The sequence below is a fragment of the Cryptomeria japonica genome, chromosome 10 (assembly GCF_030272615.1).
Source record: "Cryptomeria japonica chromosome 10, Sugi_1.0, whole genome shotgun sequence".
NCBI lineage: Eukaryota > Viridiplantae > Streptophyta > Pinopsida > Cupressales > Cupressaceae > Cryptomeria > Cryptomeria japonica.
In genome coordinates this window covers 705,002,923-705,075,011 of record NC_081414.1, presented here as the reverse complement: position 1 = coordinate 705,075,011, position 72,089 = coordinate 705,002,923, and the positions used below count along the sequence as shown (strand labels likewise).

General features: G+C 37.2%; 2 long non-coding RNA genes across 2 annotated transcripts; one reads left to right on the top strand and one right to left on the bottom strand.

The window, feature by feature from the left end:
- Positions 1-25,106: 25,106 nt before the first annotated feature.
- On the top strand, positions 25,107-25,707 carry LOC131055841 (uncharacterized). The gene is made up of 2 exons (XR_009108531.1): positions 25,107-25,352; positions 25,446-25,707. It is a non-coding gene; the product is annotated as an uncharacterized LOC131055841 (long non-coding RNA).
- Positions 25,708-31,611: 5,904 nt separating this feature from the next.
- On the bottom strand, positions 31,612-37,897 carry LOC131055842 (uncharacterized). The gene is made up of 4 exons (XR_009359213.1): positions 37,695-37,897; positions 34,241-34,366; positions 32,056-32,138; positions 31,612-31,893 (listed from the first exon to the last, which is right to left on the bottom strand). It is a non-coding gene; the product is annotated as an uncharacterized LOC131055842 (long non-coding RNA).
- Between the last annotated feature and the right edge of the window lie 34,192 nt (positions 37,898-72,089).

The window sequence follows — 72,089 nt, the reverse complement described above, 5'->3', positions numbered from 1 at the left end:
CAATATCTCAAGAACAAATCATGTTATCTCCAGATACTGTTATTCCTCCCCAAGGAAGCACAGTCTATGAACAAATCTAGAAAGTAGAAGACGGATCTGACACAGAATCAACAAAAACTATCAAAAAGGTATCCATCATCAAAGGTTTGTTTTCATCATACAACATACCTGTTTACAGCACTGATAGAATCTGGGATGATGCCTCTGAGATAGATTCCAATGAATATGAATGGGGTACCTGCTCCAATGCTACTACAAATATCCCGGATGATACTGATTCTATATCCCTTTCTCAAGAAGAACATAATGCAGAAAATAGACCTCTTGAATTTGGACCACAAAATATCTATGACGCCAAGGAAAGCGAACAACAACATTACGAACAAGTCTATGTGGAAGATGATACCATCGAAGACCTCAATGAAACCCTGGACTTCTTTAAAAACAAGAACAATCATGATGAAAACTCTGTCCTAACACTTACAGTAGCCAAACTTGATCCACCCAACGATTCCTTACCACTTGTCTTTCCTGACCTCATCGACTGGGATGAACCTGAAACCCATGATATACCAATTTTCACAGATGATGAATCTATTATCCATTACCTATGTACCGTGCATCCTGAAACAGGCTCTACCAGTGAACAAAATAATGATGTCTACCAATCAGGGAGTGCCAAGTCTCTCAGTCGCAAAAATGAACCAAATAAAGGATCTGATGCTGAAAACCAGTCAATGGCAACTCTAGATCACAAAAAAAGTAAAAATAAAGGACGCATCTGAGGGTGAAAACCTTTTTAAGGCACCTAATGATGAGAGACTTGACACTCTTCCTGAACACTTTCATGAGTGATCACCCATATTGATTGAGCCCACTCAATCAATCAACATTGGTACGATGGAAGCAGCCAGAAACATAAACCTTGCAGAATCTCTAATAGAAGAAGAAAGATCGGCATTCATCATCTTCTTTAAATAACAACAAATTAATTTTGCTTGGTCATATGCTGATATGTCCAGAGTAGATCCACACTTAATCATGCATCACTTGTCCATTTCTTCAGGAGTTAAACCAGTCAAGCAAAAGCTACGAAAAATGAACCCACAGGTGGCACTCATGGTCAAAACTGAACTAAAGAAATTATTAGACGTTGGATTCATCCAACCCATTGACTATGCAGAATGGATTTCCAACATCGTTCCAGTATCAAAACCAGATGGTAGTATCAGAATATGCACTGACTTCAGGGACATCAACAAAGCTTGTCCAAAAGACGACTTTCCTCTACCCAATATCGACATAATTGTAGATCTCACAGCAGGCCTTGCAATGCTCTCACTAATGGACGGTTTCTCAGGCTATAATCAAATCAAAATAGCTCCCGAAGATCAAGATAAAACAACATTCACCTGTCCTTGGGGAACGTACTGTTGGAATATTATGCCTTTTGGCTTAAAGAATGCAGGGGCCACTTATCAAAGAGCAATGACAACAATATTCCATGACATGATGCACACATTTATGGAAGACTATGTGGATGATTTACTAGCTAAATCCTTCACCAAAGCCGAACATCTCGGCATCCTAACAAAGATCTTTGATCGATTGGAGAAATTCCAAGTCAGGCTCAACCCTAAGAAGTGTGTCTTCGGGGTTACATCAAGAAAGTTACTAGGCTACATAGTCTCAGCTAAAGGTATTGAAGTGGATCCAGCAAAAGTACAAGCCATTATGGACATGCCACCACCAAAGAATATTAGTCAACTCAGATCTCTATAGGGATGACTTCAATCAATCAGGCGATTCATCGCTCAACTAGCAGATAAAAGTCTACCATTTAACCATTTACTACACAAAAATATACCATTCCGATGGGAGACTAAGTGTGCGGAATCTTTTTACCAAATCAAATAATACCTGATGAATCCACTAGTTCTAGTACCACCAGTTACCGGAAAGCCACTTATCCTATATATCTCAACAACAGATATATCACTGGGGGCACTATTGGCACAAGAAGATCAACAAGGAAAGGAACGAGCCATATATTACATCAGTCGGACATTGAATGGCTATGAACTCAACTATACGTTCATTGAAAAGGCTTGCCTAACAGTGGTCTTCGCATCTCAGAAGTTCTGACATTATATGCTAGCACACACCATTAAGCTAGTAGCAAAAAATGATCCTCTCAAATATCTACTCAGCAAGGCAGCTCTTACAGGCCGATTGGCTAAATGGGTCATGATTCTTAGTGAATTCGACATCCAATACACAGAAAGACGAGCCATCAAAGGACAAACAATTGCAGATCAGCTTGCTGAAGCACCGCTACCAGGAAAACAAACCATGGAGATTGAATTTCCAGACAGGGACGTTCTTGCTCTTTCTCCCAAACAATGGACCCTATACTTTGATGGATCCTATACACAACATGGTTCAAGTGTCGGCATTCTATTCATCACTCCTGAAGGACACACTATGCCAAGATCATATAGGCTTATGTTTCCATGCACAAATAATGTGGCTAAATATGAGGCATTGGTTATAGGCATCAAAATGGCCGTCGAATGGAAAATCACAGAGTTAAAAGTCTATGGAGACTCACAACTAGTCGTCAATCAAATCAACAACAACTATCAGACAAAGGATGACAAGCTACTACCCTACAAGCGAATGGTGGATGACTTCAAATAGTATTTTGTGCACATCAGCTTCGAACAAATACCAAGATTGAACAACAAAATAGCCGATGCAATGGCTACTATCGCTTCACTACTATTCCAGAGCAACAGAGTCGTTACGAGTTCCTAGTAGAGCAACTGTTCTCCCCCGCCTATGACCACTCTAAATCCCAGGTTATCTATGCCTTGACTGGTTCAGATTCTCCGTTATATGGACCCATATACGACTACCTCAAGCACACTATCTTACCAATGGACCAATCCTGTAACCAAAAATGTAACTTTATCCGACAAGCTGCCCATTACACCCTTACCGTTGATACTTTGTATTGTCGAGGTCTAGATGGTACTCTTCTTCGTTGCCTTGATCGTAATGATTCCGATTCTACTTTACACGAGCTTCATGAAGGTATTTGTGGCACACATTCAAGTGGTACTACTCTTGCTAAAAAGCTTCTACAGATGGGATACTACTGGCCCACAATGGAAAAAGACTCATATCACTTCGCCAAGAAATGTCCTAAATGCCAGATCCATGTCAATCTGATACATGCACCAGCACAGGAACTCCAGCCATTTACAACATCCTGGCCCTTTTGTCAGTGGGGACTAGACTTAGTTGGCAAAATTCATCCTTCATCTTCAAATGGACACAAGTTCATTATAACTGCAACAGAATACTTTACCAAATGGATCGAAGCAGCTCCCATGACCATAGTGACTGGGAAACAAATTGCCTCTTTTATCCTAAATTATCTGATCTACAGTTATGGTATTCCAAGTTCAATCATCATAGATAATGGATGACCTTTCAAATTCCAAGATGTACAAGAACTATGTGAAAAGTTCAAAATCCAACATCGATTTTCTACACCATACTACCCATAGGGCAATGGTCAAGCAAAAGCATCTAACAAAACAATCTTGAAAATCCTAAAGAAAACAGTGAATGATGCAGGCAAACATTGGCACATACAACTCAATCCAGCACTTTAGGCATACAGAGCCAACATCCGCACACCTACAGGAGCAACACCATACTCATTGGTATATGGATCAGAGGCCATTTTAACCCTAGAGGTAGAAATCCCATCTCTCAGAGTCTCTTTGAAATGTTTAATCCCAGATGAAGAGTATCGAGTTAACCGACTGCAAGAACTTGAACTATTAGATGAAAGACGCCAACATGCTTGCACTCATCTCAAAGCATATCAGCAACGCATGTGCAGAAGCTACAATCACAAGGTCATTCCCAAAAACTTCAAAATTGGTGATCTAGTCCTCAAAGAAAATCCAAGAAATCAGCAAGATCGAGAAAAGAAAGGGAAATTTGAACCTAACTGGTTGGGTCCCTATGTTATCATATCAGTCTATGGATCAGGCGCCTATCAGCTAACAACTTCAGAAGGAGATGTGCTCGATGAACCAACTAACAACATCCATTTGAAGAAGTACTACACTTAATTAGCCTAGTGCATGAAAAAAAATAAATAAATAAATAAATAAAGTACAATAAAAACAAATGGTGAAAACCTGGTAAATAGGCGCTTTGGTGAAAGAACAGCTCTTCTATCTATCTCCATGCCATTTTATCCATACAAACACTATCGGCCATCGCCCGACACTTAGCACATATCCATTCAGGACATACTTAGCGTAGTCACTATCCTGGGTTATCCATTATATATCCTCTTACCACATTCCACCATGGCTTGGAAATCACTGTACATAATCATCTCAAGAGGCACACTCAGCTAGGGGCATTAACCTGTTCAAAAACTTGCAAACATTCAAAACATCCAAACTATTGCAAAAACTCAGAAGCATGACATCCAACAAACACAACTACGCTTCATCACAAAAACAAAACAAAACAATTCACAAAAATACCAAGGATGGGTGATTTTCTGAAGTACTAAATGTTGCATTATCGCATAAAAATCTTGACTATTTTTGCATTTTGAACTTTTTAAATTATTGGAATCTTTTCCTTTTCTCACTAAAATTCTTCAAAACTAGAGATCAAGGGGAACTTCCAATATTTTCTTAGTCTTCTGTCTAGGAGGCGATCACTTGTACTCTGTGAATACTTGCCTCGAGACGTGATACATCAAATATCACTAAAGGCCTGATTCCACTTCACGCATACAAATGATTTAATCTTGTCTGTTTATGCAATACGCACTCAGGTCGTCCTGGTTCAATTATACCTTGACGCTTGTGCTATCTTGGAAAATCCAACATCATGTAAATTTTTCTCAAGTCATCATGGTTCAATTATACCATTATGCTTGTATAAATTTTCAACATATCCTAAACAAATCAATGCTCAATGATGAAACCTACAAAGAAAGCAAATAACATATGGTTGTACCGGGATGGCAAATGTAAAATGAGGATGCTCCAAAAACATTAGTTGCATATCATTTTACAATTAAGTTGCATATCATTTTACAATTAGTTGCATATCATTTTACAATTAATTGTATATCATTTCCATACATCTCATTTTCAAGATACATTTCACAGCATATCAAATCATGCATCTCATTTTCAAGATAAATCTCACAGCATAGAAAAGCATACATCCTGCATCATACATTTAAGCATTGCATCATCATAAAGTAAAGAAATAACCCACATAGCATGCATCCATATAAACACATCACATGATCGAAGCAAATGGTATCATATATATATATATATATATATATATATATATATCAAAATGATCCAAATGTACAAAATGTATCCTATACTGTGTCCAGTACAAAGAATACAATGCTAAAAAAAAATACAACAGAGACCACGTCTCTCTCAAGTATGACTATCCCCTGATGGAGATGGTCTCGCTCCAGATGTCCCCGCTCCTGGATCTCCAAGAGGGTCCTGTCTCGATGGCCCCATGACACCTCGGCTCTCCGATCGTGACCCAGTATCTCGAGATCGGCTAGATCTCGACTGTGCAAAGCTCTGTACTCGGCGATCCCTGGGTATTGTAGCCTCATAGTGACACCGATAGTACTCCACCTCCTGAGCTCTCAATGCCACTGATATGTCAACACCTATGCCTACAGCTGTTGTACAGTAACCTGTAGGGTCCGAATCTGAGCATCCTCAATGTGACTCGGGACCCGAACCCGTAGCGGTACCTGTGTAGGGGGAACCTCTCCCACTCGGCCTGTCCTCGGTGCTGGAGGTGGGAGTACATCCATCCTCCTCCTCTGTGCTGATCGCCTAGCCTCCTCCATACCACCCACTACAGCTAACACTTCCCCCACTCTCCCCTCTCCCCCTGTCTATCACCGCCTATCTCACCGCTCTCTCCACACCTCTATCCCCCCTCCTCCCTCTATCTCCCTAGCTCCCTCTGCCTCCTCTCCCTCTTCCTCCATCATCTCCCTCCTCCTCATCATCATCAAATTCTGGCCTCATCTCCTCAGGATCATATATCCTTGCCACCGCCCGCGCAGTAAACATTCTGGCAAACTCATTAGTCATGCTCGCATCCAGAATCTCTGGGGCATAATCCCATATCTGCCCTGCCAATCCAACAAACTCCTCCACCGCCACTCCACTATCAATGGTCGGGCCCCAATTGACTACATCCTGCCTTCGCCGTGCATATAGGCAAGCTCCCTGCGGTATACCCTGCTGGCGCCCAAACTGCCTCAAAACTCGGGTCACCACAAACCTCTTTATGACAAAAGGGGTCCTCCCGATCAGGTATCTGCTCATAAAAACAAAGGGCATCTCCATCCCATCCTCTGCCCACACCTCGCATCCTATATACGGTCGCCATGTGACCGTATCAATATCATCAAGTACCCTCCTCCAATGCTCTAGTTTTCCCAGCTTGCGTTGGACAACTAGACCCCTGTATCCGTAGGCATATGCCGCTCCTACGGGCCTATCCCTGTCTGCTAGTGGCCTCACTGTTGGAATGTGCTCCTAGCACCATACCTGTAATAACGTCACGCCAGCTGACAAACTACCGTAACCAAGGTATACTACCTCATGCAGGCCCCTGTATAAATGGGCCAGCATAGCTGACCCCCATGAAAATCTCTGACCCTGGGTGACCATCTCCTCCAATACCAACCCCCATCCCATAGAAAATCCCTTTGACCTACGATCAGGACAAAGGAATCCACCAATGAACCCTGCTAGTACGGATGGCAGTGGTGCGTAATCCAGGTCTAGAAACTCCTGCCATGGGATCTCATAACCACAAACTGTATCATCCTGGAAAATGCGATGCAGTGCCTCTATACCACCCTCCTTCAACTACTCATACGGTAGTAGTGCACCTACTACAGGAATGCACAGGATCTTGTAACAGTCCTCTGGTGTGACTGTCATCTCTCCCGTAGCAAAATGAAAGGTGTTTGTGTCACTATGCCACCTCTCTACAAGTGCTGTCAGTAGCCCCCGGTTTACAGTGAACCGAGGCATATCCAAAAGGGAAGACAACCCACATCTCTCGATGATATCAAGATCGGCCTGAGACAACCATGGTATCAATGTCTACGGTCTCGAAAATCTCTCCCGCAACTGGACCACACCCAATCGCTCCTGTCAAAAAAGTAAAACAAATCCAATATCAGTTTTTGCATCAAAACAAAGATATCAAAAATCAAACTCACATCAATAACATGAAAAAATTTGCTCATCTACATCAAGTTCAAAATCCTATCATTTCATATCAACTTGTAAAACAACTCAAGTTCTCAAAAACCATATCAAAACTTGTAAAACAACTCAAGTCTCCAAAATCACATAAACTTGTAAAACAACTCAAGTTTTCCACCCATATCAGCTTGTAAAACAACTCAAGTTTCCAACCCATATCAGCTTGTAACACAAATCAGACTTTACACATTGAACTTGAAACAACACATGCAAATAAATCATATTTTGATCAACACAACACATTGATATCTGTACATAACTTGAAATATCGCAAATCAAAACAAGTTATATCGACACTCATATTGGACAAATCCATAAAATCATGACAGCACGACACAAAAACATTTACAAATCACCTCATCATGCAAAAAAATTTCAGATGCGCTAAAACAGACTCCCAATGTGCTAAAAACCCCCTATGCGCTAAGCTGTTTTTCCTATGCGCTACTCTATTTACCCTATGCGCTAGACTGACTCTACGTGCTAATCTTTTACCCCCATGCGCCACCTAACCTATATATGCGCTAAACCTCGCAGACGTGCTAATCTACACCTCCTGGGCGCTACTCATTTGACCCTATGCGCTAGGTTAGCCCTACGCGCTAAACCCCCTTACCCATGCGAACCCCTGTGACCCCTATGCGCTAAGTCTACTCTACGCACTAACCTACTGACCTGACGCGCTACCCGACTACTACCATGCGCTATTCTAAGCCTATGCACTAACCTCTATTTCCTATGCACTACCCTATTTGTTTCAGATGCGACCCTAATAATTGACCGGATGCGCTACTCAAAACTTTGTATGTGCTAATCTATGACTTAGACGCGCTAAACCGCCAAAACTGAACTTTAAAAATAAAAAAATGACTAAAAATGAACAAATCAAAAGTCAAAAGAGGGTAAAAAATGTTGACTTACTGGTGGTCCATACGTTGCAGGTCTTTGGTACCTCCGAACGTGCTCGAAACAGTGTCTATGATACTGAATAGGAATTTTCTCTGTAGACCAAATCCTCTTTCTCCAAAGTCAACAATGAACAAATGAATCTAATTAAGACCCTTTTCCCCTTTTATAGGAGGAAAATGAAATTAGGGTTAGCTGAATGGACCTGTAATAAGGTCGCGGTCTCCCCTATACCATACCATTTGTAAATTATCAGAAGATGAATCAATTGACACACATTTCACATAAACAAAATCATACACATCATGTGCAACTCATCACATTAAATCCAAAATTTTCAAAATATTGATTCATCTCCCGAGGGGGCATTATCATCAAATATCGAATCTGGGGCATCGCACAAATCCGGGGCACGACTTGCAAATCATAAGAGCGACACGAAAATTGCATTTGATCATAAATCACAAAAACACATCATTTTCTTTGAAATAACATGTGCACACACGTCACTTCAAAGAGGGGCAAAATGTAGACGTATAAAAATGACCATATTCCTAAATGAATATTTTATGTTCATTTCTCTATTTAATTAAATTATCCACATTCCTCTATTTTATTAAGTAAATTACTCAATTTATTTAAATAAAATTCATTATACCCATTTAATGAATAAATCATTTTATTCAATTAAATCCCCCCTATCCACTTTTAATTAAATTCAAATTTAATTAAATAGTTATCCTAAATTGAATAAATCTAATTTATTTAATTTCCCCAAATTGCAACCAAATTGAATTAAATTACTTTATTTCAATTAAATCCTATTATCCCTCCATCCACTTGCAAAATCCTACATCTCCCACTTGCCTTCATAAACCCCTTTCTAATCCCTTCTAGAATCTTCTAATCACGTCTAATTAGCCTAACCCATCATTCTAAACTTTGTCACATCCCTAAGCATAGGGGAGGTCACTTCTCAAAACCTCAAAGTCTTTGATAACCATTAAAGACTTCAAACCTTCAACCACTTAATTCCTCAAAGTCTTTGATAACCATTAAAGGCTTCAAACCTTCAACGACTTAATTCCCCAAAGTCTTCAATAACCATTAATGGTTAACTCAAACCCTCTTACATGGTTAAAGAATTTGTTTTAACTCAACCTTCACCCAACCCAAGGGTCTCATCAAACCTTTAATGCTTTGACCATGATTATCTCTTAATCATTTGCACAAAGGTTTATCCTTGGATTAACTCTTAATCCATTGGGTAAGCCTAACTTAAGCTTAACCCTTTATCTCTAGATAACCATAAGGTCTTCTTAGGCATTTAATGCCTCCAACCCCTTCTCTCAACCCAACCCTATGTTGACACTTGTCACCATTTCATTGGTGCCAATTACAAACATAGATCCCCAACTTTCAAACTCAACCCTTGATTAAACCATTTAATCCTGACCATCCATTGCCCTATTTTTGCTATAAATAGAGCTCTCATTCTGCCATTTTGATCATCCTCCAAATTTGTAGTTGTAAAGCGGAAAATCGCGAGCGAACCCTAAGTGTTCCCTCCACCACTCCAAAGGGGAAAGGGGGTCACTTAGGATTGTCGGTTTTCACTTAGGGGAGACTTTACATTCAAAAGAGGGGTTGAAACCCACAAGATCCAATCCCACACAATGCAAGATTGGATTCTAAATGAGTTTCAAGGTTTAAGACAGCAAGGCTACCCTTTTTTGTAAAGAATGTGGATAGAATGATTAAGTTAGGAATGCATAGAAAGTGAGAAAGATTCGCTTATAAATAGAGATAGGGATATAGGATGAAGCTGCGGACCTGGAATTAGCAGTAAAATGTCAAGACGGCGCTGTCCTGCAAATTTGAGCAAAAGTTGACGGGACGATGGCGCCCGGCGTGCACACGGTCCTCCGAAAAATCCGCGAAACAAAGGCGGATCTGTTCGTCTCTGCACAAGGATTCCAGATCTTCAATTTCAGCCGCGTACCTGCAACCTTGTTGTAAGAATGTTTGTATTATTACATGCGAAGGTGTAAATGTTGTTGTATGTTGTATGTTGTATGTGATCTCCTCTTCAATGGTTGAATCCTTGTCTTGAATGCAACACTTAGCCTTGAATGGAGACTTAGAATGATCAATTTGCTTGAAGGAATGCTTGAATGCTTGAATGCTTGAATGTTTTAATATTGCTTCCGCGTCTTGTACACATATGTCCTTTTTCTTTTCATCTACCCAAAATGGGAGAGGAAATGTAGTTTATATACTTTCCAATTAGGGTTGATAGACTGATTTTTCCGACCTTAGGCCGACCAGGAAACAATATTTTCCAATTTGCAAACTAAAAGACCCAAAGCCCCATAAGAGACTGGGCCCAAAATAGGGCCAGGGACCAGGGCGCTGGGCGCTCTGGTCCCACCTCCCGGGACAGCAGGGTGCAAGGAGGATCAGGCCAGGGTGCAAGAAAATGCAGTTTTTGATGTCATGGACAAGTTTCGGGGTCTCCATTCAGGTTTAGTGTTGCGTCGCCGTCGTGAAGACCCAAATGCGGTCAAAATTGCAAGTGTCACAATTTTAGGATGCTACATTTAGCCCCCACTTTAGCGGGAGTATAAGCGTACGCTCATACTTCCGGTAAAGTACAAGGAAACAAAATTGAAAGACTTTCACCACGTCAAGGAGGCAAGACACACCAAGCCCCCAGTGGACTAAGGATCTTACGACTTCGATTGACAAAGTAAAAGGGAAGATCACGAGGGAGAACCATGACTGTCAGTAGTAAAAGTTCCCTCACTATGAGTCATGCAAGAGAAATACCAAAAATTTTCAAGGCAAAGCTAAGTTCGCCAAGAAATTTTCAAGTATCCTAAAGGGATAGACGGGGTGTATGCCCCCCTCGTTAAAGCGATCGCACACACCTCAACGGGGGTGATTGCTTTAAGGTAGTGATACATATAAGAAATGAGAAGGGAAAGGAGCACGTTATCGCAAAGATTTAGCCCCCAAGTGTGAGATAAACCCAAGGATAATAGACACAAAACACAAAGCACAAGGTGACTTCACTTTCCTCAGGGTCAGTATGCTGTATGATAATTCATGTATATATCATATGTATGTATGCATAATTGTTCTTCATTCCCCAATCAAGGAAGGTCACCTAGAAGAAGGGAACACATATGTCTTTTGAGTCAACATGAGAGAGACCAAAAGAGGTCGCAATGCTTTGCATCGTCCTCAAGTAGACAACATTAAGGACAACAAATAGAAGAATGAGAATAACACATAGAAGAAGTAACAAAAGAGAGGAGGAGAAAGTCTACTATGCTAATGAAACTAGTCTAGCACGTCATCTACCCCCCGATCTTGCTGATCAATATTTCAGGAAGGCAGGGAACACACTAGAGGAGGAACATCCAACACAGCAGATGGAGCTATCACAAGATCCAAACAAGGGCTATGCTCATGTTCCAAGCCACGTTGTTCTTGTCTAGGAGCTAGGATAAGTGCTTTAGAAAATTCGTTAGATAGATGGTTATCAATATCAACAAGTTCATATTCACTATCAGAAGCAAGAGAAGTAACATTTTCATCATGAATAACATTTTCATCTATATCATCATCAAGATTTATAAAAATAGGATCTTTAACTTGCACAAGATCAAAACCATCATGCATCTTATGTTCAGGAGATTTTGGAGAAAATGGAATAACGCTTGTTGAAGGTGTTTTTGGGGATTGCAAAGTTTGAGAAGTAGCTGCTTGAGCTCTAAGACGACGCTTTCATCGGCGTTCACGCGCAGAACGATTTCGTCTAGTCTTAGTAGGAAGTTGAGAAGATTGAGGAGGAGGAATGTTCTCATCCTTATCACTTGGGTGTTTAGGTTGTGGTCTCTTAGGCTGGATAATAGGAGAAGAGGAAGGTCTCTTCTCTCTATAAAAAGAAGGAGGAGGAACTGCTCCGTATAAAGGAGGAATATTTGGTTTAGGAAGAAGACCAAGTCCATCATGACGAGGAGGTATAGGTCTACTTTTAGAAAGTTTATTAGACATAGACATAATCACATCCATAGGAATGGGTTGGGAATCTTCTTGAGGAAAGACATTAGTTTTATCTTTCAAAGGAAGAACTTCCTTCTCAAGAATGATAGGAATATCAAGTTTGGGTGTTCTAGGTTCACTTAGAGATAGGATCATATCTGTTTTCCACTTTTGATAAGATTTGAAAAGATGATCACTTCGCGGAGGAAGAGATTGGAATTGTCTAGGCCAAAAATAATCAATAGGAACGCTAGAAGTTCTTTCAGCTGGTTTAAAGAGACTATGATTGACAGTAACAACTTCACCATTATGGGGAAATTTCAAACACTTGTGAATAGGAGAAGCAATAGCTTTCATGGAAGATAGCCAAGGATAGCCTAGCTTCACACGAAATTGTTCGGAAGAAGGAATAATAGCAAAGTTCACATCAAGGGATTTGTTATGGACCTCAATAGGTAATGTAATAGAACCAATTGCAGGAGAAGAAAATGCATCAAATAATTTCACAATCACATCTGTTTTGTCATAGATCACTTGATTCAATTGCAAAGTAAAAAGAAATTCTTCAGTAATAACATTAACCATGCACGAAGGATCAATAAGCACTCCACGACAAGGTGTATTCTTGACTTTTGCAACTATATATAAAGGACCATCAGGTGCCCTGATAGTTTCACTAGAATCAAATGTGATGGAACGTTCTTTAGGGTTTTCTTGCTGCTCTACAAAGTTAATCACATTCGGAGTCAAAGACACGAGACCATCAGATGAGAAAGAGGAATCATTAGTCTCAATTGCATTAGAGGTATGAGATGGTAATGGATCAGTAAAAATCTGAAGATTCTGGTTAGGAGGAGCTACAGATGTGTTGCCTTTATCATTCACTAAAGAAACAGAGATAGTATTATTATCAATCAAATCTTGAATCTTACCCTTTAAAGCAAAACATTTTTCAGTATCATGCCTAGGTTGACGATGAAATTGACAAAAAGATTTGTTATCAAAATAGGGTGAATTAATCTTTGCAGGATCTATTTGCCTTATAGGAGGAAGAGTAAGCACATTTTGTTCCAATAACTTATTCATAATACTATGCAATGATTCATTCAAAGGAGTAAACTTTCTTTCTTTCTTGAAAAACTTAGAAATAGGAGGCACACCTGATGCTGCATTCACATTGTTGTTGATGATGTTTTCATTGAATTTGATGGACTCTCTGTTTGGTTTAAACTTCCCAAATGGTTGTTGACTACTATCACCCTTATCACTTAGAGCCATAGGATTTGCTTGTTCCATTTGACTCACAGTCAGTTGATAATTGTGAAGAGTTGCACACAACTGTTGGAAAGAAGTAAACTCAGAAAACAGGAGTTTGTCTCGAATATCTTTTTGTAAATTAGAAATAAATATTCTTTGAATATCATTGTCAAGCACTGGAAAAGAAATTCGAGCATACAAATGCTTATATCTACCAATAAAATCAGTCACTTTTTCTTTAACACCTTGTTTACAATGCATTAAATCAATCAAAGTAACTTTAGGACTTATATTGTTTTGAAATTGTTGAATAAAAGCATTTGCAAGTTGTTCGAAAGAAGTAATAGAATAAGAAGGCAACGAGCAATACCATTGTAGGGCTTTATCTCTTAATGTTCTAGTAAACAGTTTTGCAAGCAACCTTTGGTCATAAGCAAAATCGGTACATATTGTTTGAAAAGTCTTAACATGTGTTAGAGGATCACCTTTACCATTATAAAGCTCCAAATGCGGGATTTCAACATGTTTAGGAGGGATAGCTCGAACAATGTCAAGAGAAAGTGGGCTTGCAACATCAAATGTGGGCACACTAAACTTAGATTGATTCATAGAGGCAATTTGTTGCTGTAAAGAGGAGACAGTTTGTGCAAGATTGTTAATGGTCGCTTCAGTCGAAGAGTTCATATTAGATGTGTTAGATTGAGATGGAGGTGTTATGTTATTGAAAGAAGGTAGAGAGTAAGTTGGTGGGACACTATGATAATTAGTCATAGGAGAGGATTGGAAAAGAGGAACACTACAAGGAGGAATGGAATGGTTGAATGAATTGCCCCCTTGTGTCATGTTCATTTGTGGAGATGTAATAGGAACCCTCATTGAAGGAATGAATGAAGAAGTTGGATTAAATGAAGGAAGAGGATTAATTGAAGAGGAAGGATTGCCCCCATGACTGGTGATCATAGGCGGAATGTCTTGTATAGAAGTAGTCATTATGTTTGATGTAAAGGTAGGTATGCTAGCAATAGAAGTTGTCAAAGGAATAGAATGATTGACTTGAGTAGGAGGTTGTGTATAACCTAAAGTTTCGGCACAACTCTTCATAGGCATCACATTCAAATCCACAATGTGTGCAATACCACGCAAAATATCAATTCCATTCTTATCACTTTGAAGCATATGTTTTAGACCCTCAATTAAAGGAAGAGCTTGACTATCGAGGTATTCATGAGACATCCATTGGTGAAAATCATCAAATTGGTTATCCAATTTTGAAAGTTGTTCTACAGAAACCTCATGGAGAGCTTCTTTATCATTAGGAGGATTAGAGGAATTACCCATGTCCTCGTTAAAAAGCCTATTCAAATTAGGTTCCATCTCCTCAGTAATTAATCCTTGGAAAGACTTAATTCTACGGCTTCGTCTAACGGGAATAGTGTAAGTAGGGCTTTTTGTTGTAAAACTCATGCACTAGAGAGAGAGAAGATTTTGAATTTTAGAGGTAGCAAATTTCAATAGAATCAGCCAATCTCCTAGATTTAGGCTGTTAAATGCAATCACGACAATCTCCCGAAATTTCAAAAAAAATGTCAGGGACCGTGGCGCTCGGGGTGCACACGGTCCTCGCAACTTTTTTCAAAATTTTCAGGGATGAAAGTTATGATGATTTTAAAGCTAATTTGAAAAAATTGAGTGATTTTACTATCTGTAGATAGGCCAAATTAAAATTGCAATCTCAAAATTGAACCCTACCCAGATTGTCGAAAAATGCAAAATTTGAATTTTGAAAAAGAGAGGGAAACTGAAATTTTGAATTTTATGATTTTAGAGGGAATACCAAAAGCAATGCAAGTTTTGAATTTTAAAAGTTGACTCAATTTCACGCAAAATTCAATTTTGAAAGTGGAAATCAAAGTTGTTGTAATTAAACACTTAATTTCAAAAGTCACAAATTGCAAGAATTTGAATGAAGCACTGAAATTTTGAATGAACACCAACACACTTTTCAGATTTAGGACAATAAGAAGCACAATTTTGACATGAATTTCAGTTTCAACAATTTTTGAATGATTAGGAGCCTTAATCCAAGCAATCCCTAGACCAATTTTGACTTTAATTTTGAAAGTGTTGTAATTGGTAAAATCAGCCAAAATTCTGGATTTTAGCAGGAAAATACAGTAAGATCTAGCTCCCGAAATTTCAGAAAAAATGTCAGGGACGATGGCGCTTGGGGTGCACACGGTCCTCGCAACTTTTTTCCAAATTTTCAGGGATGAAAGATATTATGATTTTATTGCAGAATCCAAAGTTACAGCTGATTTGGAGATGTTTTGATCAATGAAATTATCAATCAAAGGTTGAATCAAGAGGGTTTCAAAAATTAGGGTTTTGACACTTAACCACTTAATTTTCAAGATTTAAGCACAGATATGATTTGATAATTTGCAGTAGAAGGGTAGATCTGAAACAAGCATTAACAATTACACATTTCGCAAGCTCAATTACTAAAAAGAAAATTTAGGGTTTTTATGCAATCAACCTCTAAAATTTGCAAAAGATCAAACATGGAAATGTAATTAAGGAAGCAAATTTTCAGATCTAACCATGAATAATCAGAAAGGATGTTCACGTCGGGTTCACCAAAATGTAAAGCGGAAAATCGCGAGCGAACCCTAAGTGTTCCCTCCACCACTCCAAAGGGGAAAGGGGGTCACTTAGGATTGTCGGTTTTCACTTAGGGGAGACTTTACATTCAAAAGAGGGGTTGAAACCCACAAGATCCAATCCCACACAATGCAAGATTGGATTCTAAATGAGTTTCAAGGGTTAAGACAGCAAGGCTACCCTCTTTTGTAAAGAATGTGGATAGAATGATTAAGCTAGGAATGCATAGAAAGTGAGAAAGATTCAATTATAAACAGAGATAGGGATATAGGATGAAGCTGCGGACCTGGAATTAGCAGTAAAATGTCGAGACGACGCTGTCCTGCAAATTTGAGCAAAATTTGATGGGACGATGGCGCCCGGCGTGCACACGGTCCTCCGAAAAATCCACGAAACGAAGGGGGATCTGTTTGTCTCTGCACAAGGATTCCAGATCTTCAATTTCAACCGCGCACCTGCAACCTTGTTGTAAGAATGTTTGTATTATTACATGCGAAGGTGTAAATGTTGTTGTATGTTGTATGTTGTATGTTGTATGTGATCTCCTCTTCAATGGTTGAATCCTTGTCTTGAATGCAACACTTAGCCTTGAATGGAGACTTAGAATGATCAATTTGCTTGAAGGAATGCTTGAATGCTTGAATGCTTGAATGTTTTAATATCGCTTCCGCGTCTTGTACACATATGTCCTTCCTCTTTTCATCTACCCAAAATGGGAGAGGAAATGTAGTTTATATACTTTCCAATTAGGGTTGATAGACTGATTTTTCCGACCTTAGGCCAACCAGGAAACAATATTTTCCAATTTGCAAACTAAAAGACCCGAAGCCCCATAAGAGACTGGGCCCAAAATAGGGCCAGGGACCAGGGCGCTGGGCGCCATGGTCCTGGGGGACCAGGGCGCTGGGCGCTCTGGTCCCACCTCCCGGGACAGCAGGGTGCAAGAAAATGTAGTTTTTGATGTTATGGACAAGTTTCGGGGTCTCCATTCAGGTTTAGTGTTGCGTCGCCGTCGTGAAGACCCAAATGCGGTCGAAATTGCAAGTGTCGCAATTTTAATTCACTACAGTAGTATCACACTTATGTTCAAATACATTCAAGCTCTCATAAATCATTTTTATGCTCATCATTTAGCCTCTCTTTAAAATAGAAATTAGTCTAAATATGCATGTTTAGAATATTTTCTTTATCATTTAGCTCAATCATAGACTAAATATATCATGTTAGGATAGTATTCATACTAACCTTGTCATCTTATAATCTAGTTTATTGCATTTCTAGAATCATGCATAGCTTAGGATGCATTTCATTCTAAAATCTATCAAAGCATCCCTCGTTCTTGCATTTGCCATCCCTAAACCATTTTGCTCAGTGATCTGAGAGAAAAAATATTGGTTTGAGGGACATTGTGAGATAGAGAACCATGGGACCCACGTTGGGAAGCTGAGTAATACTTTGTTACTCCATAGCTTGCACCAAGAAGTCCTCTGTGTGTGTGTGGACAAGTTTTTGACAATATTTTCACATATTGAGATTTATCAACCCACTTTTCCTGCATACAAGTACAAGTGTCATTTTTAGAGAGATGAAGTCTCCATTTGTTACATTACAACCAAAACAAAATGAATATGAATATGTGATTCAATTTTATTCTATGCTTGAAAGAGTTGAATCGAGACTCCTAGAAAGGTAAGAAGTTGAGGAGAGATCATCTAGCTCTGAATCTTTAGAAGAGGAGGAAGAACCCCTAACTTAGCTTGTTTGAAGGTCTACAAGGTATAAACAACCATCTAAAAGGTATTCACCTGATGATTGGAGATGTATTTTTACTTTTAATACTAATGTGGATGAAACTAGAATTGTAGAAGAGGCATTAGGTACATGAATGATGCAAAATCTTAGAAAATTGCTATAGATAAAGAAATGACAATTTTGAAAAAGAATGATAATAGGATCTTGTACTATTGCTTGAAGGACGAAAACCTATTGGTTGCAAATGGGTGTTCAAGAAAATTATTGGTTCAAATGGACGTATTGAGAAGTACAAAGCAAGGTTGGTTGTGAAAGACTGGTGTCAAGTTGAGGGTGTTGATTATGGTGAGATATTTTCTCCTATTGTGAAAATTACATCCATTAGTTTTTAACTCTCTGTTGATGTTGCTTATAATTTAAAGTTTGAGCAAATGGATGTAAAAACTACTTTTCTTCATGGTGATTTGGAGGAGGATATTTATATGATATAACCATAACACTATGTGGCAAAAGGTAAAAGTAATTTGGTTTGTAAATTGAAAAAAATAAATTATGGCCTCAATCAGAGTCCTAGGGTAGTACCATAAATTTGATACATATGTGTTGAGTTTGAGTTTTAGCATTCTAAATCAGATGATTGTGTTTATAATAAATTTAATGGTTATCATTTCTTGTACACTACACATTATATGTTGATGATATGTTATTCATTGGTAAAGAGAAACATATGATTTTAGAACTAAATTATCAGCTTGTAGCTAAATTTGAAATGAAAGATCTTGGTGTAGCGAAACACATTCTTGGGATTGATATTAGAAGAGATAGAATGAACAAAAAGATATGGCTAATATTATGCTAAGATTTTTGGATTCAATTGTGTATATTTTGTTTGCATCAATGTTTTATATCACACTCCATGATCCATCATCAAGATGAGAGGGAGCTAATGAGAGAAAAAATAAAATAAAAAATCATTTTTATAGAGGCTTAACATGCAGGATTGTAGACCATTATGTGTTCCTTTTAGAGTTGGAACAAATTTATCTATTTCACATTGTTCTACATCCCCATCAAATATGAAAGAAATGAGTAGAGTACCTTACCAAAGTGCAAATAGAAGTTTAATGTATGCTATGGTCTATACTAGACTAGACATTTCTCAAGCACTGAGATATATGTCTAACCTTGGTAGAGTTCATTGGGATGTAGTTAAAAGAGTCTTTAGATATTTGAAGGGTAATATAGAGTATTATTTAAGTTATCATGGTAACTTGATAGGAGACAAGATTTCCCTTGATATTAACAGTTGTGTGAATTCAGACTGAGTAGGTGATATTGATAGAAGAAGATCCACCTATGCTTACTTGTTTACTTTATTTGGGGGTGAAATTAGTTGGATGAGTAAGCCAGAAGTTGTAGTTTCTTTGTCCACTACAAAAGTAGTGTATATGGTAGCCACTCATACTTGCAAAGAAGCCATTTGACTTAATAGGCTATACATTCAAATATTGGAATAAAACAAGGTGCAATAGTTTATTGTGACAGTTAAAGTTTGATGTTCCTAGCTAAGAACTCGACTTTTCATTCTAGGACCAAGCACATTGATGTTCAATATCATTTTGTTAGAGATATGGTTGAGGATGGTAGGGTGAAGCTGGTCAAAGTAGAGACTTTGATGAATGTTGTAGATTGTTTGAATAATGTTGCGAGTACAAAGAAATTTAGATGGTGTTCGGTGTCTATGAGCCTCTCAGCCCCTAATAATTAAATAATGATTTTGGAAACCCTCATGTCATTCTTGTAAGGTGTTGGACAAGTGGGAGATTTGTTAGGAAAATGGTGTCTCGATCTTGCAATAACAAAAACTCCAAGTGTTTAAGTGTGTTTAGAGTGTTGGACAAGGAATGCTCGATTTTTCCTACTACTGCATTCTTTGTGCTAGGGAAGTGCTTCTAGTATACTTGATAGTTGATAAAACCACATTTTATGTATACCTTATCATTGTAAATCCTAACAGTTTATCATTAAATCATAGATCTAATGGTGGATATTTTGTGCGCTTTGTTTTCCCTAGAAGGCAATCGTATTTTATGAGGGCATTGTATTATGGATGTGGATTGTAATGTATTTGAAGAGTCTGATAGCTATTGAGTTGCCTTTGGATCTTTGTTGGTGATAATCCTATAAGAAGCTTGCTCTGCAAGGATATTGTAATATATGTTGTTGATTTCTGAATAATATATTGGAAGGCTTTTGGAGTGTGGTTTTTTTTTCTCCCAAAGGGTTTTCCCCGTGTAAATCATTATGATGTGGTATGTATGCTATTTATGTTTATTTATATTAAGTTTTTGTAACTATTGTAAAGATTTATTAAAAAAAATTCATTACCCTCCTCTCAAGGTTAGTATAGGAAGTTGTTTAAGCATTATGGTGATGCATACATTACAAATTTGGCCGCTCATGTGGGTAATGATGCATGGTTAATTGACTCATGTGCATATTTTCATGTGACTTCCAATAAAGATTGGTTTGTTGAATATGAATAATTTAATGGAGGTAAGGTGTACTTGGGTAATGAAGTTTGGGTGGCCAAGAAGAAGGGTGATGTCTCTAAGACTACTCCAACAAAAACAAAGAAAATAACAAGGTAGAGCAACATTGGTAATATGAATCCCTCTTCAACAACTCAGCCTACATAAACAACACCCTTAGCCAATCTAGGAAAGAATGGAGATGGAGACCCATTGGGTAAAGATCAAGACCCCAAGAAGACATGTGTGCATGGCTCAACACTAGATAGTGGAATAAAAGGGCTAGAGAAAGAAAGAACAAAGGAGAGAAGAAAAAAAGAGCCCAAAAGGGATGAGGGTAAAGGAAAGGATTCATTTCAAGGTGCATGACATGATGATGCCATTAGTGGTAAGTCTAAGTATCCAATTCCTTTTATTTTACAAAACATAGACAAAACCCCTCATATAAAGAGGACCCTTTTTCCTAGTCTTGATGCCATGCAAAGTGCCACAAAAATTATGTCATCCCCACACGGTTAGAAGTATCCTTATCTAATAAGAGAAAAAATGAATCAATTAGGGAACCATATAAGAATAATGTGTCATAGATATTGCAATCCACCCTTGTTCCTAGAAATATGAAACTCAAAACCACCTCATGTCTACTTGAGGACGAGAAGTAAAAACACCTTTTCTTGGAGATCATTCAAAATACGTTCTAGAAGGATGTAAGTCAAGCTACTGTTACTGATTTTAACTTTATTCATATTAATATGGGACCTTCTAGTAGGGATGGAGACCTACACAATTTCCAGGTCATGAGTACTAAAGTGATGGAAAGAATTGAAAATGACAAGTTAAATGAGGAAGGTTTAAAGATACTAGTTGAAATGTTGTCTGAATGCCTAAGGTCAATATTGAATCCATCGACACAGGTCTCTAGCTCCTTAGAAGGGATATTCGATCTAAAATCAAATACTAATAGGGAGTTGACAACAAATTTGCAAACAGACATTCATTTTGGCCTAATTGCATAGGAGTGGATAAATAAAAAGAAGGCCAAAGGCATTCCATTTATTGAAAATTTAAATAAATCTTATAATGAATCGAATCTAGAAAGGAATGGCATTTGCCACTGAAATAAACAATGCTAAAATGGAAGAAACCTCACACCTATAAGCTATTCAAGAACTTTAAAAAATCATGGAAATGGGTCTTAGTTTGGTTGCTGTTGAAAAGATAATCTCAGCTAAAGATACACCTTACAATACTTGATTAGAAGCTTTAATAGAAATGTAACTTCTAACAATAGAATATCAGAGAATATAGCAAATATTGGTTGTCAGTTGAATAGAAATGTAACTTCTTACAACACAATTACATTTTAGACTTTTTAAATATGTTTGAAATGGATACAAATCAACAAATTTTAGGTCCAACCAAACTATTAGATGAATGAAGCTACCTTCCAATTTTGATGTAGCCACTTGTCTATTTCAATTTTCATGTAGCCATTTGTTGTTATTTCAAAAACTTAATTATTTTTTAAATGGTTCTTTAAAAAAAATCATTTTTCTTTAAACACATGGACAATTACATTTTAGACTTTTTAAATATGTTTGAAATGATCATGGATACAAAACAACAATTTTTGAGTCCCCCTTATGCTTGGACATATGAGTGTGAACCGATATGAATTTTGAAGATCAATGTATATTACTGGGTTTCAAAATTTTCGTGTCTTTGTGCATTGAATTTTGAAAAATAGATTATGATGTTGTTGCGAATCTGCGAGTTTATACAATTTAGGTGTCTCGTTCTTTGAAACATGATGTTTATATAAGTTGTTCTTCATCTTTTTAGAATTCAGTTAATATTCGAATCCACTATTTCTATATTAGTAAACAGTTGTCAATCTTTGAATTGATAATAGTGTTGAAGTTTCTTTTATGAGTTTCAATAATCTATGAATTATTTTCATTTTAATCCCTATTATCGCATTTGTTTCATGGTGATGGGCAAATGTCAATGACCTTTCCTACTTTATGGTTAAAAGTATACCAAAGCTTTTGTATATTAAAAAAAGATCTAAATTTAATCTTATGAAGGGAGTTGTACCTTTTGCTTCAAAATTTAGAGGGAAACTATCTTTAGTTTACCCAACTACTATTAATGGGTTAAGTCTTATTTCATGGGTGAAGAGTCTTGTTTTAGTAGCGTTTAGGAAAAAACTAATCTTTTAAACCAACAATGTATATGTATATGTATATGTATATTTGTATGTATGTATGTATGTATGTATGTATGTATGTATATATGTATGTATAAATATATACATATATGTGTGTGTGTGTACAAACACACATATATGACTTAAAAATTGAATTAGAACACAATTTAGGTAAATACAAGATTAGGCAATCGAATGGTATTGATCTATAATTGAAATGAAGAAAGAAGAGAGGATTTGACTAACTATGACACCAAATATACCAAAAATATTTATCTCACTAAAATGATGAATTGATTTAAACAAAATAATAGAAAAAATTGAGTCACAATAAATATAAAATTTTATATAGCTTCAAAATTGATATAGTACATAATTTGGGTAGTTATGAGATCTTTAAACCAAGAGCCCTAACCAATGTTTAAAGTCAAGAACAAATTAAAAGTAAGAGATGAAATAAGAGAGAATTAGGCTAACCATGACATAGAACAAACCAACAATATTTATCTCATTGAAATGATGGACCAATTTAAACAAATGAATAAAAACAAGTAAGTCATAGTACAAACATATAATAGTGTTCGACTTCAAAATTGAAATAGGACATAATTTGGGTAAATTATGAGACCAAACAAACCATGAGTGCTAACCTATGACTAAAGTGAACAATGAATTAAAAGTAAAGGATGAAATAAGAGATAATTAGGTTAACTATGATACCGAACAAACCAATAATTTTCATCTCACTGGAATGAAGAACTAATTTAAATAGTGAAACCGTATCATTAGGTTATAGTAAAGATATATCTTTATACGACTTCTAAATTGAAATAAGTTAGGATTTGGGTAATTAGGAGATCGAACAAATGAAGAGTGTTTATGTATGACTAAATGAAGAACAAATTAAAACTAAGGGATGAATTGAGAGAGAATTTGGCTAAATATGAGACCAAACAAATCAACAAGCCAACAATATTTGTATGACAAACATGTAGAATGAATTGCAACCAACATTAAACTTTGATTCAGGAAAACTCTCATACATTTTTGCAGAACACTAAAGTATGGCTCGCAATTTAGTAATATAGTTTCAACAAAAAAAAATCAAATTTACCGTATGTTATTGGAAATTACAAAGTTTCTAAATTAGTAAACTTGTAAAAATGTACAACCATGCAAACCCATTTTAATCATAAAATTCCAACAAAAAATTGTCTACTCATTTAAAAAAAGTGAACCCATTTAGTAAGTCACAGTGACACTTGAACATAAGATATAATTTATTGGTAACATATTCTAAGTCTATGAACAATTTCTTTTTAGTGTTCATAAACACCCTAGAACACAACCTACCAATGCATAATTGTTATAGAAAAACACCCTCAAATAAACAAAACCTTCACGATATATTTAGAACCTCAAAAACCATAGAAAACACGTATTAGATAAGCATCCACAAAAAAAAAACCAAAAAAAAACCTCATAGTTATAGTTTCGAGAGTGGACAACAATAATCATGTTACAATTTCAAAAATGAAAGAAGCAAAGAAAGACAAGAGATTGGTGCTACCTTAGCGAGGTTATAAAACCTCCCATGGAACGAAGGGGTGTCATAGAGGGAGCGAAGTTGCAGCTGTTGGCCAACTATCGAAGCTACTTAGCCCAAACTTACATGCATGTTAGAGGCGAAAGCATTTCAATAATGCAATGAATGTTAAAAAGCAAAAAAAAAAAATGAAGGTATGCAAGTGAAAGTAGAATGCCCCACAATGTTTACATGCCGAAAAGGGAACTTGCAATGACAACAGAGAACCAAAGTGGAAGCATCATTGAGTTGGAAGGGAGATTGTGAGTAGAGCCTAACATGTAGTGGTGATATGATTGTAGTTGTAGAGAGCATTAATGAACATGTTCTGGTGCCTAACTTAAGGAAGACTTAGAGAAGATACTTGGATGAAAAGGGTGAAAGTTAGCATATATTATGTGATGTAATAGGATTAGAAATGTCTATTTCATGACAATTTTTTTTAATTACAAATGGCACTCCACGTGAACCTTGAAAAGATAGGGTGTGCATAAAACATGGAGAAAAGCCAAAACAGACACGTGAAGAGTAATAAAGAGGCAGCGTGGCTGTTTACGTACGTCAGCACGTGGCGGCATCTGCATCACAGAAACGATTTGCTCTGTCCCACCACATCACATTGAATTCAGTATTTTCAAGTATAGGTAAGAGGAGGGGCCTACGTGTCATCCAGCTCACCCTAGCCTAGTGTCCACGTACCTTCGTTACTGACTGTCTGACCTCCAGCTTGTGATCTATCAATATTTTTTTTCAGATCAAGTTTGTGATCTATCAATATTTTGGATTAAGTTTGTGATCTATCATTAAGATATTAGAGAGTTCTGATCTGAAATATTGATGAATAACAGAAAAAAAAATACAGATGTTAATGCACCACAATATGATTATATTTGACTGTGTAAACTTTTCATATTTACTATACCATTCATTTGTACTCCAGAAAGCGCTCTGAAAGAACTGGGTTTGAAGCCTTCTCGAAGGGCCAACGGGAGAAAATGATAACAGAAGTGCTGCAGAGGATGGTAAGCCAGAGATCACTGTTATTACTGAAATACGAAAAGTATCTTTTATTGTTTACAAGAAAATAATTGCAATAATCCGTGGCTGTTTTGCAGGGGCGGAGGATCGGCAACTTTCTTTTCAATGGCAGATAGTGAAATTAGGCAGGCTGAAAAAAATCCATTGTCACGCTACATGTGGATGTTTTCTATATTTACTGTGTTTTTGGATCTTCTTAGAAATTCTACAGATAAAGACACTTCTCACAGTGACTGTAATTTTTGGATCTTGTAGAGATTTTATATATAAAGACACTTCTCACAGTGACTGTAATTTTTGGATCTTGTAGAAATTTTATATATAAAGATACTTTTCTCAGTGACTGTAATTTTTGGATCTTCTTACAGCGATTTCGTAAACACACTTTTCAGATGAAAAAAAGGCCTAGTTTTTTATGATGTGTTTTTTTTTGTCTGCCGTGCTTTACGATTCGCCCATATTACATAGATATGATTTTGCTATCATTAAAAAGAAAAATAAATGTTTTTTCTTGGGAGGCCGGGCGGGGCTACCCAGACTCGTTGAATACTTACTGTCAATGTCGGCCGCAAAGGGACGACCTGTACTAGCCGTTCTCCTTTATTGGGACATCTGTAAGGTGTTTATTCTTTTTTAATTTTTTAAAAAACACGGTCAAATGACAAGTTTGGGTGCTGCATAGAAAATGGTGTATTGTACAGTTTCATAGAGAGATTGTAAAGGTGTATTATTACTAGCTTAAGGAGAGGTTGTATATCTGTACCATAATAACAATTTTATTTTTGAATTATAAATTATGTTATCAAGGATGGTAGGGGATGGGGTACACGTTTTTGAGACTGTTATCTTTTTTGGTCAATTTTGGAACAGTTAGGAGATGGCAAAGGGGACGGCTATATACTAATAAGAAAAATTAAAATATTTAGAAAAATTTAAAATATTCATATGAAAACATGGATAAAGGATGCACATATACATCATAGAACCTTAACATATAAGAACTAGTAGAGTTCTTATGCCAAATTTGTGTTAAAATGAAATTGATGTTTGTATTAAACAAAAATAATATTTAATCTTGAAGTATATTTGACTCAACTATTGGTAGCATATTTTCCACACATGAAGAATGAATAATTCCCTGCACATAATTTAATGAATTTTCTATCTATATAAACTTAAATACATATATTGCTTCGAAATCCCTTTTTTTCTCAATATTTTCAAACAAAATATTTGAGGAATAAGAACATGAATTCATTATATATAACTTTTTTGGTGAATTAGGAAAATTCCTTTTTTACTTAATATTTTCAACTAAACAATAAGGAATAACAACAAAAATAAGAAACTTCTTTGCTCAATATTTTCAAACAAAATATTGAAGGAACAAGGACATGAACTAGCTTAGACTTGATGCACATCAAGCTTAGAATTTTGTTTTGTTTTGGTAAATTAGGACAATTCCAATTTTACTCAATATTTTCAAATAAACAACTTAAGGAATACCAACATAAATAAGAGAATCAACGTATATTAGACTTAGAATATGTTATTTTTGTGAATTAGGACAACTCTATTTTTACTCAATATTTTCAAACAAACAACTTAATAAACAACATAACTGAGCTTACATGATGTATATCAAATATAAAGTATCAGAGAGGGTGCTATGTAATCTTCCAGAAGAGAGAAATGTAAAAGAAAATTGAGTTTAACAATTTCAACAAAAATATTTAACATGCAAGCTTTCTTATCTAACATGAAACGATATAAATAGAAATATGATGATAAATATCTCTATAAACTATATGAAGTGGTTGGTTTTGGAGAAGAATATTTTTGTTAATGCTTTCATTGTGAATTCTCATAATCTTAAGGACTTATAAAATATACAAGCTTAGTCTCTTCTTTGGTTAAAATATTAGTTGTTTGGTACATTATTGAATATGAATCACTTACCACTAGATAAGATTTTGAATGTAATGGTGATAGACCTCTATATGCTTTGTTCTATCATCAAATAATTCCTAGAAAATAACCTAACACTTTTATTGCCATAAATAAATAAATAAGACCTTATTTGATGGTGTTTGACTACTAAAAGAGGATCCTATAATCAAGTTATTTATTTAGTTGCAACTCAATTTAATTTTGTATACTCTACTTGAGTAGTTGATAAAACAATAGTATATTTCTTCTTACTATACAATAGGTTTAGAACCAAGAAAGAGAAGATAAATTAGGGAATATTTTTTTGATTTGTAAAAAAAATTGAACTTGTTATTGAATTATTCTCTAATTTTATCTATTCTTATTCATTTGGCCATGTTTCCACTTTAATTTTTTATAAATGTCTTAAACATTCAAATTTTCCAAACACATCATGTCCTTTCCTTTAGGAATTGTTATTTGACATATCTAGCTCTTTTTCTCGATGGTGTATTCATCCACCCAAATATTTAATTGTTATAGATAAGGTCAAGAGAATTGTTTTCTTTACACGTAGATCTTTAGTTCTTGTATCTATATTTTTTCCTATGATGTATCTTATACACACATTTGTGCTTACCATTTATCCAAGGAAGACCATATGTCATATTCAACTTTGAAAGAATAGCTAAACTTTGATAATTGAAGTAACCAAATATTTAATGACACAACTCACTTTTAGCTCAAAACCTATAGTACTAATAATTATCTTATATGCATATGCTAAAAATTAATAGGTGTCATCACTCTCCTTTTATAGCCGCAATTTTTAATTTATAAGTAATGATATCGATTAAACACTTACATAAAGAGAACTTCATCTTACAACCATTTTGAATTATTTAACTTAATAGGAGATTTTTTTTAACTTAAGTAAAATATTCACATCTATTACAAAAGATTGAATAAATTAAGAAACTTTTATCATTTTTGGAAGATTAAAAGAGAAAAAAGAAGGAGGAAAGTATAAGAGAAAATTCAAGATCCAAATCTCCTATAAAGCCTTGGGCTAGGTGTTGAAATCATGGAAAAACCTAGATGCTTTCATAAACATTGCAAAAAAGGAGAAGAATAAAAAAAATTAGATGACGAGTTTGAGAAGTCCTCTTAAGATGATGTAAATAGTTTTGTACAATCTTTAACAATCCATGGAATAAAAGGTTCACAATTGATTAGTACAGGTGCTTCCTTCTATATGACCTCCCATTAAGAATGTATATTTAAGTACAAAGAATACATGAGGATAGTAATATGTGCCTTGTGTAAGGAATATCACCAAAATATTATTGGTTGTGGAATATTTCTCATTATATTACCAAATATACAAGCAAAAGATATCAATGATGCTCTATATATCCTTTTTTTTTACATGAACTCATTATTGATAAGGAAATTAAATGATGTTTGTATACAAATTGATTTCCTAGTGAATAATGGTGTAATAAGCTATGGTGCTTACTAAGGGCGTCGATATGGACACTTTGTTAAAAATAGATAGGTGAATTATTTGTCAATGATCGTTGAGAAGTCATAAGAAGTGAATTTTTATATACTATTTTAGAATAGAGATGAAAATAGTAATATTTTTGTTGATTATAACTATCCAATAGTTTTTTTTATATATACACATACACATACACATACACATACATATGATGAAATTTATGACATCAACTTATTTAAGTTTTCTGTTTTTTTTTTTCAATATTGTCTCTAATAGAATCTAAGAGATTTCCCTTTGATTTACTAAAATATATAGAATAATTGATATTAAGTTATCAAATTGAATATTTAAACATCAAGTTTGATTTATTTATATTGGCTTTATCTAAATCTATTTACTTCATTATTTTTAATAGTTGAATGGAACTTGTTAATTCCATTCACACCTATTCTAGAACATTTGAATGAGATTCTATTTTTGAAATTAGCAAGGTTGTTAATCCTAATTCTATTAAGTAAAGCTTATATGTTCTTATTTATTTCTATCATGGAAAGATGAACCTTGCTTTAGATAAGTAGAGACAATTTTTAGACGTGTAATAGCTTCTCTTCTTTAATGGACTCCTAGAGATATACCAACATAAATGGTAATTCACTCACAACAAATAATAGCATAATGAATCAATAGATATATAAAACTATTTTGATTGTCTACGGGGTGAAACACTTTATTATTGGAAAGCTCAACCAACTACCTTCTTTAGGTCAAGAAACCAAGTTCAAAATAGATGGGGATGAAAAATGAGATATTATAAAAAAAAAAATGGAGGTAGAATGAATCAATATTCCACTTTTCAAATTATTTCCCCATTCAATGTGGTTTAGTAGTCGAAAAGAAACAACTAACACTTTGTCATTAGAATGAAATTTTGGACACACTCAAAATGCAACTACTTTTGTTTTCATGGTTCCTCTTTCACTTTCTTTATTCAATTTCTTCTATTGGTTAAGACAACCATACACTATATGCATAATATATTTTACATAAGATATAGATCTGTATCACACTTTCAACCAACAAAATAAACAATTTGACCTTAACTTGTTCAAAATAAAATATTTTCACCTAAAATTATATGATATATATAAGACATGTATAATTTCGATCTAAACACTTTTTCTCAAAACTTAAAAATATATTTTTCTATTAAATATTTGAATTTTTTGAAACGCCCCCCCCCCCACCCCAAAAAAAATTGCAAGCGACTTGTAAGGAGCCTTCCCTTACAAATTTATCTTGTCCAGTAAGAAAGGGGGTGTTGTGCAACATGTAAAATGTCAACATCGATATCATTACACTTTTAGGTTGTTGATGATTAGGTGGTCAAGGGTAGGTTGGATTCCCAGTCCCAAAATAGATCACAAGAGATAAATTCCAATGACAACCTGTCATCATTGGTCTTTTTCATAGCCATAATATTTCATACGTGATATCTATCAAAACAATTGCGTTATCTTATTCCTTGTCTCTGGATCAAGTTGGTGCCACGTATCAGGGAACTATTTTTATTATGTTTTTTTTCTTAATACAAAATTAACTCATTTCATATTCTTCGATCGCTGTACAATATAGATATTTGTATGAACTTAAAGGCTATTTGGAGTATGTGTGTAATTATCTACATTCTTTCAAATAAAAGTGTTTTTACTGTAAAAACACTTTTAGTCTACCATCTTGCTTTTTTTTTAATGCCAATGCCCTTAGATTGGATAAAACCTTTTCGACTTTTTCATAAAAGTTATCTTCGTCTGTAACCATAGTTATTTTAAAAGATAGGTACTTGCATTATTGTGTAGTTAACTTTTAAAATTTTGAAGCTTGTTTTTTTATTTGTAGTAAAAAATTAGTATTATTATATTTATTTATATTAATTTATAATAAATTTTTAATTTTTAAATTAGGTCATTCGTCAAATATATGAAAGGTTAATAATTTAATGTAATGAGAATTATATGATTCTATCATTTCATTATTTTTTATTTTCAATTATTTTAAAAGTAAATTGATAACTTGTTCAAAATAAAAAACTTTTTATACAAGTTTCAAACACCATTCATCAATATCATATTTTTAGATTAAAAGTGTAGGAGAATATCTATATAGGAAGATCAAGACAATAAACTCACTTTGTAACAAAAGATATTTAAAAAGAAAAAATCAATCAAAAATTGACAAAACTAGTAAATTGTAAAAGCATGAGAAAATAGCACTGTGAAAGATTAAAAAACTTTTTATACAAGTTTCAAACACCATTCATCAATATCATATTTTTAGATTAAAAGTGTAGGAGAATATCTATATAGGAAGATCAAGACAATAAACTCACTTTGTAACAAAAAATATTTAAAAAGAAAAAATCAACCAAAAATTGACAAAACTAGTAAATTGTAAAAGCATGACAAAATAGCACTGTGAAAGATTGTTTAGAAATGATGAGTGTTATTGCATAAGGAAAGGGTCAATACAAAATTGAAAGATATGCTAAGTAATGAAAAAGAATCACCCACACATTGATAATAAAAAAATAACAAATATACATATTGAAAACATGAAATTTTCATAGAGCATATTGATTGTTGCAATTTTTTCTATGTGACTTTATGAATTTTTTATTACCAAGATTTGGTATCAAACACTATGATCCATCATTAAGATAATATAGCAAGAGAAGATGATGGATAATGATATTTGATCCGAAAAATCACTAATCAAATTAAAAAAATATACATATGTTGTTTACATGAATACATTTTAATCGTTTGACAATAGACTTTTCCATTGAGAACAAAATAATAACTAATATATCATAAAATATATTGGCTAAAAAAGGTGTACTGAAGAAAAGATATTTTTTAACTATATTAGAGTTTTTGAAGAACACTTTAACAACTGCACCTAATGCTACCAAGATATTTACTATAAATACTATTTGAAGTCTTTTGGAATCTCTAATCTATATAAGAACAGTTCACTGGACAAGAAGTAGACATCAATATCAACTATCCTCTGTATTCAACATCAGATAGCCGTTCCTACACCACACACACAAGAGAGAGTTGATGATAATTGGTCAGCCAATGATCATAAAAATTCTATGGTACAAACAGAAATTACATTAATAAAATTAAACAAAATTGATGCAAAGTTTAGTTGTAAGCCATATAAAAGCAATGGTAACTTGGTCAGTGGCTTACCAGAGTCTGTGGCTTTAGCTTTTACTCATATATTGTATAGGAGTGGGGCTCCAACTGCAAGCCCAGATCTCTCAGAGCATTTTCTGGCGCAGACACAATGAAACAAATTATTTTTAACATTCAATCAAGGAAACGAAGTCAGAATACAGTTGTGTGTGAAAAGAATGCAACTACATAATTTAAACAAATAAATTTTATAGTTCTTGTATCTAATATTATTATTTATTAAATGAAAAAAGAGTAATTAAAGTCAATGGATCTGTCTGTCAAGTTTTAATGGTTCTTAATGAATCCATTAAAGACTTCCACATCAGACAAGTCTAAAACTATGTCCTAAACGAATTTGATGAAATAAATAGTCATAAAAAATGAGCCCTGAATGAATTTTGACAAAATGGATAATCATACATTTACAGGTCTGATTGAAAGCTTATAGAACCTAAAACAAAGTACAGACATAAATTTCAAGCTTGAAAGGTTATGGTATTTATAGACCACCCAAGAACAGTAAACAGGTCGTCAATTTCAAAACTCGATTGGATTTCTAAAGCATTCAAAAATAGGAAGTAGATCGTCAATTTCAAAGTTATGATTGGATGCCGAAACAGAACAAAGATAAGTCAATTTCAACACTCTGTAGAATCCAAAAATAGGGAAGACTGTCAATTTCCTGGCGTAGTTGTATGCACATACCAAGGAAATCAAAGACAAAATACAGTCCATCAATTTACAGGTCAGATTGTGACAGTTACAAACCAAAAACAAGTTACAGACCATCAATGTCCTGGAATGGTTGTATCGCCATATTACGTAGAGCACCCAACAATGGGATACAGACCACCAAATCCCAGGCCATCAAACTTCGGATTCTCAAAAGGAAAACAACTCCAAGATTCGGACTTTGAGGGAAGGAAAAAGATCATTACTATTTGAATATCTCTGAGGAATTGAAGATCCGATACCTATTGTTAGATTTGATGAGGGATCCCAAGGCAATCACAGTGCTTTACGGCGGCGGCGGCAGGACGGGTGATGGAGGATTTACAGAGTCTCACTTTCTTCTGCCGAGATATAGAGAATCACCCGCCTGATATCCGCGCCTTTAGACCCTCCACAAACAGTGAAGAGAATCAATCTCTGTGGCCTTGAGGATTATGGGGTGACTGCCTGCCTGCAACTTGTCCTCTCTGTTGCAAGCTTTGTGAGTTTCGAACACATATCATAGTTTCATGGGGTTCATTAATTTCTGATACCCATTGGATTAAATTCAGTTGGTGGTGTCGTGGAAATCAAATTCTCTCTGTATCCAGGAGTTTACCCCAATCCTCTGATGGCAATAACCTGAGCCAGCTGCCTTCTCCATTACTGGTTTGCTGACAGGGAGGTTGGGGAGGAGAAAAGATTGGATTTTGATGAATTGGGTGGGGTGGTTTCTGAAAAATATTGGATTTTGATCACTTGGGTGGGGTGAAATTTGAAAAAGATTGGATTTTGATGAATTCGGTGGGGTGATTTTTGAAAAAGATTGAATTTTGATCAATTGGGTGGGTTGAAAAAGATTGGATTTTGATTAAAGAAGTAGGAAGGGAAGCGGCCAAGAGAGGAAGAAGAGGAGGGAGGTGTTTATAGTGGTGATCCTGTCAGTGGATGTCACATCCCTCCTTGTGACAGAATTCGGAATAATTTCCAGTTGGGAAGAGGGGATGGGTAAGATTCCGAACGGTACGCAGGTGAAGTGGCCCGCTCTCGGCCCACCCACGTCCTTTCAAGAAGGCAGTTACAATCACAGATACAGGGTATCCGCCATGGTTACAATTATATCATAAAATACCCACCAGCCCAAACCTTATTATTGGACTTATGAAAGATTAATAGTGATCATCCAGAAATAACCTAAAGGCCAAAGAGGGACAACCAGGTAGTTAGCCTAATAAGGGATTGGAGGAACAAGGAGCTTGCCAAAAAGAACACATCGGTCACAGAGAAGGCAGAGGCAGTAAACTTAGTGAAAGAGTGTCCTAACAGATATATGAAATACCCAAACTTCAAGTCCTATCTGATCAATAATAAATAGCAGGGTGCGCCGCCCAGGGGCAAGACAAACCTGCACACATACATTCCTTTAATATTATTATGAACAGCAGAAGAGACGAAGACAAAACCATGAAAAAATAAAATAATTTACCTATGCGAGAGACTGGTATAGCTTTGCGGTGGTGAAGGCTTACTTTCCTTCTGGTATGGATTTCAACTCTTTCAAGTCCAAGTCTTTCCTTCAGGCCAAGGATCTGTGCTTCATGGTTGCAAATCCCTGAAATGTCATGAAAGGTTGTTATTTGCGACATTTTCGACCGAATATTGGCTTGATTCACTACTGCGACTACTGCTATTCCAACTTCTACAGAGAGAAAAGGAGTATAGATCGAATTCACCTATAAGAAATGTAAAACATAAAAGCAATTGAAATCGAAGATGAACGAACTTTCTTAGGTAACTTAAGCGGAAAGTTTCTTGTAGAAACCATGTTATTAAGTCCTCCGCGTTTGATTTCAACGCCGTTAAATTGTCGACCTGCTAAGAGTTGGACAGAACTGCCGGAGTCAATATGGACTTCTTCTGAGTAAACGTCTGGAAGAATAAAACTTGTTATTAATCTTCGAAACGAAACGTATTGGTCAAGCTTCTTTTGTGGTACCAATTATTTAATACGTTTCTTTCAAATTTGGGCTTATATTCATTGGTTGAAGATCTTTTTCCAGGCACCGACTATTCCAGCCATCAAAATGTACCATTGCCCATGACCATATACCACACGATTTCAATATAGTTTTTTTGCACAGATCGGACCGACACGAGAACATTTACCCAATCCGAAAGATGAAAAGAAATGTCACATTTGGTGCTAGATTGACGGGGAAGCAAATTGATAAATTGGATTTAAAATACCTAATGAAGAAAACAAACTGCTTTTTGAATGTCGACATCCATTTTTAAATTCTCAATGTGGTCTGATAGGATTGTAACAATCAATGTAATGGATAAGTATCATAATTCTACACATTTTTTAGATAAATTAAATCCGTCTACGAAGAACAATTCATACAAAAGAACATCAATGGTATGATGAGTTTCTTGTAGAATCAATCTTATCTTCTGATAAGGTGACACGCAACCTGAACTTTGATTTAAAACCACCCAGTGCTCAGATGAGAATATTTTCGTGGTTTTTGTAAAACCAGCGGCGTTTAGTAAGTGCGGTATTTGATAAGATAAAATCTCCCGTCGAAATGTTCAGAATAGCTGTTTTCTTCTTCAGTTGTTTAGTTGTAAATGTTTAGTTAGAGTCTGGAAATTTTTTATGAGCGGACAGTTCCAACGACTCCAAGATTATGGAAGAAATAGAACTGGTGGAGTTCAAGCAAAGGACAAAAAAGTACACGCCGTCAATCCCACTGACAGTTGGCTTCCGTGTTATTAACGGCCGATAAAGGTATTGCTTTGCCACCATCGCGGGTGAGGGGTCATTAGAAGCTTCTAGATTTGACCGCAGGAATTTCAGCATAGATTATTTAGCTTTTAGCTTTGCCATAATTATCATATCATCCGTTGAGAGTTAGGGTTGTCCTTCACGTTTTTAGCCTCTGAGTTTGAAGAGTTCAACTGTAGTTTTAAATTTGCAGTTTTTATAACGTGATTCTCAAAAGATGTCTTACAATTCCGGGATTCTAGGCCTGGAAATAGTCTTTTGGCATTTATTAATGTGTTAATAAAAAAATTGGTTTAAGGAAATATATAATTTGCCGATAGGCAATTCTCTGTGGGGTTGCACCCCCACCGAGATTGTCTCAAGCCGCGAATTGGACACTTCCCGTCAATTTTTTTCCCTCGTTTGCCACGTGTATAGGGTTTATCATGTAATCGTGTGAGGGCCTTTCCATTCCACCTGTGCTTGACGTTATGCCTGCATGTGGGTTGCATGTGGGTTGCGTATCCATCCGGAGCCCATCTTCAATCAATTTGTCTCCGCTGGAGTTTCATTGAAAGCAGTATTCTTCTTCAAGGGACGCTTCCTAATTTAATACAACCAGATTGACATTATTCGTTGTAAATCTAATTTTTGCTTTCTATTTAGGAATTAAGAAGTGTATTTAATTGCAGGTTCAAGGGCATCATAATCCACAGTTTATTTTTTTGTAGTTTCATCGGTGGATTATTTTTTTGTAGTTTCATCGAAATCAGGTATGCCTCTTTCAACTGGCCTCTTTATAATCATTTCTTCAAAGCTGCGAAGGTGTTTATTTCAAATATATGGTTTTTCTTATACATTACCAGTACAAGGGTTTGCACATGGTTTAATTCAATGATCGTTGCGGGTTGAGTCTATGAATCGTTATTACTTTTTTGTTTTGGATTGGTTCACATTATTTACGGGTTATCCCATTCTCTACAAATCTCCATGGCTATAGTTGAAAGGTTGGAAAATCCCGCCTAAGGGACTAGCTGACTCAAAACAGCCCAAGCCTATTTTAACTCCCCATCTAGCTTCAAATTGCAATAATAAAAAATCAGCTTTTTAGGGTGAAATACTGGCAGAAGTGATAGCTGAACACAGAGACAAGCAAGTGCTAAGAATTTTAGAGTCTAGACCTCTCTAATGACCTATAGGAATGCCCAGAGTCAACACTGGTGACCAATAGGATCACCCACACAACATCAGTGACCAACAGGAGCACCCATATCCAGCGCTGGTGTCTCAGCCTAATGCCGGTGTTTAAATTGCTACAAAAGGTTTGAAAATTTCTAGATTCCCAATTCCAGTCTTCTTCTGTCTGGTTATTTATCCAGTGTACACATCCAAATATTCCAGGGATACACACTTTTAAACTTGCTATCTTATTTTGTTATTCCTTGACCCATGTATGGTCCAGGAGAAAAATTAAAAGATGTATTAGTCAGCTGCAATTACCAGTCAGAAGCTTGACAACAAAAAGAGAACTGGCATTGATAGTTGGTTTGAATGAATGAGAAGGTTATGCTTTAGACTTGTGTAATTGTCTTTATAAATCTTAAACTTGTTTCTTACTTGCCCTGAAACTGCAACTGTACCTCCATTAAAGTGAATCTATTTCATTACTTTTTGAAGACACTCTCTGTAAATGGAATGGGATTTATAATTAATTTGTTTATTACCTTTTCCTCCATCGTATTGTATTCAAATATCAGAGAGAAAGATATTCAAAAACAGGGAGAATATTAGATCTATTATTGGAAAGGTTCGAGCATAAAATGGCAGGTTCCATTGTAATAACCAGAGCCTGCCATTGTAATAACCAGAGTACTATTGAGATACAACCAGCACTATGCATCGCAGTTTAATAGTTACTAGATTCTTGAGCTCGAGACACAATTATTGCAGTCTCTTAAATGAAAATATTGTTCTAATTTGAAATTTGTTTTCACGATAGGCTAGTCTCCCTACAACTGATGCTTCTTTCTATTCACAATGTAAAAAAAATTATAGATCATAACGTTTATGTGTGCCTTTAACCAAAATCAAAACTCCCTTCAGAGCTTGTTGCTTCAATCTATTTATAATAAACAAAAATTTGGCATTAAACATATCGGAATTTCATAGTTACCAGATTCTTGACTTCCACGCAACATTTTTGCTGGCTCTTAAACAAAAATATTTGTTGCGAGTTGAAATTTGTTTGCATGCTCCAGACGAGTCTGCCTACAAATGGTGCTTCACCTAATTGAAATTGGATGTTGTTCATACAATATTGTTTGATTGTGAGTAGTTTTTCCTCCTTGTGGTTGAGATGAATGTGCTTAGATTTTCACATCAATATTCACTATAGAACTCAATGATTGATGCTTGACAGTCTTCTATGCATGCGAACCTCCAGGTTGGCCAGGTGTAATTCTCTGCATTGCTTGTAAGCCTTTTATGCATGCAAACCTCCAGGTTGGCCAGGTGTAATTCTCTGCATTGCTTGTAACACTGCTGTCGACAACCGGATTTCATTAACCTTCAATCCATCATCCACGTTTTCTCTACACCGTCTATTGCTTTTTGTTTTTTGTTTTTTGTTTTTTTCAAATATGTGGTGGTCCAATATTATCATCAGTCAACCGAAACATAATGACAAAAAGACTATTATGAAAAATAAGCTTTTGGCATTTCCAAATGAGTGAGGACTCCTTAAGTAACCTTGTTGAACTAAAGTGTACACCTCAGCTATGCAGGGCATTTAAACTATTGTTTCAGGTAGCTGAGACTAGGAAATTAAGAAGTTATTTTTGATAAGTCTAGGAAATTTAAGCAGTTGTTATAGATAGCTGACTTGTAGAGGTTCCTTAGGCTGACCTAGGAAAGATCAAAGGGTACTTGTTATAAATTGTTGCAATTTAAATGTTGAATGTGATCAAAATTGGAATGGGGTAAGACCACCTATAGTGGGATTTTGGGCATTTGTGGGATTTTATATGGCATTTTTTTTACTGAGAATTACATTTTGAGGGTCTGCCCAATGATTGGAGCATGTCTGGTTACTACCACTTTTCTCTCTTGGTTTTCCCCTTGTCGTCTTAGATATAATTTAAATAGCAAGATTGTAGTACCTTGAAGAACATGGGGCTTGGTATTAGCTACACACATGTGCTAGCCATATTTTAGATTGAAAATATTTATTTGCAGAATGAGAAGAATGTTTATGGGTTGAAAAAATGTCCTCTATAATCTTGTGAATAATTTAATAGCTTTAGAATAAAGAACGTAGTTTGCCAAAGGAGATTAAATGTGTTGGAAGAATAATGTGATGCTAGCCTTGCATTAAAAGGGAAGCGGTAGAGATCAAGTTGTAATGCGCATTTAGGTGCTAACGAATGATAAAGAAATGTTAGGTGACAGGAACATAGAGTTGCTACTTGCAGTAGTGGATCGCATGTCTGATGGATACACTAAGCGGCTGAACTTGGAAGCTAATTGAAAATGAGAACCATTATAAATATTACAGATTATTTATAATTTGGTTTACACTATATATGTGTAAAGAAATTAGAGGAAGAGATGCCTAAAAAGTCATTTGTCTAAAAGACTAAGAACTTGTACAAATGACACATCCATGTTACACCCAAAATTTGTAAAATTGTTATGAAAATTGAAACCAAGTTTACATAACAAAGAGCCAACCTTATTGGCTACTTAATAAATCATTCCAATCTATCTGATTTACCCTCTCAATAACCATTGAGAAACACACTCCAAAACACTCAAGAAATTTGATCTACAACAACAAACATGATGGATTTGAACACCAAAACTATGCAAACAAACTTAGAGAGCTTATCATTGAAATTGTGAACAAGTTTGCAAAACAATGAGACAAGTCTATTGGCTTCTCATCTCCACGTTACAATCTGATTCAAGACCTACAAAATGAATTCCTACAAGAGCAAATAAAATTTCAGTACGTTGAATTGCAATTACTTTAAGCATTGTTTCCATGTCATTCAATACACGTTTCCTTCCTTTTGTATTCTAAGCTCAATTTCTTAAATTTTCTGAATTTTTTTATGATTGTTTGCTAGAAGAATCTCTTTCTGCATAAACAATACCCTAGGATGCATCTCGAGTCCCCTATTTATGCCAGGAAATATCTCTGGTACAAAGTTAATATACATATCAATTTAAACTTTGATATTTTAGATGTTAATATACATCTGACCAAAATCCTATGTCAATTATGTCTTGATGGAGGTTCATACCCTGTTCTAAAGCTTCGATTTTTGTATAGGTTAGGACGAGGCTGCACAAGGTTGTGGAATCTGGCTTTACATATGTCAGCTACATTTTTTGAAAAGTCTCTAAGGCCTTTTGAAAAATTCTATTCTATCCATATCCTACAATCACCACAACAGTTCGAATGCCTTGTACATGCTTCCGCATTTTGCATACATGTCAACCAATGTACTGCCAACTATAACATCTAAAAATACTCTTTTAATTATGTTTTGATGGATTACTGTACCCAGTTCCAAAACTTCAAATTGAACAGAGGCTAGCAGAATGGTCGTAAAGGTTGAGGAGTTTGGCTTTACACAAACCACTTGCTTTTTCTTAAAATTTTGTAAGGCTTTTTCAACGAATGCATAAAGACAACGTTCAATTTCACTAGCTTTGTGGATGCTTGAACTGATATTTTGGTGTTGTCACTGCTAAGTAGTGTTATTTTAGTAGTTAGTAGAACTTTTTGTCTATTTTTGTCAAAAGAGTTAGAAAGCTCTCATGATCTTAAACTCAATATAAATACTTCTGAAACTTAATATAAATACTTCTTATACTCAATATAAATACTTTATTTATGTGCAGATTTTAATACAATGAGAAAAAAAATGATTTTCAATAAATTCCAAATAGTGTATATGTAAAGGAAACATGGAGCAACAAGGTTGTTATTTATAGGATACAATTTTTATTTACTTGCATAGGAGTTCGATATTATGTAACTGCATTTTCAGGCATGATGTTCTTCATCTTCATCTGAGAAATTGCTAACGGCAGTACAAATTGGACCTTTCTGAGGTCTAACCGCTAGTAATAATGTCTTTTGGCATACGAATTTGATGGTGCAATTTTTATTTTTTTTGGTGCGTTATGTAGTATAAGTGTCCAATCAAGCCACCAAAAATTACTATTTAATATGATTTTATTTTTAGATGAAGGTTCAATAGCCAATGGGCAAAACCATGATGCCTTCCTTTATTTTAGATGGATGGGTGGTATATTTAAAATATCTTTCGATATTTTCCATGTGTATGGACATTATGATATCTAATATACAATTAGTTATAATTTTTCGATAATCAAAAATTATTTTTATCTATTATTCATTTGAAGAACAAAAATTGTGTTACACCTCATTTAAAAAAATAATAATTTGATCACATTTATTTAAAATATCTATGAAAAATTCAATGATGCAATTTATTAAACTTTGTTTACATTCAATTTTCATTATTCCATTATTTAGATATATAATTAATCATTATGTATATGTGTATGTGTATATACCTATACATGTGTGTATGTATATATATGCATGTGTGTGTGTGAAGAGGAGGGGGGGTCAACTGTAAGATGCTAAAGAGGGTAGGAATAAGGGAAAAAATCAAGAAAAAAATTAACAACACATAAAAAAGAACAAAGACAAGGAGCATGATGCATAGGAAGAAAAACCCAACTATAAAAGAAACTATCTATGAAGGTTTCTAAAGAATACAAAGTAGATTTGAAAATATATATTTGTGTATACACACACAAATGTGTATAAGTACATACACATACATACACATAACATATACATGGGCATACCCATACCCATACCCATACACATACACATACAAATATTATACATACATATATGTATATAAACACACATGCATAGATATATAAACAGATACACAAATACATGTATGTATGTATGTATGTATGTATGTATGTATGTATACACACATATATGCATTTACATGTGTATATGTATGTACACATCTATGTATATGTGTGTGCATATACATGTTGTATATGGTGAAAATGGATAACAATAATAACAAAGTTGAAAGGCTAAATGAATTCAACCACCAAACCCTAGCCTAACAACAACAAAGATCCACCATAACATATGAAGATTACCTAAGACAATGCAAATCAAATGAAATCACAAAGATTATACCATTACATGTCCAATAGGGTTTTGATCTCCATTCTTCCTATCTCCATTGATCTTGCTTGATATATTTGCTCTCAGATTTTATGTGCACAAGAGCTCAACAAAGAACGAAATGTGGTTGCAAGTAGGATCGTAGTGTAGCCAATTGATCAAAATAGTTCATTAGGTCATTAGGGTTTGATAATGAAGGAAGCATCTCCTTAAATAGAAGACACTATAAGAAATGGAGGGATAAGATTGAGAGGTGTAAAAAGGAGGTCGGCTAGGATTAGAGGGTAGGTAGAAGAAATAATAAAATAATGAAAGAGGTAGGTAGTGTAGGAATTAAGAGATGAATGACATGTGTCATGGGTAGAAAAAGGCTAATGAATTAATTAAATAAATAAAGATTTATTTAATTAATAGAAGAAATGAGATCAATTAAATAAATAAATATTTATTTAATTTAGGAAAAGGATAATTTAAATAAATAAATGTATTTATTCAAATGAGAAATAAGGCTAGAAGAGGATAAATGAATTAATTAAATAAATAAAGATTTATTTAATTAATAGAAGAATTAGGCTTAGATAATTAAATAAATAAAATATTTATTTAATTAGACATGACAATTTTGGGTGTCTACATTTTGCCCCTCTTTGAGACAATGCGGCTTGTCACGTTGTTTCAAAGAAGATAAGATGAACTGATACAGAGTTGCCCCAAGATGGGAATTATATGCCCCCTCGAGAGATTGGATGAAAATGTCTGAAAAGATCGCAGACAATCTCTCAATAAGAAAGACGAGATAGAATGGACTGATCGGATAAAGTGGCAAAGTCACGGGATAAAGAAGACTGACTCGGGAAATGAGGGCGAGGGCGAGGGTAGGCTATAAGATAGACCACGGGCAAAAGATATCTTCATTGTCATCCATGCATCCACGAGAGTAGAGTGCAGAGCAAAAATAGAGCAGTAGCAGTCAGCAGCGATGGCTTTTGTTCACAGATTCGACCGCATTCACCGATTCCAGAGGCCAGGACAGGCAGGAGAGCCAATAAGTACCACAAAACCTCCTCGTACTTCGATGCATTTATTTTTGTCATTAATGCATGGTAGATAGAGCAATAAATGCGCATTAGGTTAGAGGTCAAAAATGTCAAAAAATGGTGAGGCGCGTCTGCGTTGGTGCCAGGTGCGTCTGTGTCCGCCAGGCGCATCTAGGTTTGTGCCAATCGCGTCTGTATTTGAAGACGCGTCTGTGTTGAATGCGGTCGTGTCTGTGAAGTGTAGGGGCGTCTATGCCAAGAAGGCACGTCTGTGTCACCCAGGCGCATCTGTGCAGAGCATAGGCACGTCTGTGTCTTTAAGGCGCGTCTGTGTCTTTCAGGCGTGTCTGTGCAGTCTTTAAGCGCGTTTGTGTCAGGAAAGCGCGTTTATGTCCAAAAAATGCAAAATTTTGTCTTCCAGGTCAAATCGACAGTTCTGTGATGAACATACGCTGTCGATTGGATAAGCTGCTAAGAGGATACACTCAAGTAGGTCCTCTAGGGAAGACTAGGATAGATCAAGGCACTTTGTGATGAACAGTGAGTACCAAGATAGAGTACTTTGTGATGAACATGGAGTACTAGATTGTGAGTAGCACTTTGTGATGAACAGGGAGTGCAAATGTGAGGAGCACTTTGTGATGAACAGGGAGTGCAAAACACGTAGTACTTTGTGATGAACAGGGAGTACCACTAGGATAGAAGCAACACTTTGTGATGAATAGTGAGTGTCACTGGGATAGATAGCAATATGCATTTAGATAAAAAGTAGAATTTTGTGATAAATAGTGAATGCCACTATGACTGACACGATTGATTTGTTTGACTGCAAGAGTATTTGTCGATGCTAGAGTCACGGGAGAGATTCCAGTCGACTCAGAGATTGTGACCTGAGTTGACACTTGGGGACCGAGCAATGATTGAGGCGATGAGATTGAGACATGTTCTATATGTGCCTGAGTTTCGGACGAACATGGGACTATTGACTGTACTTGCTGAGAGATGACATTCTGAGACATGCACTTTTCATTTGCTGATGGGAGAGATGACCATCACCCTGGAGGATGTATATAGGATACTGAGGATACCGATCGACGAGGACCTGATTCCGTAAGATCGAGATGGAGACAGGGAGGCCCTGAGATGAGTATTCCAAGACCCTGGATTGGAGATGAGGGCTGGGCATGTGGCTTGGGACACTATGACTGCTACAGGATTGGCACTACCAGCAGTGATAGGAGGAGCGATCAGTGGGTTCTTGTGTTCGGATAGAGCGACACGGGGGTTGGCTATGGGCTCGGGAGGAGCATTGGAGACACTGGTGACACAGCACACCAGATATGCCTAGGGACCGTGTGTGCTGGCACACCTGTACTATGAGCTGCATCAGTTTGTATACCACGGATCAGTGGGATTGGGCTGCGGGGTGACATTGCTGCAGGTGTGGGCTTATGAGCATCTGCCAGTGACAAGACTGATACATTTCAGGGGTAGAGGTCACAGGCGCAGTTTTGTTCACTTATATGATATGATCACGTCGCAGCCACGGATTGGCAGGTTAGAGCACTGGCGACAGGTGATAGATGATATAGATGTGATCATCTGGAGGCCATATCTGGGATGCGAGGAGTGGGAGGATGATGCGGTAGAGCTTCCCTACACCTTCCGAAGTAGGTACCTGATTGGGAGGATGCCCTATGTGCTAGAGAGGCAGCTTGTGGACAGGGTTTGCAAGCAGTTTGGCAGGATCCAGAGGATGCCACGGGGCTCAGGCATGTATGCGCGGATAGTCAGGGATCAGGCATAGTTTGGACCCTTGTTGTCATATGATCAGGCTATGACACAGCTAGTAGAGATGGTACCCCTACCCTAGGACATGTGGCCAGAGGTCGAGGATGCCGGCATGGATGTCGAGTATACAGCCTACTGGGCCGAGCATCCATTCCCATGCCTGACAGATCCAGGAGAGTTATTTGAGGGTGATGATGGCAGGGATGATGATGATGATGGAGCTGATGGGGGTAGAGGCCGACGGAGGAGGAGGGGGGTAGTTGGAGAGAGGAGGGTTGCACCACGGAGGGAGGGAGCAGAGGAGAGGTAGGCTTGGGTGGTTAGAGGTCGCGGTGGATTGTCGCTACAGGTGCCAGCAGCACAAAGTCCCAGACAGGTACATAGACAGGTACAGGGACAGGGAAAGGTACAGGGACAGGTGCCAGTATAGGCACCAGTACAGGTATAGGCACAGGGGGAGCCACAGAGGGTTGATGCAAAGGAGGATGAGCTGATTGAGCTGAGGGAGATCTACCAGGGACAGGCAGATGAGATCCAAGATTTGGAGAGGGAGAGGGATAGGCTCAGGAGGCGGCTCAGAGATATTGAGCGGGAGCGAGACCAGGCCATTCAGCGCTATACAGAGGCTGAGACAACACTAAGGGCTGGGAGACAGGCAGCAGAGGACACAGGGGCCGGTTATGCCTATGTTTTGCGGGCCGGGGAGGAGATTGCCTACTGGCGGGATCTCTATTATGGTGCAGTGCCAGCGGATCAGCGGGCGAGGAGCTTCCATAGACCATCGCGGACAGCGACAGCTACGGGAGGGAGCCGGAGGAGACAGGCATCTAGTGGTGGGGTTATGGGTCCTCCACCACCACCAGATAGAGGGGATAGGAGGGATGATCCTGGGACGGGTCCTTCAGGGGCTCAGATTCTGTCGAGGCCAGGCGGCTCCGAGGGAGGGAGTTCATCATAGCCTTAGAGGGCTCCCTATGTATCAGTATTGTACCATTTTTGTATGATGATGTAGACACCTTCGGGTGATTGTAGCCATATGATTTTTTTGACATCATTGTATCATGACACTTTTTATATATATATATGAGATGATTCATCTTTGCGGTAGCTATATGCATGTGTACCTATGTGATGTATGTTTCTATGTGAGGCTTATGATATGGATGTAAATATGTATATGATGCAATGTAATATATTTTTTTTGTTCTTTTATGTTTTGAATATGTGTATGCATGATGCAAATGTGAATGTATGTAATGCAGATGAATATGATAATGCAAATGTAAGTTGTGCTCACAGATGTTGTGTGCAGAATGTGATGCAGTTGTGATATTTATATGTATGTATGGAATGCTAACATGTGATAATGCAGGTTCAACTACATGAAATGCAAATGTTTTTTGGTGTGTCATTATACTCAGTCATGTGATAACAGGCTACACGGACTCAAGAAGGCCGATGGAGGTCAATCAAGAAAGGGGATGGAAGATAGAAGATATGAACGTGAAAGAGCTTCTTGTGCGTTATCATCATTGAGCTTTATTATGGCAAGTAGGTTATGACAATCGAGGCATATGTTTGATCCAGAAAGTCATTGTACCTGTTTGCATGGAGATAAGACAGTCACAAACAAGGAATGCCCCAGTTCATACTAGACTCACAGTGTCCTCATATCCTTGGACAAGTCATAGCATTACTAAAAGACAATCCACAGACAACAAATACAAATAGGTGACGATACCCCATCCTTGCCTTTCTAGTCAAAGACATCCTGGAGATAGAATCTCTAGTCAGAGACATCCCGGAAAAGCTAAAAGACATGTCACCAAAAAAGATGAAATCAAAAGAAAACCAAGACTCGACACCAACATCCACTGTAGTCCTCAAGTTTAGTGTCTTTTGTCACTTGTATAAGTCTTATTTGATTGTGATCACAATGTTTACTTTCACAGAATGGATAGATAGCACTTAACCATATGTTGTCTGAGTCTGTTGAAAGATTTGATTTTGTTGAAGCTCATTGTTGCTGCTGTCTCATCTGAAACTGATTGAATCCATGAAACTGATACTTTATTGCGGAGAAGATGAAACTTTATTGCAGATTGGCGATGCAAATGTTGCTTTATTGCGGATTGTGCGCGGATAGACTGAAGGAAGCTGGAAGAAACTGTACTCCTTGAAACATGTGATGCTCTTAGTTCCACACCCATCACTAGACATAGGATTTGCCGTAGCCACAGATAGGATCTGATTTATAATGGATGGAAAGGGAGGTTTATTATGAATGGCTAACCAATCTTGGATAGATCAATAACAAGCCATGATGGGAATGGGTAAGTTTATTATGGATGAATTGGTCATGAGTGTGTGCAATAGTGAAAGGATGAAAGTGGATCTTGAAGGAGGGAGGAGCAATGTCTCTACGCATGGCGCTGGTGACCCAGTTTTCACCATGGTACTTGCCCAGGGCGCCACCGAAGTGGTTTTCACCTTTGGACGAAATTATTTCTCTTTACTTTTTTCGATTTTTTCAATGTTTTTTGTGTCACAAGGCGCCTGTTTGCCAGGTTTTCACCAAGTAATGATTTTTCTTGTTTTTTTAATTTTTTTTTTTGTATTTTTGTATTTTTGATTTTTTTGTATTTTTGAATTTTTTATTTTTTTGTATTTTTGAATTTTTTATTTTTTTGTATTTTTGAATTAGGATATTCCGAAGAGCTATGTGTAGAACCTACGAAGGTGCATGCTGTTGATAGGATCCTCCAAAGGTTCACCTTCTGTAGTTGAGAGCTGATATGCCCCAGATCCATATACTGTTGTAATGATGTAAGGACCAAGCCAATTTGGTTCGAACTTGCCCTTCTTCTCTCTGTCTTGCTGATTCTTGGGGTTTTCTCTGAGAACCAAGTCACCTACCTCAAATGTACGAGGCTTGAATTTGTGATTGTAGCTGCGACTCATCGTTGTTGGTAAGCCTTGAGATGATTAAAAGCAGTTTGTCTCTGTTCATCCAGCAGTTCAAGTTCTTGTAAGCAAGAGACCCTATAGTCTTCATCACTGATGATGTTTTGTAAAGAGACCCGTAAAGACGGTAACTCGACCTTAATAGGCAAGATGGCTTCAGTGTCGTAGACAAGTGAATAGGGTGTAGCTCCTGTAGGTGTGCGAACACTTGTGCGATAGGCCCAAAGTGCAGGATTAAGTTGGATATGCCAATTATGGCCAGCGTCTTCGACTGTCTTCTTAAGGATTTTAAGAATTGTTTTATTAGACACCTCAGCTTGGCCATTACCTTGGGGGTAATATGGTGTGGAGAAATGATGGGAAATATGGAAGCGGTCATAGAGTTCACGAACATCCTGATTTTTGAAGGGACGCCCGTTATCAGTGATGATGGAAACAGGAATATCGTATCGGCAAATGATATAGTTAAGGATGAACATAGCAATCTGTTTTCCAGTGACTTGTGTGAGAGGCATGACTTCAATCCATTTTGTGAAATACTCTGTGCCAGTGATAATGAATTTATGACCATTAGAAGAAGGAGGGTGAATCTTGCCTATGAGATCGAGTCCCCACTGACAAAAGGGCCAAGGAGACGCAAGTGGTTGTAGTTCTTGTGCTGGCGCATGTATGAGGTCTCCATGAATTTGACATTGCTTACATTTCTTGACAAACTGATATGAGTCTTTTTCCATATTGGGCCAATAATATCCAGTCCTGATGAGTTTCTTGGCCAAGGTAGGACCACTAGCATGTGGACCACATATCCCTTCATGTACTTCACGTAACGCAATTTGAGCTTCGTCGCTTTCTAAACATCTAAGAAGAGTGCCATCTAGACCTCACCGATATAGGATATCAGCTAAAATGACATATCGAGAGGATTGGCGAATGAAGGTGCGACGTTGGTTATTTGATAAATTAGGAGGAAGGATATTATCGCGAAGGTATGTGAAGATGGAACCATATAACTAGGACTCGGGACCGACAACACATATCCTTTTGGTAGGAGTGATCTCATATAACGGAACCAAAAGGTTATCCACCAAGAACTCATAGCAAGTCTCATTTGGAGGTAGATCGATCAGTGAAGCAATTGTAGCCATGGCATCTACGGCGCGATTCTGCTCTCTTGGTATCTGCTCAAAATCTATCCTTATGAAGTGTTGTTTCAGATCATCCACCATTTGTTTGTAAGGCATTAATTTTTCATCTTTTGTTTGGTAATCATCAGTTGCTTGACGGATGACAAGTTGAGAATCCCCAAAAACACGAAGTTCCTGGATCTTCCACTAAACTGCAATCCGTAATCCAATTGTTAATGCCTTATATTCTGCTATATTGTTAGTGCAAGGAATTGATAAGCGGTATGATTTTGGTATAGAGTCCCCTTGAGGAGTTATAAAGAGGATGCCAGCTCCTGCCCCATGCTGTGTGTATGAGTCGTCAAAGTACAGTTGCCATGGCTTTGCATGTGACATTGTTAAAATGGATTCATCTGGGAATTCTAACCTTAGAGGAACATCATCAATCATGGGGGCATCTGCTAATTGATCTACGATAGCTTGTCCATTTATTGCTTTCCTGTCCACATACTCGATGTCGAATTCACTCAGGATCATTACCCATTTGGCTAGTCACCCAGTAAGTGTTGCTTTATTGAGAAGGTATTTCAACAGATCTATCCTTGCAATCAACTTACTCTTATGAGTAAGCATGTAATGTCATAATTTCTGTGAAGCAAAGACCACGACGAGACATGCACGCTCGATTGGTGTGTAGTTTAGCTCATATCCCACCAATGTGCGACTGATGTAGTATACTGCCTTTTCCTTACTCTTAGCAATTTGTTGTGCTAAGAGTGCCCCCAGTGTTGTTGGAGTAGCTAAGATGTATAGTAATAGAGGCTGATCTGGAACTGGTGGCATCAAAACTGGCGGGTTCAAAAGATAATCTTTGAGCGTCTGAAAAGCCTGTTGACAGTTATCATCCCATTTGAATTTGATGTTTTTATGTAGCAAGTGCTGAAAAGGATTACACTTATCTGCCAGTTGTGCTATGAATCTCCGTATAGACTGAAGTCTGCCTTGTAAAGATCAAAGTTGACTAATATTTCTAGGTGGTGGCATGTCCAAGATGGCCTTGACTTTTGTTGGATCGGCTTTGATTCGTCTTTTGGACACAACGAATCCTAGGAGCTTCCCAGAGGTTACTCCAAAGACACATTTCTTGGGGTTTAACCTTACTTTGTACTTTTCTAACCGATCAAAGACGACTGAAAGTATGTCCAAATGTGTATCTCTGTCTATTGATTTACCCAAGAGATCGTCAACATAATCTTCCACCGTTACGTGCATGAGATCATGAAAGATAGTGGTCATTGCTCTTTGATATGTAGCACCTGCATTTTTTAGTCCAAAGGGCATGACATTCCAGTAGAAAGTTCCCCAAGGACAAGTGAATGATGTTTTGTGTTGATCCTCAGGTGCGATCCTTATTTGATTATAACCAGAAAATCCATCCATCAATGATAACATTTCATGACCTGCTGTGAGATCAACAATCAAGTCAATATTTGGTAATGGAAAGTCATCCTTTAGACAAGCTTTGTTGATGTCTCTAAAATCTGTACATATTTTGATGTTGCGATCTGGTTTACTAATAGGCACTAGATTAGAGATCCATTCAGGATAATCAATTGGGCGTATGAATCCGACATCCAATAATTTCTCAAGTTCTGTTTTGACTATTAAGGCCACTTGTGGATGCATTTTTCTTAATTTCTGTTTCACTGGCTTTGCCCCCGGTTTGACTATCAAATGATGCATTACCAAATCCGGATCTAGTCCAAGCATATCAACGTATGACCATGCAAAGTTGATTTGTCATTCTTTGAAGAAACTTATGAATTTTGACCTTTCGAATTCTGTCAACGATTGAGCCAGGAATATGTTGTGTGGAACCTCTTCTATACCAATGTTTGTTTTGATAGTCTCTTCTACCAACATGGATGACTTTTCCTCATATGATGCTGGGAGAATGTCGAGCCTTCCATCTTCGGGTGCCTCAGAGAGGTTTTCGCCATAAGACCCTTGGTTTGTTTTTATTTTCACATTTTTGCGACTAGAAGGTTCGAAACCCTCACCAAAATATGCCATGTTGTTGAGTTCTATAGTGTATCCCGTTTTATGATCCCCAGGGGGAAGATCATCTCGTATGCCAAGATAGTCAATGACAGCTTCATCATTTTGGAATGTGTCAAATTGTGCTGGTCCTTCATGATCCCAGTCAATGAGTTGATGGTGAACAAGGGGAAGGCCTTTAATGTCTTCAAAGTTTGTGGGGATAAGAGTGAAGATGCAGTTATATTCGGGTATGTCAAGGTAATTATCGAGGTCATCGATGGCACTCTCCTCATCAGTTTCGATCGCGAGCGAATCCAAATTGTCATCACTAGTAGCGCATTCTAGGACAGGTGTTCTCATCCTATGTGATTTCAACCTAGAACCTTGAGACAAAGACTATGTGGAATCCTCATGGGTTGTTCCTTGACCAACTCTGAACTTTTTATAAAATTTCTCTTCTTTTGTGGGTTCATTTGGCTCTCTGAATGTCTCGGTGAACTCGTAATCACTGGAGGATTTGTCTAAACCCCATTCCCATTCATTGGAGTCTGTGGAATAGCGATCCTCTTGTTGAATTTTGGCAACTTTGATTTGTATTGTTTCTTCTATCCTTTTGGTGTGGACCTTGGAAGTTAGAAAACCAAGTCCCTTCGAGCGTTCCTTTTTGAAAGTCAATTCAGGTTGTAAAGGTTCAATGATGCCTTCCTTTCGTAACGCAAGAGGGCTTTTTCCATCATACCCGAATTTTTGTAGAATCTTGAAGCCTTTGCCATATTTCTCACAGGGTATATTGATGTGATCTTGTGTGTCATCTTCAATGTTTTGGTAGAGCATTTTGTATAAGTCTTCCTCTTCCAGTTCGCCACATCTTTGAAAGGTAGTAGGGTCCCATTTGAGTACCATGATGGATACTTGTTTGTTAGGATGTGGTCTTCCATATTCTTTTGGGGAACTCATGACTTGTCGTAAGTACATGGTCTGATTTAAAGTGTATTCTCCCATGCCTTTGTCCTGAAATTTGCCTTTAAACTCACCTTGCTTTGATGTCAAAGGTTTCAATGACTCAGGATCAATGTATGCCGAAGAAGGAACAGCTTCACGATTACTGGGAATCATGGTCTCAGTTTGTGATCTCAGGTTATTGCAATATATGAACGGATTAGGATCACCGTTAACTGTTACTTCTACTCCATTGTGAGGAAATTTAATGCATTGGTGATATGTCGATGGGACTGCCCTCATTTCATGAATCCAAGGACGTCCTAGCAATATATTATAAGTGAGATCTAAATCTAAGACTTGACAAACCACATCCTTTATAACTAGCCCAACTCTGAGAGGCAAGGTGACTGTGCCCTTGGATGAGTGTTCTTCATCATCATATGCCTTGATGGTGATTTGATTTGTTGAATTCACAGCTTTATCAGAATATCCCAATTGTTTAATTGTGCTCAATGTACATATGTTTAGACCAGCTCCTCCATCTATTAGGACTCGCTTTATTCGATGTTTGTGTATGAAGGCTTCAACATGTAGTGGTGCATTATGTGGCTGACTTACGGAGGCGTCATCGACTTCTATGAAGGTAAGGGAATGTGGAATGGAAAGGTATCCCACCATGGCTTGAAACTGGTCCACATTCAGATTAGTAGGAATGGTAGTGTCTCTCAAGATTTTGTCAAGAATAGCTTTATGAGCAGGGAATATACGTAAGAGCTCAAGTATGGAGATGAGTGCAGGTGTCTTCCCTAACTGTTCTACAAGGTCATACTCATGTTTGGTTGATGAAGAAGCGGTGTTTTTAGTGGAGGCACCTTGCAAAGTGATTTTACCTCGACGAGTTGTAACATGACATTCAGAGGTAGGTTCGAAAGAAGATCCAACACCTTTTAGGACAATCTTGGGTCTCTGAGTAGGATTCTCAGGAGTTTTGTCCTTGATGATAATAGTAGAGACATAATTATCCATCGAGATGTGATTGATAGTTGAATCATAGTTGTAAGATGCTTTGGTATAGTTGGTTTGATCATCTGTGGCTTTAGCTTTTCCCTTGTCATGTTTTGGAAATGGTTCCTTAAACATCTCATGTTCTTGATTGGATGAGTGTCCCTCAATCTCAATGTCACCTCTATCAATGAGATCTTGTACGATGTTCTTCAGTCAATGACAATTTCCTGTCTTATGACCCTTGCTCTTATGAAATTCATAATACTCATCATCATTCCACCAATTTGGTTTAACCTTTGGCTCATATGGAGGAAAATCTGGAACTGTGATTACCTTGTTCGCCACTAGCTTCTTGAAGACTGACTCAAGTGGTTCTCCCAATGGGGTGTACTTCCTTCGTGATCTAGAAGTTGTTTGAGTATTCACTTGATTGTTTGTAGAACTTGATCCCAAAAAGATGAATTTGGGTCTCACTGTATTGGCATCAACAACACCATCATTGACTGTGTTCTTGTTTTTATTCCAAAATCTTGGCTTGTCTTTTCCTTTAAAGTCATCTTTGTTCTCCTTAAATATCTTAATGACTCCTTGCTCGATTAGGACCTTTTCTGTTGCTAAGCCTTTTTCAATAACGTCCCTAAAGGTGGACAAACAAGCTTTCCTTAGATAATAGCCAATGTCTTTGTTAACGTTTTGTGTGAACATCTCTACCATTTGTTTTTGTGGAATTTCACAAGAGCATCTGCTAGCTAGATTCCTCCATCTTTGTAAAAATGATGCAAAAGACTCTCCCTCTTTTTGTTTGGTGTTGCACAAAGTAGTGACTGATATGTCTGTCTCTATATTGTAGGAGAAATGTTGAATAAATGCCTCTGCTAAGTCACCCCATGACTTAATACTAGGTGGGAGTTGGGAGAACCATTCCATAGCTTGATCACCTAAGCTTTGTGGGAATAGTCTCATCAAATATGTCTCTTCTGAAGCTACTTCAATGCAAGCTGTGAAAAATTGTCTTATGTGTGCCTTAGGATCCCCTTTTCCTCTATACTTATCAAATTTAGGCGTCATAAAGTGTGTAGGAAATGGAGGCATTGGAATGCTCTTGTCGAATGGATAAGGACATATGTCTCTCATTGTGTATGTTGGCTTTGGTGTATTTATGTCCTCCATTTTCTTTTGTAAGTCCTTGATTTGTTGTTCCAAATTGTTCTTAGGTGGAGACTGACTTCTTGGACCATACCCCATGCTTGAGGCACCAATTGGAGGAGGAGCTTGTTGCATATATGGATGATATTGATCATACACATGTTCATATGGAGGAGGTCTATAATGATGTTGCATATATGGACCACTTGGTATAGATTCATGTTGAGGAACACCATATCTATTTTGTCCATGTATACCATACTCTACAGGCATGTCATGTTCTAATGTGTTGCCCCCAAATTTGACACGGGGTTTCCTTGTGTCCAAATTTTGAGCATGCCTTTGAATATCCAATTGCGTTGGTGGTTGCTCCTTAGCATTTGTATGTGATTGAGCATATCTTTCTGCATAAGACTTCCGTAATGGTCTGCGAAGGTGAGTATCATATGCTTGACCATGTGTATGTGGGACCTCTGGTTTTTGAAGCAAAGATGATGGTCATTCAGGTACCATATATGGTCCTCTATTTCCTCTACTATTAGGCCTCCTTTGATCCATGTTGGAGTGAGTTTGTTGCAAAGGTCGATTTTCCATTATTTGAGACATGTCAAAATCATGAGGTATCTTGGCTCCACTTTGTGCCATCATTTGTAAGAAGTACTGTCTATCCCTCCTCATTATTTCCTCAACCAACCGATTGAAATGGGGATTCATAATGGATTCTTCCACATCTGCTGAATGTATTGAAAATTTGTCCATATTGTCATTGTGTGTATCATTGTTGTTTGTAGTGTCCGTGTTCTCAACATTTGGAATGTTTCTATAGACATCCATGTCAGGTAATGTGTTATGATCAGTATTGAAAAAGATATCATTGTCATACTCATAAGAACTCATGTTTGCAGACTCTTGAGCCTCTTTAGTTTCTCTCCTAGATTTTTGAAGATGGGTTTCAACCATGAACTAGGTATTGACCAAGATGTGTGAGACTAGATGAAAATGAAAAAAGTATGAAAGACCAAGAATTGGATGGAATGTAAATGAATCTGAGGTGTACTTGTAATGTCCAAAGTGTAAGACCAAGTATGTATGTAGTAGAGTAGGTGTGACTTCCAAAGAGAAGATAGTTTCTCTTGATGAGGTAAGTTGACCTTGACTCTAAGTAAGACCAAATGAGACCCAAAGGTAAGAAACCTTGATGAGGGACCACTTAGCAAAGTGTTGTTGTATGTAGTGTGTTGACAAAGTATGATGAGGACAAACAAGTGACCTTTTGACTCAAGTTTAGACAAGTGTGAATGTAAAGCAAGATGTGAAGTAATGATGGACTGTGTGAGACCCAAAGACAGGTTGAATGCTAGATGAAACCTAGAGAAACAACCTAGGAAGCTCGAGAACTCTGAAACTGACTGTGTTTGTTTGGTGGACTATAAAATTTTTGCAACTATAAACACAGACGCGCCTGTATGCTTCACAGACACGGTTTCCTGACACAAACGCGGCTCTGTTCAACACAGACACGCTTCTGAGAATTTTGTGAAATGCACTATTGATTCAGGGACACAAACGCATTTCTGCCCTACACAGACGCGTTTAGACAGCATAGACGCGATTATGACAGACACAGACGCGTTTCTGTAAAATTTTTGCAATTTTTTCCAATTTGTGAAGTTGTTTTGTTGTGACCAAATTTGACTGTTTGACTATTTTTAGTGACAAGAGGACACAGTGTTGATGAAGACCCAATGTTTGTAAGTGTCTAGACTCAAAAATGACTCCAATAAAAAGTGTGTTGTTTGATGTAAAAAAAATGTTTTGCATACACTTGAAGACACAAAAGACACAATGTTTTGCTGTTTGGTCTTGAATGTTTGAATGTTTAAAATAAGTCAAGCACAATTCTTATGGCTGGCCAAGACAATAGTTGTTGATCCCACATAGGGTTTTACCCCCGAGGCTACGCTATTCAGAGTGGATACTTAGATGCTTGACCTCACTGGCTCCACCCTCAACACTCACTTCTCGGGTCAGCCAAGCATTAGTCCCCACAAAAACTCCCCATGGCGAACTTTGTATCTCTACTAAGAACCGTATGTGTGTGGGCCGCTACCAGAGGTCCGACCTCCTGCCCCAACAACTAGAAGGATTTGGGCTTCTAAAACAAAAAGGTGCTAGTAAGGGCATCAGCTCGTGTGGCCATACATGCGGCACTTTCAGATCTATAAATACAGAAGGCTCCCAGCCGATAGGGGTTACGCCCTACAACTGATCAAATAATTTTGATCAAACGGGTTTATGGGGAGACAGTGTCAGTATGAACTAATCAACACACGTTATTCATAGTTTTCACCATGAATACATTTGTTTATAGTGGTTCAAAAGAGGTGGATTTTCCTCGCTACCACTTGAGTCGTTCTCTTCTCACTAGTAGTCCTAATGACCACACGGGAAGACAAACCCTCTAAAGATTAAACAAAAAGAGCCTATTGCTCAAGACACAAAAGACAATGATTCAATTTTAGTGCACCAATTGAAGTGTTTGCTAGTCTATGAAAACAAGGCACACAATAAAAGTCAAAACCCTTGCCAAGGACCTGCAACAAAGAGCTGTTAGTAGTTTGGATTGTTTCAAATAATCACCCCTTCCTGCAAGCACACAAGTTAGGTAAATTTTAAACCCAAAAGACTTTGTGAAAATAGGGGCCTTCAACCAAACGTTTTGCTTTCAAGACAAGCTGCACCAATTTCGTTAGCTAGATCTGAAAATGTTAGCGCAAAATAAACCAGATCTGAAACCCTAAATGCAAAACTCAAAACTAAATCATTAAACTTCAAAATTTTGAAATTGGTTAACATAGATGCAATTACCCTTTACACAGAGGCGCTTCAAAAGCACAGACGCGATTTTGTGACGTAGACGTGGTTCTGTGATGCACAGACGCGGTTCAAAAACACAGACACGGATCTGTGACGCAGACACGATTCAAAATGTCACAGACGCGGTTAGGAAACCCAAACGAGATCTGAAAGTTCACAGACGCATCAAAAAGCCAAAAACACGATCTGAAAGTACGCCGACGCGAAAATATCAAAATGCTACCGAAAATGTCAGATCTGCAACTTCAAAACACAAAATCTGCAACAAAGATGTTAAATACAAAAGGGACAAGAGTCCCACCGGGCGTGCCAAAATGTATATGGTGAAAATGGATAACAATAATAACAAAGTTGAAAGGCTAAATGAATTCAACCACCAAACCCTAGCCTAACAACAACAAAGATCCACCATAACATATGAAGATTACCTAAGACAATGCAAATCAAATGAAATCACAAAGATTATACCATTACATGTCCAATAGGGTTTTGATCTCCATTCTTCCTATCTCCATTGATCTTGCTTGATATATTTGCTCTCAGATTTTATGTGCACAAGAGCTCAACAAAGAACAGAATGTGGTTGCAAGTAGGATCGTAGTGTAGCCAATTGATCAAAATAGTTCATTAGGTCATTAGGGTTTGATAATAAAGGAAGCATCTCCTTAAATAGAAGACACTATAAGAAATGGAGGGATAAGATTGAGAGGTGTAAAAAGGAGGTTGGCTAGGATTGGAGGGTAGGTAGAAGAAATAATAAAATAATGAAAGAGGTAGGTAGTGTAGGAATTAAGAGATGAATGACATGTGTCATGGGTAGAAAAAGGCTAATGAATTAATTAAATAAATAGAGATTTATTTAATTAATAGAAGAAATGAGATCAATTAAATAAATAAATATTTATTTAATTTAGGAAAAGGATAATTTAAATAAATAAATGTATTTATTCAAATGAGAAATAAGGCTAGAAGAGGATAAATGAATTAATTAAATAAATAAAGATTTATTTAATTAATAGAAGAATTAAGCTTAGATAATTAAATAAATAAAATATTTATTTAATTAGACATGACAATTTTGGGTGTCTACAGTCATAAAGCTAGTTCCCTTTGGAAACTTACTAAGCAATATGGGTGAAATAAAGTTTTCAATGACTCTTATATCTATGAGTATCGTAATGGGTATACCATAAAGTTTACCTAGGGTTTCCACCGGAGTAAATTGATACTCTTATTATCGACTCTCGCATGAATCATCCACTAAAAAGTCGTTTGTTGAGGTGGCAATGGATTCCTCTGTTGTTGCCCTCCTTGTTCTTTTGTTGGGCACTGTTTGGGGTAGTGATCACCATCGCAAGTATAATATCCCCTCGGTGGTCCTTTTTTTCCACTTTACTGTTGTTTCCCCCACTATCTCTTTTGGGTTTATCAAATCCCTTCCTTTCTCCTTGGTTATCTTGTCGGCCTCCTTTGAAACCTTTACTATTTTTATTGTTCGATCCATATTTATCTCCTTTCGTCTTAAAGGCCCAAGAAGATTATGTCCAGTTGCTCTTCTTTATGTTCCTATCTCTTATTGAGTCATCCTTGTGGAGTTTTTGTTCCTATTTGACAACCTTTTCATAGGCTTCATCCATAGTTGAGGGAGCTAAGACATCCAATGAGCCCCCTATGCGATTATTCAAGCCCATGATAAATTTCTTAATTCTATATTTATCGTATGCTTGAAACCGTAGTACATACTTCAGTAAGTGGGTGAACTTCTCCCAATAAGCATGAATTGAGATTTCCCCTTGTCTCAAGTCCTAAGAATCTATCAATTTATGTTTGAAGAACAGTTGAGGTAGCCACCTTTTCCTAAAAATTTCCACAAACCTATCCTAGGTTATATTGGTTGATCTTAGACCAAGTTCAACCTTCTTGTTTTCCCACCAATTAAAAGCCTCTTTGGTCAGTTGGTAAGCCTACCAAACAACCTTCATGTTTTCTATGTAGTCCCTAATTTCAAAGTACTTCTCCATACTAGTAAGCGATGCCTCAACATCTTCTCCTCCTAACACATCATACTAAGGAGGCTTTACATTTTTCATGTCATCAGATATGGATCCCACTACTTGTTTATCTTTTTGGTTCTCATTCCTTGGAACCCACTCCAACAAGTGTTCTCTTGTTCAATATGCATGTCTCTATACTGAGACTCATATTCATCATTATAGGTTTCAGTGTGACCACCTCCCCTCCGCTCTAAAACTCAGAGCCTATTTTGAGTGTTTTCTATCATATAGATAAGTTTGTCTAACTTATCAATTGGAGTATCTATGGCTCCGAATTCTCCTTTGCCTTCTTGTTTTTGAGACATACTAATGTTCCTAATTGACCTGATGTTTCCAAAAATATTTAGTTTTAGTTTCTAGCCAATTTCATCATTTGTAAGCATGAAATTGAATCATAAATTTTACACAAGCAAAATTGATATTTTATTGATACTAAGCACTCCAAAATTGTTTTTACAATATATATAATGTACGGATCTATCTAAGAGCTACTCTTAGAAGTTGACATGGGCTCTTCTTGCTCTTCAAAATTAGAGAAAGGTACTAATCATAAAATCAAAGTGGGTACCTGAGTTTCTTTTTGGTTCTATGAGATTAGGTTTATTTACAATAGTGTTAGGTGTTTTAATGTCAAGTGCTTTATTAATAGGTTTGGGTACCTTGTTAGCTAGGATTTTAGTTGTCATTGTTGCCCTCCTACCAACAATCTAGGGTTGTCTTTCCCTATTTAACCTCTCAATGGCATCTACTAAGGTTTCTTCATCAAATGTCATTGAGGCAACATGAAAAATCATGCTTGAGACTTGTTACTCTTTATAGCTGAGAATAGATGGGATCTCGAGTGCATTTTCAATTTGTCATGCGAATTCACATCCTGGTGTAATATCAAAATGTTTCGTTTTAGTTATATGTCCTAAGTTTGTGTGGCGAGCCCTAGGTTTAGTGTCGAACCCAATGCCCTAATAACATATGTAACATACATTGTTCCATCTTTACTATGAATACTTCACAACCCTTCCTCTGGCTCCATTTTAATTGCATGGCAGAAAGTTGTCACAGTTTGACTTTTCGTTGGATTCCTCATGAGAATACCTTATTACCAAAGTCATCTAGACATTCAACTATCTTGTTAAAGCAGTTGATGCTAGCCTTGTGTTGACCCAACCATTTCATACCTAATATGATGTCATAGGTGCCTAGAGGTGCTACAAATAGATCAACTTCAGTGGTGAAGTTAGGAAAATCAACCCTTGCCCCAAATAGGCATTTCTCTACCCGAGCTCTTGACTGGTTTGCATATTCAAGATACCAAGGGTTGGTCATAAAACTAGTTCTCTTTGGAAACATACTAAGAAATTTGGGTGAAATAAAGTTTTCAGTGGCTCTTGTATCTATGAGTATCATAATAGGGACACCATAAAGTGTACCTGGGGTTTCCACTAGAGTAAACTGATAGTCTCCTTGTCAATTATCAAATGTCACATGAATCCTCCACTAAAAAGTTGTCTGCTAAGGTGGCAGTGGATTCCTCTATTGTTTCTCTCTTTGTTGTTTCGTTGGGCACTAGTTGGCATATTTCTTGCTACCGCAAGTATAATATCCCCTTGGTGGTCCTTTCTTTTCCGCTTTACTATTGTTTCCCCCACTATCTCTTTTAGGTTTATCAAATACCTTCCTTTCTCCTTGGTTATCTTGTCAACCTCCTTTGAAACCTATACTGTTTTTATTGTTCGATCCAAATTTATCTCCTTTCCTCTTAAAAGCTTGAGAAGATTATGTCCAATTGCTCTTCTTTCTATTCCTATCTCTTATCGAATCATCCTTCCAGAGTTTTGTTTCTGTTTGATAGCTTTTTCATAGGCTTCATCCATAGTTAAGAGAGCTAAGACATCCACTAAACCCCCTATGTGGTTATTCAAGCCCATGATAAATTTCTTGATTTTGTATTTCTCGTATGCTGAAACCGTGGTACATACTTTAGTAAGCAGGTGAACTTCTCCCAATAAGCATGAACTGAGAGTTCCCCTTGTCTCAAGTCTCAAAAATCTATCAATTTATGTTCGAAGAACAACTAAGGTGGCAACCTTTGCCTAAAAATTTCCACAAACCTACCCCAGGTTACACTAGCTAATCTTAGACCAAGTTCAACCTTCTTGTTTTCCCACCAATTGAAAGCCTCTCTAGTCAATTGGTAAGCCTCCCAAATAGCCTTCATATTATCTATGTAGTCCCTAATTTCAAAGTACTTCTCCACACTAGTAAGCCATGCCTCAACAACATCTCCTCCTTCTGACACATCATATGAAAGGAGGCTTTACTTTTTTCATGTCATTGGATATGGCTCCCACTACTTGTTTATCTTTTTGGTTCTTGTTATGGGATTGAGTTCCTTGGAACCCACTTTGACAAGTGTGTTCTTGTTCATATGCCTGTCTCTAGAAGGAGACTCATATTCATCACTATGGGTTTAGGTATGACCACCTCCCCTACTCTCCAAAACTTAGAGCCTATTTTGAGTGTTTTCTACCATACATATAAGTTTGTCTAGGATAACTTATCAATTGGAGTCTTTGTGGCTCTGGATTCTCCTCTACCTTCTTTGTTTTGAGACATACTAATTTTCTTAATTGACTTGATGTTTCTAGAAATATTCAGTTTTAGTTTCTAGCTAATTTCATCATTTGTAAGCATGAAATTGAATCATAAATTTTACACAAGTAAAATTGATATTTTATTGATACTAAGCACTCCAAAATTAAAGTGAGTATATTTCCACAATCCATGAGACTGTCTAAATGTTCTTTTGGATTTGATTGTGTGAGTTTTTTTGGCATTAAAACTCACACAATTAAATCCAGAAGTACATTCAGACACTCCAAAATTGTTTTTACAATATATACAATGTAAAGCTCTATATAAGAGCTACTATCAAAAGTAGTCATGGGCTCTTCTTGCCCTTCAAAATTAGAGAAAGGTACTAATCAAAAACTCGGAGTGGGTACCCAAGTTTCTTTTGGTTCTACAAGCTCGGGTTTATTTACAATAGTGTTAGGTGTTTTAAAGTCAAGTGCTTTATTAACAGGCTTGGGTGCCTTGTTTGCTAGGATTTTAGTTCTCACTACTTTCCTCCTAGTAGCAGTCCAGGGTTGTATTTCCCTAATTAACCTCTTAATGACATCTACTAAGGTTTCTTCATCAGATGTCATTGAGCAACATGAATAATCATGCTTGAGATTTGTTACTCTCCATAGCTGAGAGTAGATGGGATCTTGAGCTTGTTTTCATTTTTTCATGAGAATTCACATCTTGGTACAATACCAAAATGTTTCATTTTAGTTATTTGTCCTAACTCTGGGTGGCGATCCCTAGGCTCAACATCGAACCGAGTGCTCTAACAACATATGTAATATACATAGTTCTTTGCAAATAAAATTACAACTATAACAACTTTGAAAACAAAAAGGAAATAGAGAGCTTTCTATACATTTATTTTTATCTACAATATTAAACAGAAACAAAAACCTGAATTAAACAAGAAAACTTGAAATAGAACGAAGATCTATTATACGATCATATACATTTTGGTACAAAAGAAAATTTAATTATTTTAAATTAAAAGACCAGAGAGGATTAGAGGTTACATTTTTCCAAATGCACATTTTGATCTTTAACATAACTTTACCAATGATTTGGAGGAGGGAAAGTATCATTAGGGCACTTTTTTGCTCAACCATGGACTTACTAGTCCCCTGTGTCGTATCCAACTACATTGGCCTGACCCTTCGCAGGGAGGTAACAAGAAGTTGAACTCTTGTCATCTGAGACTGGTGTATAATCCTACACAACTCCCTAGTCGGTCATACACTATAGGCTACCCCTAACTAGTATGACCTATGATTGGGTTGTATAATTGGATTATTAAATTGACTAATGCTCTTGAATTGAGCATCGCCTTGGCCAAAGGTTTTCAATTAGTTGCAATCATGCAAAGGCGTGAAGTCAATGTTCCACCCTACTCGATTGCAACTTGGGTATTTAGGACATAGATCCATTTTGTTGAAGATACTAAATAGGGATGACCATTAAACATAATACATAGTGACCATTTCCACCCTTGAATAAAACAAGAATAAAAACATTCAAAAATTCTCACTAGAATGGCTTAGTTGAATATAATGACTGGTAACCATCCTCATCCCAAGATTTAGGGTCATATGATGTTTAATTGTAATAGGTTATTTTCTCATTCCTTTGTTTCAAGTCTAAATTGAATAACCCTCCTTAATTTGAAAAAGGGAAAACAGGCTCTAGAGCTACTAGCTTTGAAGAACTTCTCTCACCTCTCTTTCCTTTTTCAAATTAAAGTTGTGTTAACAATCCTAACCTTTGCTGGTTATTCTTAAGTTTATATGAGCAGCTAGCTGAAGGATATTTCCACTTTATGCATCTCTTGATGGCCGAGCTGAATTTTCAGTTTTAACAGCTCATGTGTTTTCTTCTTGAACATACTGAAAGTATAAATTCACCTCAATGTTATGAGGGTTTTATTACTGTCCCAAACTCACTTTAATATTGCAAGGCTTCATTTACTAAAAATAAACTTGACTTGCATATGCCTTAATCTCAACCCTACTGAAAAATTACAAAGTTAATATAATTTCCTACTCTATATATATACACACTCTTCTATTATCAACGAGAATTATCATAGCCCACAATATAATACTTAGTATGTTTTTTTTAACATATCTTTTTATAATTAGCCACAACCATACTGCGTATCGCACTATGGGCTTATATTCCTTATCACCGAAAGGTAAGAAATCACAACCATTCAATTTATACAACGTTGTTTGTATTTAAACTCTTTTCTTTTATAAAAGGAACTCAGAAGAATGACAAAACATACAAGACCTTACTAAGCTCGGTTATGATTACATGACTTGATCTCTACAACAGAAATTTGAAGTGTCTCTCTCTCTCTCTAGCAATTCCACACCATGGAACCCTTCACGACAATGCTTCTTTTCCTTTCGGCTCACAATACAATGCAATTATATTCTTTCCCAAATGAAAGCTCATGCACGTAATTCCTCTTTTGGGTTTCAAAGAAAATAATATTTCCAAAATGTGTATCTTCTAATGTCTCTTTGTTGTAAACAAAACTTCTTATATCTTCCGCCAAGAAGCGGTTAAGCTAACTTCATTTAATTTTTCTTAATTTGATTTCATTCCCAGCCCATTTCGGCTATTCTCATTCCACTTAATGGATACTCATTCAATTTTAAAAGCATGCCATAAAATTCGTTCCCTCTATGGTGTTACCCATTCTTTCATGGGTTTGAAAAACTAAGGTTATATTGCTTGATTAAACTTATACCTTACCTCCATCAATATGAATTTCAAATGATGCTTTATACAATAATAATAAACTCATACATGATTTCAACTTCGCCCCACACACACACAAAAAAAGCCGCTTTCATATTATAGCGATAAATTGATTTGCGTTAAAGTATAAAAGTAATCTTTATGTTGCAAGAGTAAATGGCATATATACATATACATATACATACATACATGCACGCACGCACACACACACACACACATATCACAAGTATACATGCCTATACAAGCACATATGCATATGTATTTATCTAGATCTTGAATACATACATATATACATTATTATATATACATGTGTGTGTGTGTGTGCGCGTGCGCAAATGCAAATTACAATTTGATTTTAGTAATAATAATAATAATTAGACATGGAATATGAATTCCAAGACTAGAGTTGTGAAACCCTAAAAACCTACTCAAACCAGAATAGGGTTACCTGACACAACAAGTTGACGAAAAAAAAGGTCAATGTGAGACAACCTGACTCAACTTACGGTTAAAGTTTTCAAGTGAGATTGAGCTCCTCTTTCGCTATCTCTCGACCTGATGATACTTTCCCTCCCTTCTCGAAGGATGATGATCTCCTGCACACACTTGGCCAATTCAAGTAGTTAGCCTAAAATCTTGGCATTGCATTATTTAACAATAAAAATAAACATCTTAATTCCATCATATTTAATTTCAAATCATTTATATAAAAGTTGCAAGTCATCATTTCATCATACTAAGCACAAATAACATTATGTAAATATAGCATAGAAATATCTAGGGCACAAATAATATTGTGTAAATATAGCATGAAAACATCTAGGGCACAAATAAAATTGTGAAAATATAGCATACAAACATCTAGGGCAAAAATAACATTGTGAATGGAGCGGAGGAAGAGGAGGCTAGGGCTTCGCCCGAGGGAGTTTCAAAATTTTCAGGGTTTCCAGGGGTTTCGATCTCAGGAAGATGGCTTTCAGAAGCGAAGATTTGCAGACTGGGGACCACTACAGAATTCCACATAGTCACGACCTGGAAAGCGACCTTGGCAAAACCCAAAAAAGTTTGGGAGGATCAGGATAGGTTTTTTCACTCTCACGCGAAATGGGGGGATGAAGTTGTAGACAGAAGTCCTAAATATTTGAGAAATGGGGGACTCAGAAACCAAGGACATTGCAGAACAGAGTATGGACCAAAAACAATTTGGCAGCACTGTCAAGAGAAAGAATGGCGCCCAAAAAGGAATGCTTAGAAGCAGAGAAAGTCTCCAGATAGAAATGAAAGCAGGAAAACAGAGAAAATATCTTTGATGATAGATAACAAAAGCTGGAACGATTCGGTTTCCTTTTTTCGGGAGAGGGGTTTTTTTGTCAAATGCTTTGGGGATTGGCCGGTGGTGGGAAAGATGAAGAGTTCGTGCACTAAAACCTGGAAATGCAATATCGAGCTTAAAACCCTTCCAAATGGTTTTTTCTTGGTAATAACAGAGGATAATAAGGATAAACATGAAATATTGAATAATGGACCTTTTTTTATGGGTGAAGGGGTTTGTACATTAGGGATTGGGAGCCAAATTTCAACCCAGTGCTAGCCCCGATTGAAATGGTACCTGTTTGGCTCAGATTATATAATCTACCTAGAGAATACTAGAATGAGGAGTTTTTTCAAGCATTGGGTAATAAACTGGGGTTCTTCATCCGAGCAGATGAGGCCATTGAGACCAAAGACTTTAGCATGTACGCACGAATATGTATTGGATGGACACCCCACTACCCACTTCCTGAACAAGTGGAGATCATTACAAATGCAGGGCAGTGGCTTCAAAAAATAGAGATGGAGGAGTCTAACGAAATCTGTTAGCTTTGAAAAAAAGAAGGACATTTGAAGGAGACATGCCTTATAGGCCCAAAAGGGAAAGCAGTGGAGACAACGATAGAAGATGAGGTGATCTTTTTTGCAAGTAAGGTCAACACAAGCAAGGGAATGAAACCCTTTGAGGACGAGATCCAAGCCAATCAAAACCTTGTATTGCAGGGGGAGGTTTCGAAGGCTCCCATCATCACCGCCCTGGAAGCGGAAGAGAATGTTACCGAAGATGATATACTCAACAAGCATAGGGAGGTGGTTGGATGGGTGGAAGAGGCCATTACAAGAGTTGAGAAAGCAGTGAATATTCTGGATGAGGTTAATGCCAAGGTCGCCTCTCCTGCGGAAGCAGGTACTAATGTGGAGTTGAATCAGCCTTCGGAGAAGGAAATGGGCTCAAGGTTGGATTGTGAGGAAGTCAAAGATAACAGAGAGCTGGAGGGAGCCGAGGAGGATGACGATTGGGGTTGGATGGACGAGGAGGACATTATGGAAATAAGAACCATAGAGCAATCGGAACTGACTTGTACTAAGATACGAATAGGAGAAAAGAGATTGAGGGGTAGAAAGTCAAACCAATTCAAAATTGCTATGGCTGGTAGTGCGAAAGGCCAAAGTAAATTGACAGTAGGGAAGGGAGTCACCCTTCTTGAAGGACAATGAAAATCATATCTTGGAATGTCAGGGACTGTAATGCCCTTGATAAACGTCGATTTATCAAACGAAGGTTGGATCAATTAAGGCCAGATGTTGTTTTTCTTCAATAAACAAAGATGGACAATGGGGAAGAGAAGTCTCTTTTGGGGTCTTGGAAGCAGTGGTCGGGGGTCTTTGTGGATTCGGAAGGAGCCTCGAGAGGACTGGGTATCCTCTGGAATGCAAATATTCATAAGGTGGAGGAAGGTTTGGCCTCCAATATGTGGCAGGTATGTAAGTTACACTCTTACCCTCTAAATGTTGACTTCACAATAATCAATGTCTATGGACTGTGTAAATCCGGGTCGCAAAAAGGTTTTTGGAGATCCTTGTCCTCCCTCATTTGGGATCTGGAGGGGGGTCTCTTGATCATCGGGGGGGCCTTCAATGCTATTTTGGAACTAAGTGAGAAATTGGGGTCCAAGGGTGAAATTCCCGCAAACCTTGCACACTTTCAAAATTTTGTGATAGAAAATGGCCTCAGGGAAATCAACTCCAAGGAAGGCCGGTTTACATGGTCAAATTGAAGGATCTCTGGACAACATGTTGCACAGAAGCTGGACAGGTTCTTTTTAGGTGGGCCTTGGGCGGAAACTAATCTTCTTTTCTCCTCAAATATCCATCCAGTGGCTGCTTCTAACCACTTACCCGTTGAGCTATCTATAACCTTCGATGGTCCCCCGATCAGATGCCCCTTTAAATTTGAAAAAATGTGGTTGAGGGATCAAAGTTTGAGGGATTTAATCAATGGTTAGTGGTCAGGGGCTCTGGAGGTGAGTGGAACTAAGGCCTTTGTTTTTGTTAAGAAGTTGCAGTTCATCAAGTCTAAAATGGAAGGGATAATCATCGCACGTGAGGCAATTCACACAGTCCGCCAAGCAAAGGTGGATCGAATGATGATTAAATTAGATATTAGAAAAGCTTATGACAAGGTGGATAGGGAATTTCTTATCCAGGTATTGCAAAGGTTTGACTTCTCCAAAGAATGGATTAGTTGGATAAGGGCTTGCATAGGGGGGGTGTGGACTTCTATTTTGGTCAATGGTAGCCCCCAAGGCTTCTTTCAAACCTCATGTGGACTTAGGCAAGGGGATCCATTATCGCCCTTCCTATTCATTATTCTAGCAGAAGTACTGGGAAGATTAATTCGATCACAGCAACGACGAGGGAGATGGAAAGGCATCAAAATTGTGGAAGGGATGGACCCAGTGACTCATCAGCAATTTGTGGATGATACTCTACTATGTGGATAGTCCTCACTTCAAGAGGCCCGAGTGATGAGAAAGACACTAGATATTTTCTGCAAAGCAAGTGGACAACAAGTTAATTGGTCCAAATCAGAAGCTATATTCTTTAATATAGAAATAGGCAGACAACAAGCAATCTCAAACATCTTCGGGGTTAGAATGGGGACCCTTCCGGGAAAATTTTTGGGTACCCCCCTGTTTGGTGGTAGGAACAATCCAAGCCTGTGGAACAATCTCATCGACGCTTGTGCAAACCGATTAGAAGGTTGGAAGAGCAAATGGCTTTCGCTATCTGGGCGGATCTTGCTGCTTAAAGCAGTTCTTTCTGCTCTTCCCATTTTCTCCATGACAACCCTCAAGATTTTGGAGAAAGTGATTAATTTTATTAACAGGGGAATGAGAAAATTTATGTGGAATGGCAAACAGGCAAATGACAAAATTCCTTTGGTAGCTTGGGACCAAGTCTGTCAAGACAAACAAGCAGGGGGAGTAGGACTGAGAAACTGGAAATTATTAAATGAAACTATGGGGGCAAAAGTGCTTTGGTAGATCTATGCTAAGCCAAACCAGAAATGGGTTCAAATCCTAAAGCATAAATATCTAGAACAGATGAGCAGGGAATGAGTTTTCAAAAGTTCAGTTTTACCAAAAGGCTTAACCATCTGGAATTTTATTTCCTCATGCAGACATGTTATCACTGAACATCTCACATGGGAAATAGGTAATGGGTCAAAGGCCAATTTCTGGACAGATTCATGGGAAGGGAGACCAACTCTTTCAGATAGGCAAGATATTGAGAACATTAGCCAGGTGACCAACTATCAATGGGGAGAGAAGGTAGGAGATTTTCTCTTGAAGAAGGGATTGCAAGGGGTGGATGTGTGTGAATGGAAAGAGGTAGAAAATCTCCCTTTACCAGCAAATCAGAAGGAGATTCTAAAGAGAATCTTGCAGGAGTACACCCCCATGCTATCCGCAAAGGAGGACACTATGAGATGGTGTGGCTCAAAATTGGGACAGTACTCAGTAAAGATTGGATACAATATCCTCGTCAAAATGGAGGGAAAAAAGGAGTGGCCTCTAAAGCTGATGTGGAGTTCCCCAGTTCTTCCAAAAGCAGGAGTCTTTACTTGGCTTGCTCTGAAAAAGCGCATCCTAACAGGAAAAAGATTGAGTAGATTAGGGTTCTTGGGCCCTTTCAGATGTGTAATGTGTAAGAAGATAGAGGAATCCCTAGACCACTTGGTCTTATAATGTGAGGAAGCACAAATGGTATGGAATTTCCTGTTAGGGAAGTTAGGCTGGCAAACTCCCCTTCCTAATTCAGTCTTTGAACTTCTCTCTAGCTGGAATATACCGAGTCGTAGATCAATCTTCTCCAGTGTCTGGTTAGTGGCGCTATCCCTTGTAGTATGGGAGATTTGGAAGGAAAGGAACAGAAGGATATTTCAAGAGAAAGAGGAATCGTTGGCGAGCTTGTTATCAAGGGTTGAAAGAGCAATCTCAGAATCAGTGTCAGCAATAGCTAGAAATCATAACTTAACAAAATATCCCTATTCCAGTGAAGACAATTTTATCCAAGCAAACTGGCTGCTTGTGAACTGCCAACCCGTTACTGGGTCCTGGAGGGTTAGTCCCCTTTCGAAACCAACAAAAGATGAGGTTAAATGGGAACCGCCAACAAAGGAGTGGATTAAAATTAATTTTGATGGGGCCTCTAGGGGGAATTTGGGTATCTCAGGAGTGGGAGTAGTTGCAAGAGATGATAAAGGGGTTATCCTATTCAAGGGGGCTCGACGACTACAGAATGGGACAAATAACGAAGCGGAAGCACATGCGGCACTAATGGCTACGGAATTGGCCATAAACATGAAAGTGTCAAAATTACATTTGGAAGGGGATTCCCAAGTGGTTATCAACAAAATAGCGAAAGGTAACACCCCTTCATGGAAACTATCTCATTAGGTGGAGATAATACGCGAAAAACTCACCTCTTTTGAAGCTTTTTGGGTCTCCCATGTCAGGAGAAGTGCTAATGTAGTGGCGGACCTCCTCTCAAATGCTGGATGTGATATGACATGCCAAGTGGCCAAGTGGCCAAGTGGTGGAAGGGTAATGGTAGTGTATGGAAGTGGTATTAATGCAGTTCGTGAAGCTACAAACCAGTAAGAACGCTAGACAGATCGCAAGGATGAGTAATCACTATCACTGGCATCATAATTAATGTGGCAATTCAAAAGCACAGATTCTTGGTTTGAGACAAATGGCGGTGGGCGGGAAATCTGCCGTGAAATCTCTTTCCATTTATTTCACAGATCATGCATTTATACCTAGCCACAAATGATGACGAATTTATAACTAATTTGAAATTTGTGCAATGTATTTGCCAAAAACCAGATTAATGAAGGTTGTGTGTGTCTTTGCAGTTTAGTTTTTCTGGTTTAACAGGTTGCGAGTAGGTTCAATGGAGGCTAATTTCATGCTCCGAATAGAGAAGAAATTGGTCCCTTTCCTCGGAACGGTTTCAGACAAGCGTCTGCAAGGTTTTTTCAAATACAAGGAAAATAAGTTGTGGAGTGTTGCTCGGTTAATGCTGGGGGAGGAATTGGTGCATATCCATTTTCGGTACAGAACAAATATGGAGGTCTACTCTTTGATAATGGCCTGGGTGTGTGAATTCGAGCCCGAAGTGGAGAAAGTCAAGCTAACAATGAAAAAGCTTATTGATGGGGATTACTTAATTAATCTCAATTCCATCCTGGAATGGGTGATCCCCCAGATAGGAATTCTCATTCGGGAAGGAGAAGCAGAGGAGGAGATATTACCGTTTGTCAGGGGACCAGAGATTCGTTTAAAGGAGCAATGCAGGGAACGAGCTCGCATTGGCTGGGAAGCCATGAAGCTCTGTGTCAAGTTGACATGAATAGACAAGGTTCTTAAGGCACTTAAGGTGGTGGCGCGCATGGAGGTGGGAAGAGAGCTCTAGGACCGATTCGAGGAGGGGAGAGCGGTACAGTTCCTAGCTAGCTTGGAAGGTGACCCAGACTTTGGGAACTTGGATAGTATTCCGAAGATGAAGTCTGAAGCGACCAAAGGGAAAGCTTTGGCGGATATCAATGATGAGGAGACGAAAATGCCGAACCAAAGCGACTCGAATTGAGCAGTCATGGTGCAAAAATCTATGTTTTTTGCTTTCTGCCTTCGTTGGTTTTTAAAACAAAAACTTTTATGGATTACTGTAATATTTCATGCATGAATGCATAGTACTATGCTACGTCTTTTTCTATTTTAGTTGGAACTCTGCATAGTAGGTTTGAACTGAATTTGGGCTGATGTTGAAATCCGTTTGGCCCTTGTAGATTGTAGCTATTTTCTTGAAATCAATATATCCAAAATTACCGATCAAAAAATAAAAAATAACATTGTGTAAATATAGAATTAAAACATATAGGGCATAAGTGGGATGTAACAGAAAGATAATTTTATTTCGAAAGTTTTTTGTTCTTACTAGTCCTAAAGAAAAGATTGTTTAATTGGTCTAATAAGTTGATCTTTATAACAACCCTGTTCAGAAACTAGGGTTTCCAGTGAGTACAAATAATTGATAGCTTGATTTTCCACCAATGGAAATCCATGAAAATTGGTGGAAAGTTTTTTTTTCATGTCAACTTAAATCCCTCCAAAGGGGAGCTCCTAAGTATTTTATTTGTGCAAGTTATTTAGGATTGTTGGTCTCATTTCGCAGTGTAACTGTTACAAAGCCCTAGTTGAAGAAGGGTTTAACAAAATAATGCATGGTTTGATTTGTTTGATGTAATGATGATTTTTATGCTGTCAAAAATCATCGTGAGAGGCCATTATCAAGCCAAGAATGTATGTTTTGGATTGGGTTTGAATCACATGTACTCACCAAGGCCTAAAAGCAATATGCCTAGGATGAACTAGGATGCACCTAGTTATTTAATGTAACAAAGCATTGTATGAAATGTGTGAAGTTAAGGTAGAATAATTCCTTCTTTGCATCACATAGTTTGGTTTTGACCCTATCTAGAATGATTAAGTATTAAAAATAATCTTACTTCATGTATCCTAAGATTGGTGCTTGAGGTTTTGTGTTGACCTTACCCTGTTT